This window comes from Pyxicephalus adspersus, chromosome 6 (genome assembly GCF_032062135.1).
Source record: "Pyxicephalus adspersus chromosome 6, UCB_Pads_2.0, whole genome shotgun sequence".
Lineage (NCBI taxonomy): Eukaryota > Metazoa > Chordata > Amphibia > Anura > Pyxicephalidae > Pyxicephalus > Pyxicephalus adspersus.
Window position 1 is genome coordinate 41181353 of NC_092863.1, and position 71685 is coordinate 41253037.

The window sequence follows — 71685 nt, forward strand, 5'->3', positions numbered from 1 at the left end:
CGCCGAAACTGGATATTAGACCTTTAGGAATAAGATTCTGTAGGAGCTCTAAATATGGGATTTGGATTTTAGGGTAATACTCACTCCATCTTTGGAAGTATCGTTACTGCTTTTTGATAACGCATGTCAATTTTAATTGTGCTTGGGAATTCACATTACTGCCAGGAGTTGGCCTGTATCCTTTAATGCTCTGCTACCCTCACCCTCCCTTCTTTGTCTGCTGGATTCTTATAATAAAACTTCCAATAGGCGGTTATATAAGCCTGTCAGTTTCTGTAAGTCACCCCACTAGGAAAACTCCCGGTACAAACAAAAAGTTTTTATTACTCTCTGTGTTTCCGCTTAAGCCTACAAGTGTACACTTAAGATCCATTTAAAACTCTTTTCATTTCTTCCTGTATTACCTACACTAATCTGGTCAAACATTACCTCAAAATCATTTATGTGTAAGTAAAACTAAATGGTTCTGACCCACCCAGGAGCTGGATCAGTTTAATCTTTCCAGGAGAAGGAAATGTGGAAGATGCAACCCATCATGTAGGTTTTTTTTAAAAAAAGTATTCCTTGTTAGTAAACCTTAGCACAATAAAACTGATATGAATGGCACCATTGTCCACAGTCTATATTCAAAATTTGATTTGCTTGGAAGCTGCCAGGCTTTAAACCTGCTAACATTATTAGCAATCAGGCTGAGTTTGGTTAATTATCTTGAACAGATTAGATTTCTTTCTGAATATAATTTGATTTTTTTTTCCAGACTCCAGTATTCCACAAACATCCCAATCAAAATCTTTCCTTGAGTACTGGAGAACTAAGTTGTGCACCCATGTTAAGGATATAATGGCCCATACATACATACTGCTTCTTCAGCTAGGTATGTTTAGTGATGCTGAAGTTTAAGGCTCACAAAATAGTGTAGAGGAACTAACGTTCTACAAAAAAAATCTGTGATTAGGCAGCTTCATTATTGCAGAATGGACAGGTGATGATTAGCTACTGAAAACTGTGATCGGAGAGGTAAAAGTATTTGATTGCATATACACATAGACATTACCTTTCCCTTCTGCAATAAAGGACCTACATGCCTGCAATTTTTAGGGATAAAGATTTGTTTCCTCTTTAGCTATATTTGGACTGGCAGTGAAGTTGTGGTATGATTACAATTTCCCTGGATGAGACAGTAGGTGTACCATCTCACCCACAGCTGTCCAATGAGAATAAATGGGGGAAGCTGTGAGTGGTTTAGTAGTCTTGAAGGACCAATGCAAAAGATGGGTGGTTGAGTGGCTGGCAAGGTGTCAGGTATAGGGAGCTGCAAAGGAACCGCTGTTTCTGAAGCTTGTCTAAACAAAGCCTAAAGGCTGTGTGTTTTAACCTCTTTTAATGCATGAAAACTGGATATTGAATTATTTTGCTTATTTTATTCATATGTGTTTTTTCCCACATGTTTCATTTTACATGTACATATCTGTTTAGCTATGAAAAAATTAAAAACTACCTTTTTGGTACACTTTTGTAGGCTCATTATGCTTAATATTGGAGCCCAGAAAGGAATCTAAATTTTCCTATTTTCTTTTTTTCTTATACGTAAACCTTAGGCTACGCACATGTCAGATGATTGTCATCTGAATATCGTTTCAGAGCTAGTATCGGACGAGAATCTGGCGTGTGTACAGCGCTCATCCGACATCGTTCATAGATCCGTCCTGGTGGATCCACGAACAACATAAACGATCGTAAAACAAGTGAAGGGGAGAGAATGCAGCGGGTGGTGCTCGCTTTTTCTCCCTCCCTCCTCTCCATAGAGCAGAACGGCGTTGTATGTACAGCACTTGTTCATGCATTGTGCAGTCTTTTATCGTTGGAAAGGATAATGAAAGACCCTTTCTAATTACATAAGGGTAAGGGTACGTTTGTACGTACCCTTATTGTCACATTATGCACCATCAAAATGCTTGGATATGTATCTTTTTTTAGCAAAGTGACTGCAGTTTTCAATTCTCATTTGTTTCAGTTGAAAATATCTTGTCCTATAAGCAGTGACCCCATCCCCCTGACTGCAGCCCACCTGGAGAAATACTTGCCTTCATCCTTGATCCAGAGATCTTCACCTGCACATTTATTTATAATAAATGCAGTAGTCATGGTGGCCGCCTGTGGAGTACAGTTCTCCACCTAGGAATGGATGAGGCCAGGGCGCATATGTGCAGAATAAAAAGGAAACTGGCAGGGATATCTTTGTAAGTTAAAGCTGTGCAACAGGAGGCATAGTGAAGGGTATTGAAATGAGGACAAAGGTTTGTACTTCTCCAGGTGAATTGCACCCAGAGATCAGGACAAGAGGACAACTTGTACAGTTGTTTTAACCTTAACCCCAAGCAAATATGTATAGGACGTATTTATTGTAACAACACAATTGTATCATGTGAATGTCATTAAAAAGTAAAACATTACGAACAGACCGTTCAGATCTGTGACTTTACCTCTCCTAGACTAAGCATAACTAGGTGTCCAGGAGTGTTTTCAGGCAAGAACCCCTGTATTTTTCAGGCATTTCTAACTGCCTGTTTATTTGTAAATAGTTGTTTTAGGCATTTCCTAAAGCCTGGTAAAATAAAAAATGGGGATTAGACATTAAAAAATAAACATCCGCACAGGTCTTGCAAAGGCCTTTTTAGGTGGTTTAAACACGTCCTATTCAAGTCTATGGAGGTGGCAGAGGTGGCAAACCACCCCGCCTACTGCATTGAGAGTTCAGAAAACTGCATGGAAATGTTCCTGACACCTGTCAAATGAAGAATAATGAACGGACCTGTTCGGTCTAATGTTCACTGTTTTTTACAAGTGTTCTTCAACGGTAAAACCTCTCAAAAATGTTTTTAAAAACTTGGTTTGAACAAGCACTAACGTACACTGGGTGATTTGTCAAAACTGGCAAAAAGAAAATAAAAAGTGGTGGTTACCTATAGCAACCAATCAATTATTTTAAAATTTTGTAACTAACTGTTACAACTTTGTAACTGTAACTGTAAAACTACCATTGGTTGCTGTAGGCTCATTTCTTTCTACATAAAAAGAATAAACTCCACATTGTCCTGTTTTAAATCTTCCTGTTTTTTTTTTTTTTATCCTAATTGCAAATTTCTGTAACCGTGAACTGCTTGTGTATTTTAAATGTTAAATGAATTAGGCTTAATTATTAGAATGGATGTTGTTTTAACCTGAACACATATTTGCAGTAATAGCTGCAAATTAAAAAATGTACATAATTACATATTAAAAAGAGATAAAAGGCTTGCGTTCATTTCCCGGATTTCATTGCCATTCATAACAGGCTGATTACACATCAGACAGGTAGCGGGCCCGGAGTGTTGGCTCAGAGCAGGACATGGAAGGGTTAAGTGTGATGTGACTTTTATCTGCATGTAATGTAACTGATATAGTTGTTCAGGTGACATGGAAGACAGATGGCTCTGGAGAAGGCAAAAAAAAAAAGAGAATGAAATAGGGTTACTGCTTTGTAGTTTTGTCTTCCCTTTAAAACAAAATCCATCCCTACTATCCCCTGGATGTAAACGCCATGTTGCTATGGCAGCACAGATGGTACTTAACTCTAGGCTCCAGCAGAAGGTGAATAATAGACATGCATTCTTTGTTGAATAAGCAAGCAGCTGGTTTTCGACACAGCCCATTCAACAAAGTACAGATGGGTTGATTATTCGAAGCTTTTCAGTGGTGCCCCTTTATTCACGTAGACACTAATTACTTTGGATTGTCATGCAATGACCTGCACATATACAGCCCGCTGTACTAGGCACACGCCACCGGAGCACACAACTGCCTGCAGCTCCTTGCCTAACCTAAAACATTTTATAGATCGGGCCCTTGCGAAGGTGACTTGGATGTATTTTGGCATTAAAATTTAATAGTATCTGCAGCAGATTTTTTTTCCTTCGCTTCCCTCTGCTTTTTCGATGGGCAGTGCTTATAAGGAGATCCGTTTACTGAAAAGTGGGAGGAGAATGACAGGCGAAATCTCCCCCTGTATTTTTTTTTTTCTTTTAGACCTAAGCTACAGTACAAAGGAGAGATCGGTGTATTTCAACACACATCATACGCCTGGCCGCTGCACAAGCTGTCAGTGTGGGAAGATTTGCCAGGTAAAGCCACAGAACCTCTTTAATTCTCTTTTACTGATGAAAATCATTTTAAGCTGTCATTACCTTTCATCGTATTTACATATCGTGAGAAAAGCAAGCTAACTCATAGAGGCGACCGCTTTTATATTTAGGGACTGTGCTGTATATTTAGATTTACTAGACCTTGTGCTGTTGTAACATAGCCAGAAATATATGCTGGAATATACAATGCTGCAGAAAAAGGGTTTTGTATTCTGGATATGTTTGCTACATTCTCTTCTGCATTTGGTGCATCTGCATTACTAAAACATACTTCTCAATAGGGAACAGGAAGATCTTTGCAAGTAGATATCTCTGCAGTATGTGGATTTAAAGAATAAAAAAAATGTATCAGATTGTTATAAAAAGACTGTCACAAACTTATGTATTACATAGACCTATGTGCCCGATCATTTCATACATGACAGTATTTGTATATCATTTAAATGTATTTAGATCTAAAATAGTTGTTTTTGTTTTTAACTCATTAGACAAGAAGAATGTATCCTATTTTAAACTAGATACATGTATACAGTCGGAAATGCATGAATGTTTATTGAATAGATGTATACCTTTAAAACTATTATTAAGGACAGTACTGTGATATTTCCTTACCTATGTGTTTTGGATCGCTTGCATGAAAACCTTTGACCTTCATTAAAAATAAAATAATATAACTTATGTTTTATTACAGAAAAGCCACCTTCTTTACTAAGGAATAAAATGCTATCCCGGACAGGTAATTGTGATTCATAACTTATTTAAAGTATTACATAGGATTCTAAAGTTTTTTCAGAACAATTATCGTATACCTCCATTTTTTCCTATAAATTGGGATCAAGCCGGTAGCTGAGGGTATTACAGTGAAGAGAATACTATATCTTTCTAGATCCAATTTCAGCATTATTTAGAACGCAACTAGGTATAAATATATATATATATATATATATATATATATATATATATATATATGTATATATATATACACACTATGTATGTATTTATGTATGTTATATATATATATATACTAGAACTGTGTATTTCACTTAAAATAATGTGTTTCTTTTTTTTACCAATATTCAGTCTATTAATGACTTATAACTGACACCCTTAGAATATCTAACAGTTATTAAATGCTGAAGATGTGGCCATGAAATAAATGATGTTACAATGCTTTTTATGTATATGATAGTCAGTAATGCTTTCACGGTTCAGCAATAATTATGTGTTAGTAGACTGGTGTTTATATTATGTAACATAATGAATGATTATGGTTGTACAGTATAGTATTTATCAGCATGCCATTGTTAGAAATGAAAAATAAAGAATATGAAGTTATATTTGGTTACTTGTAGATTTTATTGTTGTTTAGCATGGTTATTATATCAGGAACACTCCTAATGCAGCCACATCTGCTGTGTTAGCTTCAGCTCTGGGAAGGGATTTTAGGATGAAATGAAAAGAACACAATAGTTTTCTTTCACTCTCATTTACCCTTAGCTTGGAGGCGTTTTTAGCTATGTAGTGCTATTCTATTTACACATAATACAATAGTGCTGTATAGAGTGAAATGTGAAAGGGAGGAAACAAAGTAGAAAATGAAGCCTTCTTGTGTTGTAAAATCAGATGACTGATAAGGAGATCAGTGAACAAGAAGACAACTGCTCATGTACTCTTCAGTTAACTCCTTCATTACTGACTCCTCTGTTTGGTGAGGATAACTCCCCATGTTATCCCAAAGGTTGTGTTTTCCTAAATCAGATGAAAGTCTACACTTTTGTGTTTCGGCATATTATCAGGGTCGTGTTTTGTAAAACCCATAATAAAAATTTTTCCTTTGGCTTGTTCATCTATCCCATTTTGATTTGGCAGAAATGTGAATTTAATTGTCCTACAATCTCTTGGGAGTACAAGATTTGCAGAGCTATCTGCTCCAGATACTCAACAGCTGCTGCATGGAGCCAGTGCTATACAGGAGTTTTATTACAGAATTTTTATTTCACTGTTTGAGCAGATTGTAATAGCCACACAAAGCACTTACATAGCACTCCATAAAACTAAAAATGTTGAGTCAATATAGGTTCAAAAGCTTTGATGTTGCATTAAAAAAATGGAATTTATACTTTTCAAATCAAATTTATTTGATTTACGGAGGAGAAAAAGTGTTTTAATTCTAAAGCGTCTTCGCTAAAAAAACTGAATTCCTTTTATATCTTATTATAATATTTAAATATTTACAAGTTACAGGCTGACAATTTCTTGAATAAAACATTTTTATAAAGAAATTTATGTTTGTGGGTAGGGTGAAGTTTGATAAGGTGCTTGTGCTGAATTTTGTTGGATTTTAAACACATGATTTCCCATTGTCCTAATATGATGAATTGCATCATTAGACCACTAATAAACTAGTAGCATTAAAATATTATATAGGTCAATGTGTACCTGTGCTAACTATATAGCATATAATACAGTTGTTTTCATGATACTAAGGTTACCTTTTCAATCGGCATGCTTTGTGTAATGCTAAAACATCATTAGAATATTTTAATTGCATTAGATTGGAAGATTGCCCAGGTTTCCATGTTGTACACTACTACTAAATCTGTACGCTGTAAGATTCCTATCAGGTTTCCGTTTTATGATGGTTAGTATTTGCAGCTATATTTAAAAATCTGAACTATAATTTTTCATCAGAATATAATTTAGTCGTTTGAAGATTTATGTCTATTACATCTACCACTTGCCTGTTTTATCGGATTGCAGAGTTACAGCCAAGTGCCAATCAAAAATGACTTTTTTTTCTGGTTGATTGGATGAATAATAAAAGCTTTGAGATAGAAACATTTGCAATATATGTGAAAATGACTATTTTCATCCAAAAAAATTAACTTTAATGAATAGGTCTCCATGAACTGAATATAATGCAGTTAATGGAACAGTAATAATTTAAATGTAAAACTTTGCCTATATTGTCCAATGGGTAAAATAGTTTAATGCTTTCATGGAACTTTTTCTATGCAATAAACCATGGCTCGTTTGTTACATATTTAAATGATTATAAGCGTGCATGCAGAAGTCAGAGACTGTGTTCATTTAGGTTCAATACATTTTTCTAAAACCTGTAGACAGCAGACCATATTATAGTTTCAGGTTATGGGTCTTTTTTACTAATGTCTGAGAGATAAAATGTCCATGCAGGCTCTTACGACCAATTAGATTTTCTATATCATTCTACATCTTTTAATTCTGGTCATTCTATGACAATAAAGACTATTGTTATTTCTGTTGTATTCTGGCCTTTGTTTGATTGGGTTATTATTGCAGATTTTGAAATGTTGTAAAATTATGTATGTATGTTTGTAGAAAATAATGTGAAATGTTTTGCTTTTGAAGTATCTTTAAATGAATGTACAGGAGTTGATAAAGGTGTTGTGTAGATCATTCCATTTGACAAAGTTTGTCTAAGGTGTCACATAGGAATTCAAAAAACAGTCATATACCAATGTCTGTGACACTGACAGCTTCCTACTGATTCACACCACTGCTGTTGATCGCCTGTAAAGCAGTAATTTGTGTTAAAGAAAAAATGTAAGCTGCCATTGCTTGACTTATTTCTGAAAAATGACCTGCTTGGCAATCATTGGCTTCACTTTCTGAGTCATTTTGGGTTGTTTTTTTTAAATTACTAGGCACTTTTCAACAAAGCGAATGTTCTAGGTTTCCGAATCGGTTGAAGTTTTGTTTGTTTAAAGTACCCAATCATGCAAAGAAAAAAAATGTTTACATGTGATTGGATAAATAACTTTATTCACTAAATCCAGGGAATATTTGCATTGCTAAGTGAACACTCCCTACTTATTTAGTAAATCAATGACTTTTTCAAATGATTTGGAATAAGCATGCAGCAAATTACATCAGAACACTCTGATCTGCATAATTATTCTGGATCAGTGACTCAAAGTATTGAATCCATTGGCTCAGCCTGACAGGCTAGTAATTAGCATTTTCAGAATGAGAGATCAACAGTGACAGCCTCTTCATTTCTCTCATGACAGGTTTACTTTAATTTGAATTTGTGTAAATTGAGACCAATGTGTCCCATGGTTCAAAGACCACCATTTTTATGATTCCATAGCAGCCTGACTCAGATACATATTGCAGTATAAAATCAAAGGGTTTGCGATGAGATGGTCCAACAACTTAAATGCTTGGTATAATATAATTGTAGAAAGTTTACTTAGCTCATCAAAACTTTGTTCACTTTCTACTTAACAATGATCATGTGCAGGAAAATCTAAACAGAAAATGTTCTTGCATTGAATTTAATGATTACAGCATGCCCATTTTTAGTGGAATGAAAATTCTACATTTTTAGTAAATCAGCCTCAAAGTATCAAGGGTACTTAAACTTGAATGTCGTGAAGTGACCATGCATCAGGAGGAGGTTTGCAAATAGTTACATAAATATGCCAATGGAAGGCTAATTTGCTAATGATGTTAAAATGAGATTTAAAAAAATAGGTTTTTGAAAGGTGTTTTGTTTTAAGTTTATATATGCCAAAAGGGTTTTTTTATCAGATTCAATTATATTAAAATGGGATGATTCACAAAAAAGAAGAATGGGTGTATTTAAGGGAAAGAGCCAGATAGGCAAAAGTGCCTGCATTCCAAAATTATATAGCTTTCAGTAGACACACATATAAGTTGCTTCCTTAAAAGTGACTAAAGGCCTCTAGACTCAATTGACAGTCTCTTAGATTGTGCTGCAATTTCTGCATCTATTATTATAGTTTGTTGTGATGTCAAAAGAGTCTAAAATGCCAGTGTGAAACCAACAGAATTTTCATTATGTTTATATAATAAAATATATAAATATAAAGTTACCCTAAGCATGTCATTCATAGAGCAAACCATAGAAATAATAAATATTTTAGCTTTTATCTCGAAAAAGCTCTTTGTAATTGAACTATCGTTTTATGACTCACCTTACTGGCTGCAGTGCATTATGCCAAGTGGAGATGCTGTAGTGATTGTGGACTTAGTATTAGTTGTCACAATGCACACAAGTAGAGCACAGTTTGAAGGCTAAATCTTTCACACAGAGCATGAGCACACCTTGACAGAAGATCCTAATAAGATAAAAATAGCAATGAATACACTACTGGAGGAAAGATGAGCAAGCAGATCATTTAGTTAAAATCTACATTGCAAAGGCAATTATTTGATGTCTGATATTGCAGTCTTTTGTTATTTTATCTGATCTTTGGTGTGCAGGCTATGATTGTATAAGCATTTGTGCCATCTTAAAGGAACATGATATGAATTACAGAATGTGCAGAATAGTATCATAATATTCTGTTCATTTCTTTGCAGAGGGAAATTGTAGGACCCATCATATGTAGCTGAATTTATACAGTATATTAAATTGTTCTATTTGTGTGACACATGTATAACGGGCATTCAATGTCTTTAATATTATATACTTTCCAGTAATGTTTGGAATTTACATGGTTTGGGATTGTTGGTTAGGAATTTTTTTTCATACATTTTGAGCAATTTTTTTTCTTACTCTATTATGTTTATAGTTAAAGTCTTTGTTTAATTCCCAAAATTTTATTGGGTAACCTTCAACTGATAGTAAATCAAAACCTAGCCCTGTACCTGTGAGAATTCCCCATACCTCCAAAACCTCCTTGTTACTACATTACTACAGTTGGAACTTTTTAAACACATGGTATTAGAGCACAAATTATGCCATATGCTATAAATAAAGGATGCAAATTTTACATTCCTCATAGGTGGGTATACTACAGTGACATAGTTATCCAATGCCAAAATATACATTGACCTTGCTTGAATAAACCCATCTATGCGTTACGTGTAAAAGCTTTTTCTTTTCTCTTAGCATTGTGATCACAAGAACCTCATTATCCACAGTATATACTGGTTGATACATTGTACTTATATTGAAAATACCATATTGAATATGTGATATATATATGTTATTATGATAATATTATTATTATTAATAATAATAATAATAATAATAATAAATAGGATTTATATAACGCCAACATATTACGCAGCGCTGTACATTAAAAAGGGGGTGCAAATGACAGACAGATTCAGACAGTGACACAGGAGGAGGAGAAATGTGTGATTTTACAATATAGGAGCTGGGGGAAGTAACACACAATAGGAGGGGAGATATGTATAGGGGATAGGGGAGAGGTGGGAAGTAGGGAGGGTTTCAAAAGACAATAGCATATATATATATATATATATATATATATTCAGAGCAATATAATTATGATGGGCCAATAGTAATGCATGGAGGGAAGGGGATATCGGATAAGCTTTGACAACACCAAGAATTTCAGAGCCTTGGTCCATGGGTATTAATTGGCACTTGTACAATGCAAAACATTTAAAAAGTACTGAAGGTATGTGCAGGTGCCTGCTCTTTATATCTAGCTTTATATCTATCATTTTTCTTTTTTTTTATGTGGCAGTAAGTCAGTTTAAGCTATTTTACATATTCAGCATGAACATTTAAACAGGAAATTGTTCATTCAAATGCTAATAATGACACTGGATTTTGATAGATTAGTGGTGCCATTTAATATATTTGCTTTCACATCAGGGTTTAGAGTAAATGAGGATTCTGACAAGCTTGTTGAACTTTTTAGGTATGCAAATCGCTGGTCTCATTTACACACAGCCTCATGTATTTCTATAGCTGGGGTCTAGTCCCCATTGTTTAGATGGGGATGTTATGTGTACACACCAGCCATACATGTATGCATTTTGTCTGCTACATAGAAAGCAAGAGCAAAAAAGTCCTAGTGTCCTTGTTTTTCAATTGCTTTCTATTTTAAAAAAATGAGTTTAGCATAGAAAAAAAGGTTGATGCAACAATAGACACTTTAGAAAAGCTGCACAGAGCAATTAGCTTATTTACTGATTTACTCATGGGCCCCTTGTATAAAAATATCTTATTTTTCTGCAATTTGTGATTTGATGTGGCCCTCAGGAGCCTACTTTTTACTGCATCTCGTCAGATGATTTGTTCCTTTGTGGCAATACAACCAGCACATTAAATGTTCTTTACCAAACACGGACCAGCTTGTCAGTTTTAACCATTGTATATGAAAGGAGAACTGTCACTCTGCTTTAAACTAATTAAAGCCATCCCCATTGTGTGGTATGGAGACGGGATCAAATCTTTATTGTGTTTTTATTTTTTGCATTTATTTCTATTAAAGCGTTCTTTAACTCCCTGTTCCAGAGCCAAATGAACCAAGAATGAAGGAAAGGATAGAATTTGATCTGATTTTAATAACTGCATTTGCCTTTCTGTCCTAATGGCCTCTGTCTGTCTCTGCCTGTTGTACATATTACTGATGCACATATGGGAACAAATATTAATGGAGTCCCAGCTAGCAGAAAAAAACTCTGAAGTTTTAAAATGTCTTGAGCAAAAATTATCTGTAATTCAATACATGGACCTGTCATAATGACATACAATTCCAGAGAAATCTATGAAATAAAGATACTATAGATTTTATAGATCCAATAAAAACATGGCAAATGTGCGCTCACCTGTTCAAACTCTTTCCAAAATAAAAGTTTTGTCTGAACTTTTTAATATATGCAACAGAAAAAAAAATTAATTCTGAATGTATTTGCTCAGATCAGCTCTCTTTTAAAACGTCTGATTTAGCATCAAAGTTATCTACAAGAGAAAAAATGTAATTAAATTTAAAAAGTTCAGTACTAGGAATATTTACTACTTCTTTTTGATCAATGGTTTCTTTATATGTGATTTAATTTAGAAATTAGGATCTTAAACTTGATTAAAAATAATAGTGTTTTCCATTTATAATGATTATATTCTATTCTACAATAATTAAAACAATTTAATTAGCATTTCATTTAGGTATTATTTCACAAGTGTATTAGAAACTCCCCAAAGTTAGCATTTTACCCGTTATGTTACCACATCCTGTCCTCATGTAAAAAGAAGGGCATCATTATGTATAAGGTGTGTTCCGTACAACTATTAGTAGAATAGAATTTGGTAGGAGCATTTGCATGTGAAGTGATCAGCCAAGAGAAAGCAGGTGCAGCTGCGAATGTCTGATATCTAACACGTAAGAGGACATTGTAGGATCAGATCTACATTTACCAAATGAACTGTAAAATCCATTGGGACGAACTATGAAAATAGGACATATCTATTCACATTATAATAACCAAGATACTGTCAATGTACATAAAGGGACACAGAACGAAATGCCTATATTTGCAATCTTCATGATGCATGATCTAATTAGTGTCTCTCTAACTGTTTCTCACAAATGACCTCTTTGGTGCTGTTTTTTGTGGTTCTGCAACAGAAGAATAACTCTTGAATATCAAGAACTTATCGTATGAATATTTTTGCAATGCAGAGTATTCTATACTACCCAGATAGAATATTAGTGTCAACAATTTCATCTATGATTTACTGTCAAAGTATTAAAGCCCTGCTTTTTTTATTTTAACCTCTCAAACCTCTTGCATTTTCTGAAACTGATCCAGTTCTTTTACCTATCACACACAGTGCTAAAATTGTGAAAGTTGTCTGTTGGCTTAAAGCAAACCTGTGTCTAGAATAAATGTGGATGTGAAGTGGGCACTTAGGTATATGCATGTTGCTTTACATACCTTTGTGAGAGCCTCAGGGACTACAAAATGGAGTGTGCTCAATGATGCAAACACCAACCTTAGTTCAGAAAATTAGCAGTGTAAACCTTTGCAATCCTAATATACATGTGTAATTGCTTAAAGTGCACATAAACTCCAACAACAACCTCTTATTTGCTCACTATGGGTCTATTAAATATACAATTGAAAGCATTTTGATTTACCTGTTAGATAAATGCAAAAATAATAGCTATTCTTCCTGCTGGAAATCTTGTGAGCTGATACTTTTCTGTATCCTATGCCTAGCATAATTCTTAGCTCCATTTATTGACCAAATACCATCTCCAACTATGTTATGGAGAAGAAGAAAAGGATGTGTATACGGTCCTAAAACACTTACTGTGTGTTAGGGCAGGTGCTACTGTACTACATAAAACAAATACAGATAGCACAACTAAGTAAGGAGTAGTAAACTGCAATATATTCAATATTTGCTGTTGGGTTGAGATCAGTTTAAATGCATTATCACAAATAGTCAATTTGGAAACCCAACCTACTTTTTTCTGGTATGTCAATTCAACTTATTTGAAATCTGGCCTGTGGTTACAAAAAACTTAAGTTTGTTTTAGAAGTGGGGATTAGTGGCCATAGGCTTAGATTGTGGCTATGAACAGCACACCACTGATCCCCACTGAAATACTGGGCCCTTCCAAATCCAACACGGTGAATGTTTTCCGTCGAACATAAATTGGCAACCGGACTGATATGGGGGTCACCATCTTTCAACAGTGATAATGACAATCATCCTGCTGAAAAGTGACATTCTTTTCAAGTGACTGCCACTTTTATAAATGCAGATGAATAGAAAATGTTGTGAATGACACTCTGTATCTGGGGTATTATAAGTACCCCTTTATGTTTCCATTAGTGTATTTATTCTAAACCAAATGTGTTGCTATTGGCTAATGTTAGGCATTTATTGTTTTTGTGGCATTTTTAACTATGCAGAATTATTTGTGTTCCACTGCTCATTAATTTTTACACAATAGGCCTTTGAACTGCACACAGATAATTATATATTTCTTTGTTCAAATTTAACAGATACTTGTTTGGCCATTTTACATGTTAGAAAGTACGCCTTGTTCTTCTCTGAGAGCGGATGACAGTTTTTTTCTAATTCCACCTTGTAGAATGACTGCAGGATGCTCTTTGACCTTTTACAATTTTTCCTCTCTAGTGAAAATGCTGTCCTGTAATTCAGAAAGTGTCCTTTCAAATTATTCAACTGTCTAAAACGTCTTCAGATGGTGTGATCAGGGATTCGCTCTATTACTTGCAGATTGGAAAGATTTAAAACCCCGAAACAGAGGCCAGTCTGCAATTTAATGAGATCAAACACATCACAAGTTCTTTGAAGAAAATATATGTTACCGCTGACCTGACTTCTCTCAATTTGTATACTGTGTTCAACCGAATATACTGCTCCAAAAACTGCCATCTTTTTTCTTTTGTTCTAATGAGGACAGTCAGTGAAACACAAAAGCCAATCAATTTATGGTAAATTGAGCTTTAAGTAATTGCTGACCAGGTGCACTTATCCAACTTCTCAGAGCAGCTTCAATGTCATCCAGAATACAGAGTATATCGGCCATCCAACTAAGTGATAGCAGGAAGGGCCTGGGAGGTAGCAAAGTAGGCCCCTAAGTAACATTGGTTTTTGTAGGAGGTATTTAAAGAGGTTTATGGATTGGATCTAATGTTGCTTTACTAATGTTGTTTACTGTAGCAAAACCACTTATATGATTATGAATTATTTTGATAACATCATATTATAGTTTAACTTCACACAAGCAGATAAATACATTTTGCTTGTAATACATAAATTACTATTCAACTAGTCTTGTGGCCCCAGACATCCATACAGGACAGCATGAACAAGTCCTTAACCCCTCTGCAGACTATACACCAGTTATGCATTATAATCTAGCCCACGATCATTAGGCCTGTGCACAATAAACAAGTAACAGCACAATAATAAAGTCATTACTATGTGCTTGGCTAGCATTGTCCAAGATTTAGACTGGCACTTAAGCAGAAGGAACGGAGAGATAGCAAGAAATCTCCACCATTCTACTAATCGCAAGGTGGTGATATCAGCAAGCAAAACTCATGTTTCCGAGCTACGTTCTCGGTCTTTTATGGTATAAGAACCAGTGACCACATTGTAGGCAGGTTTACAGCAGAGTGGTTATTGTTGCTCCCTTGAGGTTACCTAATTTTATAGCCGTGACTGACACTGGCTACCTAGAGGGCTAGATGATTTCTAGGATTAGAAATAAGTGATGGTTTTTGGTTCATTCATGTATTTATAGGAATTACAATTACTTGCTCATAAAAAAAAAAAAAAAAAAATGGAATTGTTTGGCAAGAAAATAATGTTAACCTTGTGCATTGTATGGAATACAATGAAGAGCTTTTCTAGTTAAGAGGCTGTATATTGAGTTTTGCAACTTCAAGAAATCTATTTGTGGTATTAGAGCTTATTTATAAATCGCTTCACCCCTTCCTATCTCCTCCATCTGGCCAATTAAGCCCTGTAATAGGGTAAAACATATCAGAAGTCTAGCAGGGTGTATATACCACTTTGATCAATAAAGTTAATTGATTACCAACTTGCATGGTGAACATCTTCATTTGTACTGTGACAGGAGGAAGAAAGGGACAGAATGAATTGGCCTGCACCCATCACAAGTGTATACAGCCAAAGAGAACCTTGAGCCGTGCTGTTTTGCTAGAATATAGTTATATGAAAGAGCATTTAATATCTGACTGCCAAATGCGGCTTTGCCTCCTGGAGCAGGAATTGCCCCTTGTTGCTGCAGACAAGGACCATTTGCTCTGCATTTTCTTACAAAAAACTAAATTTGCAGAACATTTTAATAGCCACAAGCTGGCAATAGTTTTCCTCCCAGAACACCAATCTAGATGTTAGACTGAACAGCGAATGAGTTTGTATTTCACCAAGGCTGCAGAGATCATAAAATAAGGGCCAAATGGGTTTTAAAAACTTGCTTTGTCTTATATTATTGGAAATAAAACGTTTGGGGATAATATGTTATATAGCCATCATTTTCGGTTTTCATGATCCTCTTGTCTAGGTAAGTAGGTGTCCTGTTATTATTTTCTGCAAAATATATTTCTATTTGTGCAGGTACAGATCCATGTTAGATTTTTATGTATGGATACATAACATAGTATTTCTTTCTCTTGCAGAAATTACTGATACAAAAAGTATAAGTTACAATTTCTTTTATCACATACAGCATGTGTATGGGGAATGGCAAATTAATAAAGTGACAGTCCTTGAGTCCTCATCCTAAATAATGTTCCTCCAATTTATGTTTGGATTATATTGGAATGTTGGCATCAAGACAGATTCCGATATTTATGTTTAGTTTAAAATACTTACAATTGTATAACTTATTTTATTGTTACTTCTATATCTTCCTTTTTTTTTTTAATGTAAGTTTGAACATAGTTCTGTAAGGGTTATTTGAAAAAATCTAAATCTAAACCTGACATTAAAAACATTTAAACCTAAACTAAATAAAAAACCCAATAAAGAAAATCGAAACTCAATTGTATTGCTTATGGAGACCAGTCAAATTCTGGTGTTCTTCTATACAGTTGTAGAAACATTCAATGGCAACACTACTACTTTTCTCATGTCTGTGCTCTTTTGAATTTTTACTTTGAATAATAAACTGATGGAAGTGTTAGCATATTGTCAGATACATTTGCTGAGCTTACAGTTGAGTGTGAATTTTCACAAGTCAAGCATGTCCACAGAAATTATGTTAATTTATACTTTACCTTCTTCTTCTTTCTGTGAATTTATTCTGGCCACTGGAATCATATTAGCATAGATAATGTTTTTCTTTTGAGAAAATACGTGTTTATATATAATGAAGCTTAGATGTTTAAAACATTTTGTTCTGTGTATATTTACTGTATAACAGTTTTTCTGTTCTAGATAGCTATGCAGACGGTGCAAAATAAAACATACAACTCACTATATTAATTCACTATTTAGCAACAGAGTAGCAGAGTGCTTTTTTAGTTTTTGACTGGGTCCTGGTGATGTGTTGTTTTAGAATGAACCTGTTTTAGCTACAGGGCCCAGTCCCATCACAACATAGTGCCATTCAGTAAATTTGGTTGCAATGACACGTCAGTTTAGAATTGTGTGTGTTGGGAGCCTATATTGTATTATTGTATATTGTACAGGGGATTTCCTTGTTTGTGAGTGTGGGGATGGGGGAAGCAGACTGCATTGTATGTGGTTTTAGAAGAGGGGCAAGTGGCTGCATAATTTGAGAGTGTAAGGGAAGGGGGTAGAGGGGAGCAGAAATAAAAGAGTGCTGAAATGATGAAAAAGGGGTGTAGAGGTTAGTAGTTGTTGATTATGAAGTAATTTTAGTTGATTATGAGGTTGTTTTTAGAAAGAGAATTTTACTGCTAAATGGTGGAAGAGGGAGGGCAGAGGATAACTGTAAATGAAGGGTACCCTATTAACAGATCAAGCTTTTTATTAAGATGCTTTTATCAACAACAATGAATACCTGTACAATTTCTTGTTTGCTTGTTTTAAAAACTCTGCAAATGTTGTTTGTTTTAAAAACTCTGCAGAATGAATTATTCAGGAGTTGTAGATCTCCATGCAAAGTTATACATTGATAACGATCAAGCCAAAGCATTTTTTGTAGGTACAATGATTGTTGCATATGTTTGGATTGTATATAGGTCCTATTTACCCATATCTCTTTTAGCACTTCCCACTATTAGCATGGATTGGCCACCTTCTCCCTTCTTGCTTCTAGTCACACACCCCAAGGGTTACCCCAAGTGTTTCACAATCCCAGCAAAACCTCTTAAGGGCAAGGTATTACTGGGGTTAAGGGCACAATGTAGGGTTTAGTTTGGGCATTAAGTATTTAGACAGTATTTAGAAGGTTAGTGATGTGTAGGGCATACTTTACTAGTTAGTAAAATGTTTAGCAGCTACACATTTGTTATAGTTTTAGCTCTGTACAGCACAGTAGTTTCATCATCAAGAAGAAATGTGTTAAATAGGTTATCATTGTCCTACAGATACTCAGGGATCCCACAAGCATTGACCGCTAACTGTCCTTGGTAAAGGTTGAAAAGAAGAGGCAGTTATTTTCCTATATTTTTCTGATAAGACAACCAATTATAATTTATTGTGCAGCAGAAAACAGACAATTAAAAATGATTGTGTAGTAAGTAAATCAGCTGTTAACCAATTAGAGTAATAAATATTGTACTGATGTACCAGCCATATTGTGCATGTGGAGCACATGCAAGTCTTTGTTTCATAATGACTATTTTAAAGAATGTTTCAGGAATTGAAATGGGCTCTGCAATTACATGATTGAGAAGTCCTAACCCGAATTCCATAGAAAATATTTTGTTACACCTACAGGTAGGAATCTGCCAGAAGACAGTGGAACTTTTGGCAAAGTTACACATGGCTCCCTGTTCAAAGCTCTTTTATGTAACGAGAATGTTAAAATGTATTTTAAGTCCAGCTTGTGAGACAACTTTGGCGCCCTTTGTAAAAGGATGATGAAATAATGTAGCCACCCAAGGGTAGTGAATGTGTTATTCATAGGATTACCAGGTGAAAATGAAAGGAAAAAAAGAATGTAGCTGTGGCATATAAGGACTGGTAGACTACATTTTTTTTAGGTTAAAATACACTTTACCAATGTTTGTTTCAAAATAATTTAACGTGTCAGTAAACACACATACCACCCTGTTCCCACATTGCTTGGGAAGACTAATGCAAATTAAATTATTCCTTAAAATTACAATACTTCTAGAAAGATAAGTACATTTTATTAGGAGTTCTTTTTGGGTCACTTGACATATATTTGTCTTACCCTAACTTCCTACTGTTTATGTCAGAGTAAGGTAGGGCATTGTAAACTGTAAAGCTGCATACACACCTGCAATTATTGTCATTGGAAAGGATCTTTCCCGATCCTTTCCAATGATTAAGGACTGCACTATGCATGAATGAGCGCTTTACATACAGCACCGTTCTGCTCTATGGGGAGGGGAGGGGGAGAACGACGGAGCGGCACCCCGCTGCGCTCTCTTCCCCTTCCCTTGTATTAGGACCGTTCGTCGTCCATCGTCTGTGGATCCGCCAGGACGGTCGTCTGGACGATGGACGACGGGCGCTGTACACACGCCAAATTCTAGTTCAATATCGGCCCTGAGCCGATTATCAGGGGAGAACCATTGGATGTGTCTACATAGCTTAAGTTGCTACAGGTAAGCAAGTAATTTGTTTGGTTTTTGTATTTATTGAAATGCTGTTAATTTTGTTGGCCCTTTATAAATGACTGAAAAAATGGTATTGAGGATTAGTTAGTTATGGCCATCATTTTCTTCAGTGGTTCATAGACTGATATATCTGTTTGCTTCTCTTCCTTTTTTCACTGTGCAGCTACTAACTTGTCTTGGATAAAGTCTATAATGCGTTATACATCTCATGATCTAGTGAGCTAGTTTTGTCATCTTGATGGAACAAATTTCAAAGGATTGAAGGTAAAATCCAATCAGACAATAACTGCAGTAAGAGAAGCCTACGGCACTGTCTGTCACAGTCTGGACTTTCATGTGTACAGACAGAGATATGGTTATTATTAGTCAATTGAGCTGAACTATTTTGCTACCTGTAAGGGGAAACAACATTTTTAATTTGATTCTTTTACATCTAAATGCTTTATTGTGTAGTGCAGTGTTTTGCCCATATCACCAATTTTTATGATTCAAATTTACCTAGCAAATTGTGATAGAGATAATGTTAAAGGCTTAATTCACTAAGTCACGAGGATAAAGAGATATGCTACAAAATGATTTTTAATGTATTTAATTTGAATTTCCAACAGGTTTATTTTAATTATTTGTGTATTATGCTGCTCCCTGTGCCATAGCATTTTTGTATACAGTTGTTTCAAAAAGTGGACATAGGTATTACCCAATATTTCTCCCACAGTTTCCTGGAGTTTTTTATAATGGAGAATTAGAGTCTCGTTTTGATAAAAAAAGTGATGAAAATGTAATAGAGATTACATATCCTAAATATGGGTTTCATATATCCCCCTGCAGCCTAAGACCAAGTTCAGACTAGCAGATTTTGCAGGTGGTTTTGAAGTGTTTTACTACTCAAAACCATTTGCAAAATATGGTTAACATTGAACTGAATGGGTACATTCATTATCTTTTAGTTGAAGGAAGGCCACATTTACACGTTTTTGTTAATAATTAAAGTTTTATTGGGAAATTGTGCTTCTGATATAGATTAGCTTCATGTCACCTAGTATTACGGGCAATGCTGTAGTGGTCTTAGGGAGATGAAGGTGCTTAAACCATGGAACACATTGGCCTGCATTTCCACAAACTTAAGTAAACTAGACCTGTCATAGATAAAAAAGATCATGGCTGAGCTCCTTTGCAAAATGCAAATTGACTTGTCATGCTGTCTGACAATCTTTGATGGTTTCTGAGTCTATGAACCATGACAAGTATGCAGAACAGAAAAGTCAGAGAAAAGTCAGACATCCTTATCTATGTTCTTGTTCTGGGTCAATAATCTAAAGTATGAAAACATGACAGTCAAAATAAAAGCCAGGCAAATAGCACTTTTAAAAGGAGAGCTCAGCAGGTACAGCTTTGATGGTTCTTTCAAGAAAACCTAATTTAAGGTCTTTTGAAAAACTAAAATAAAAAAATCGAAATGCTAGAAAATATAAGGCTCCAGCTCAGTAGGCAGCTAGCTGCTCACGATGATTATTGTAAAAATTTTAAAGACATTCAGCAGGTAGGCTGGATTGCCTGAGTCATTATAAGTGGTGTTATTTTCTTCACAGTTCATCAAAAAGGAGAAAAAAGCTGTATATTTGTACCATAGTATCACTTTGTTACAATTTCTAAATGAGCCATTCTTGTACCTATTTTGCATTAAAATAATATTTAAATTAAAATATATATATATTTTTTATTAATAAAATGAGATTGAAAGTGAGAGGGAGAGAATGTATCTGTCGGATGTTTTACTGTGGGGTATTTACTAAGCTGCTTACTGTGCATTTTTAATCTGAAGCATTAAAAACATTAAAATATAATGAATGAGTATAGAAAAGTGAGGTAAGAATAAGATCAAGTGATCCATGAGTCTACCTCTTTTTAACTTTATTGAGTATATTTTTTAATTTATCTTATAATGAGAAAAATATACCTGCCTGGAAATGTACGGTATATCACACAGCAGCAACTAACTAAACAGAATAACATTATCATGTGAGCATATTGAGACCTTGAGATAAATCACAAGAATATAAGAAAGCAAACTCTCTTGGGGAAAATAGTTACCTGGTAGTATCTGAACTCACAGCTCATTACATTATGACAACTAAAGAAAATAATGTTTATTTACAGCTGTAGACAGCCTGAAATATCTCCCATGGAACCTCCAAGGTTTGACTTGGCATGCTAGCAAGAGGCAACTGCATGGAACAAACTCATTTTATATCCCCTTCTGTAATGCACATAATGTGTACTTTGGATTTTTATGAGCATTTCTTGACCTTTTTCTAAGTTTTTAATGCAAGCAAGCTATTTATTTCTCTTCCTATTCCACTAAAAGGTTACATTGTACATTATTTGTAATTGCTTTCATTATTCAGGTATTATAATGCTGGGTAGAATAGTCCACAGACTATGGTAAGATTTAATGGACAGAAGAATGGAAAAACAAAATGTTTCTGCAGGTTGAAGAACTAAAAATATGAACAATTGCCTTTTTTTTTCATTATTTGCCTTTTGATGTTTACATTTATGTAGATTGTGGAATTGTGCTTTACTGAGAACACTGAACCTCAATTCCTCCACAATGGTGCTTTTGGTTGAATGTCTGTAAATCTTCCAATAAGGGTTGGGCATATCAATTTGTTCATACCCTAATAAATAATAATTTAACTATTATCTATAGCAAAATTTGGAGACATAAAAACACTTGGGCCTTGTCGATAAAGGGTTTTGTTATTCTCTAGAGTGTTATTGCTGTAGTTTTAGCGACAAAGCTTTAAAAGTGTATAAAAAAGTTATGGGGGTTCTTAGTTACTAGAGCACCTTCCTCACTTTAAAGATCAATGTTACTGTGTTTTAAAAAAATATTAATATAACAAATACTACAAAACAAAAATGTTAATTATAGCTGCTCCTAATTGTAGTAAAGACTCTGGTAAATTATTGCTAGGGTAATAGAACAAAAATGCAATGCTAAGCTATCTGTGAAGAGTTAACACTATCGGTATTAACTATGCTTTTTCAAATATACCAGCTTAAACAAAAGGAAAAAAGTGATGCTATAAAAAGGAAAAAATGGGGGCCCCCAAGGAAGTGCAATGTTGTCATTATTCACAGCCCCATGCTTGACAGATAGTAAGTCAGGTAACATAGGTGAATTAATTAACGTCATAACTGGGACAAAGACAGATATACTGAGACAAAAAAAAAAAGTTTTAAAAAATAAACAAATGAAAAAAGTGGCAGAACTCCTGGACCACTTGGGCTTGTTTCTGCTATCTTCCTTATTATTTAAATGTTCCTGCTCATTTGGAAAAGTTTTTATTACTTTTAATTTCTATGCACATGACTATTTCAAAAAATCAAATGCTTGTTTTACTTCACCAAATTTAAACCACCCCTTATAATTGTGTATTACATATTGGAAAAAATGTAGTTTCATTGATTAATCATCATTGAAGGCTATATCCTAACGTGTAGCGCTGGAGCAATTCACTTCTTGCCAGCAGTAGATTTTAGTGGGAGTAAAAAGGAGATATTGTCACCCCTCTTGACCTTCATATTTATTTCCTCATATAGTAATACCAAATTAAAAAAATACTATAATACATTGCTTCATTGGGTGTATGTAATGAATATTCTTAGGACTTAGGCGCTAACATTTTAAAAGAGCCAACAAACTCTCTGCTCTGCCTGAAATCATCATGGTAATATTTATTTATTTATTTACCCCACAGAACAGGTAATTATTACATAGCTATTATTTTTGTATTTATAAAAAAGCAGGACAATCAGCATAAATGATTCTGTTTAATTTCTGTATAGGTCTGCTTTAAAATAATTTAGCAAAAGAAAACACCTATATGGTTAGAAAGCAGTGATTGAGACACATGTGCCGCATACTAGTTTTAGAGCAGTGAAGCAAAAACCAATCTTTTGAGTCATTACCCTACAGCAATGAATGGCTGCTTCTATCAGAATCTAACCCTGTCTTTATTTTCACAGAAAAAGTCCCTTTAAAACAGAATAGTGCTGAGAATTATTACATGAAAGGGTGTATTCACTGGATATACTGATTATTTCAAAACACTTTAAAATGCATGCAAATAAGCAATAGAGAGTGTCCTTTTGCCAAAGGCTAGAATTGTATCGTGGTAGCCAATCTGTTTCATGTGCTGTTTTGCATTCACTGCTTGTACTGAATCACTTATTTTAAAAATGCATACATGCAAAAAGGACACAGCTGTATATAAAATATATGTTTTAGTTAGGGCTCTACGAATTTCAGAAATTAAAATAAATTACATGTTTCCATTATTTGGATTTCTCCTTTGATCACAATGGGCCTGATTTACCAAGGGTAAATTGTGTATACTGGTACACGTATATGTGTGCAGACACAGGCTCCCACATACATAAAATATACTAATAGGGTGGCTTGCAATTAAGTGTTTGCTTGAATGTCCACATGTATGGTGGTTAGGGTTTAGTGTGCAAAAAAAATTGTATAATGCTTTTGAATCTTTTTGACTGTTGTAAAGGATTTTACTTGCACATCTCATTCAGGAGTAAACTGTTTACTGGTATCATATAGGGCAGTGGTCGCCAACCTTTTGGACGTCACAGACCACTAATTTCACAGACTCCGGACCTCACATGTGGGAGGAGCCGTGTGTCACTCAAAGGGGAAGAAACTTCTCCCACTCTCACATCGCATATCCGAGTCCAGAGACACAACCCGCCCACCGCCCTGAGCCTGCGATCCAAAGGGGAAACATGGTCCATGGCTCTGGTTGGTGCACCCCCCAGCATGGTCCTTCTTCTGACCCCATTAGGGGGCGCACCAGCCAGAGCCACAGACTGTCACCACCGGTCATCGGTTGGTGACCGACAATATAGTGTATGATAACATAATCATAGTGCCCACTATGATATTACAGTCCACCCACACAGATATGCCCCCTATGGCATATTTTTGAGGGTTATTATCCATTCGAAAGTAAACCCGTGAGATTCACATTCTTCATTACACATGCTTGTACACAAAAAAGGGCACAAAAGCAGCATTATTTGGATGTTTAGCATGCTCAGATAACATGGACTGTGCCATATGCATTCTACTATGAATGCACATGTGTATGCCTATGCAAACCCAAAACTCTTACATACTGTAGAGATTCATCTCTGTCCTTATCCATATCCCTTTTGCAAACCAAGCCCAATGCCCATACCCAATAACTAAATAAAGATTTAGTGACTCTGATATTGTTTTGGTGGTCTATTTGTATGAACGAGAGAGCTCTTCTCACTGCTCTTCAGAAAATAAGGGCAAAGGGATTCTTGTTTCTGTTTTTCTATGCATATACACTGGTAAGGGTGAAAAAATGTAAATCTAATCCCAAAATACAAATATATGCACTATGCATTTAAAGCACATTTTGAAAGCAACCTAATTTAAATTCCATTGTATTTTTACCAGGCTTGTCAAAATCTCAAAGCTGAAAAGCAAAACTGTTTTTTTTTTCTCCAGAGTTAAAATGCCTTGCCAGAGAAATGCAATATTTGAGCTCAGCGATAAGCAATTTTTGAAACACTGCAGTAAAAAAGAGATCTATTTGGTAAAAACCATGAAAGATGAGTTCTTTTATGATGACACAAATGCAAAGAAAGTCTATTCTGAATCCCTAGATTCCATCTCATGCTAGTCAGTTGTCTGCCAACAAAAATGTCCTTGTTAGTTTGATGTCCAGAGGCCTCTTTGAAATGTGCTGAACAAAATAAACCAATGGCAGTGATGTTAAATGGGTCTAATGAGTTATATCTGATGTGTTTTTAAAGTAGACACTTGTAAGTAATTTATGAAGCTTGTTAGCAAATGTGACAGTAATTGTTCTGGAGAGTCTAGAAGGCCTTTCTCTGCGACGTCAAAGAGTATTGAGTATCACTGCAGTCACCGCATGGTCTTACAGAGCCTTTGTCAGAAGATCAGGACTAAAGGAAAAATGCAAAGGACTTTGATATTTTTTTCATGTTGTTGCTTTCACTACCTATCTTGATATCTTGGCCCCATGATCAGTTCTGTAGTAGTACAGCTTTAGCCATGATTCCAAGATAAAATGTATTCTACTAAGTAATAATCATCAAGGAACCAACAATATTAAACAATATTGATATTACCAATATGTAATTTATTAATTCCACTTGTTCATATCAGGACAATCCTATGTTTCCATGTATGATTACATACTCCTTAAAGTGTACATCACACTAAACCTTTTTTTTCTTCTAGTTTTGAATAGAGTAGGAAAGGGTCAAAACATCTGTTAGCATTTCTACTGTTATCTGGGGTTCCTTTAGATTTACCTTAACATCCTGTCCTGCTGACAACTGTTTCACAAGACAGGATGTTAGAGAAAATCTGTAACAAAATTGAGTATTCTAGACTTCTACTAGAGAAATTCCTTATCTAAGAAAGAATACCTTATCCATGAAATAATAAAAAAAAAGGTTTGGCTAATCATAAGCATTTTTTATATACAGTTCCATAAAAATAGGATTTAAAAGAGAATTATCTGTATGGCACCCACATACATATACGTCCATATTGTTGGATGATGCCAGACTGTATTGTATTATCAATGCATTTCATGAAAGTAACTAACTTGTCAGGATGCACATCCCAATTGATAATACATGCACTTTTGAAAATATTTTGATATAGTGGCAAACAAAAATTTTTCAGTTTTCATGATGTGCACAAACTCAGAAATTATATAGGAAAGATATAATTACGGTATATGTTATTTTCCTATTTTTAGCAAACTGGATGAGCAAGTCTCTGGCATTCCCATGAAAAGTTTCTTTGAAGTATTCAAAAAACCATTTGTGAAATTTTGCGAAACCATTGGAAATCAATATAGGATGATTATAGCTGCTGCCCTCATTCTGACTTGTAGTACCCGGGGATCTTTCACTGAGAGGAGGATTCTCATGGCTCCATTCATAAATGCATAGTAAAGGGCTGCAAGAGCAATCCGGGGAGCAGAGCTGACAGCTCTGCTCCCCTGATTGGTCTTGCAGGTCCCAAAAATTCTCGCCGGCCGAATTTACAAAGGCCATTCCCGCCTACATGTTTGGTAAGCGAGAGTGGCCCAATTCACCGCAAGACCGAATTTAATAAATTTGCTTGCTCATCCCTAATGACATGATGTATTGCTAAGGGACTTTAGGCCGTTCACTCAGCAAAGTGAATTATCACTCCAATAAACATTTCAATATTTCAGCTTCAGTGTCATCAAATATGGTGGCCTAATTAGTGACATGGTGCTCACTTCAGTCACCAGGATCCCCATACAATAGAGGCACCTGACTTGTGTGAGGTTATCCAGGGTGGCATTGGACATTGGGAGTGCATTGGACACAGATTAACAGATACTTGCTATATTTATTGATTTTTCTCTTTTTTGCATATAACCAACTACATTTAGTAGAAAATAATAAACGTTTATTGTTATGATTTATTATAAACTTAGAATATACATAGAATGAAATTGTTGTTTGAAGTTTTGCACAACGTTTTAATTACCATGTGTAAAGGCTTAGCTGCTCTTTAGTCATTTAAATATTTAGAATCCTGCAGTATTGCAGTTTGTACTCTTTAATGTTTTATGCCCTTTATAGTAATGCATTTTAAACCACATGTTCAGAAAACTGTTTGGAAAGCATGCTCTTATTTATTTATGTGTGTTAATATCTGTCTGTACTGAGCAGACTAAACCGTAATTTCTGGAGTATATAGTGCCAGAAAATGACTAATAAAAGAGTTCTCTCCAATGCTATCCTCAATATTTATTTAAAGATTGGAAACATTTAAGTAGTTAAAAAAAAATTGCCACCATTTTCATTTCTATGTAATAACTAGCTAATCATAGTGTCATTGCAAATGAATGAAGATATTGTTATTTAAAGCTGAACCTCATCCTTACCGTATTTTTGTCCCAGTTTTGGGCCTTCTTCCAATGTGCTAAAAAAATTTAGGCCTTTTTCCGATGGGCTGCCCATAACTGTATTAGCAGCTACAGGGAACCCATATTTGTGATCAGAGCAGTTTTTAGAGACAACTGCAGTGTTTGCTGCTTTTACTGCTTTGTTGTATGGTTGAGTTTGGTTGACTGCATTGCAAAGGATTACAACTCTTTAGCTATAACTGCAATTGTGTTCAAGCTCACATCACTGTGGATGGAGCACACCCCATTAAAGTCAATAGAAGTAGCTGGCCACTCAAGGATCCACTGCTCTGAAACTGTTGAAAGTGGCCTTGTCCTCTCTTCATGCACACTTTGCATTCCACAAAGCAAGCCTCAGAAGGAACGGCAACTCTCCTGATCCGTCCTCATTTCTAGGGTAATAGACTATATTTGTGGATATATGTTTTTATTATTACATAAGCCACTTCCTCCTACATTCTGGCCATAGTTACTTTGACACAGTTACTTTAAAGAGGTATATTCATAATCAATTTGGATAGTGAATTGTTTTGTATGAAATGCAATTGCAATGCTTAATTTTTAGGATTTTTTATGACCTGCTAAGTGTAATGATATTGTGCACATGTTGACATAAGGGGCCCGATTTAATAAAGCTCTCCAGGGCTGGAAAGGATACACTTTCATCTGTGACGCTGTGTGATCTAGCAAACTTGGAATAGAGTTCTTCAAAGTCATTTGCTAGCAAATGTTTTGAATTCTGAAACAGATCCATTCCAGGTTTGCTGGATCACTCAGCATCACTAATGAAAGTGCATCCTCTCCAGAAGGGAGAGCTTTAATACATCAGGCCCAATGTTTTTACCTTTTTTATTACCGTCCTTATGTTCTCTGGTTATGGGTTAACAAATTATGTGTTTTTACTTTCCTTGATACCAGCAATTATGTGCTAATTGGATGCATAAGCAGATATAACCACAGTCCATGTCTGACTCTATCAGCCTTACAACAAAGTGCAACAGCGTGAAATGCATTAAGGCATTTACTTGCTCCTGTATGTGCTGTTTGGAATAAAGCCTCCTGGTGCTCCTTTTGTAGACTATATTTGTACATTTATATGACATTCATAGCCTAGCAAGATTGGAAAGTTAACAATCAGGAGAGAGCATAGTTGTGTTCCAATTCCTAAGTGGCAACAATATGTGTTTGCCTTTTGTCTTTTTTTTAAAAAAATAGGAAGTAAATGCTGCAGTCTTGAATGTGCGGATGCGAAGGCAATAAAATAAAAATTTGTCTGAATAAAAAGGAAGTGTGTTGGGTTATATTGTTTTGGTAGAATATTTACATATGTGGGGACCAGGTCACTATTTATGAAGTTTCTGTATTTTCTCAATTTTTGCATGGGATTTCTCAAGACACTTCGGTTTCCTTCTACTTACCTAAAAAGTATGGAGGTCAATTGGCTTCCCCACAAATGGACCTAAATTATTTACATATGACTGGTAAAAGCATTGAGCCTGATTTATTAAAACTCTCCAAGGCTGGACAGGATGCACTTTCATCAGTGAACCTGGGTGATACAGCAAACTTGGAATGGATCTGGTCAAGGTTTCAAAACATTTAATAGCAAATTACTTTTAAGAAATCCATTCCAGGTTTGCTGGATCACCTAGTTTCACTGGTGAAAGTGTATTCTCTCCAGCCTTGGAGAGCTTTAATAAATCAGACCCATTGAATTGGTTCTTTAAGAAACAGTAACATGACTCTGAAAAGTACTGCAGGGAAAAATAATATTTTATTGGAATGCAGTGAAGGTAATGTGTGTTAAGAGTATAGCTTCAGATTTCTAAATTACTGTAATAGCATCTATTAGGCATTACAGTAGTCAGATCAGGAGGATGCAAGTAGATTCATTTTCTTTGATAGGTCTTCAGGGCTGTAAGGTTCTATACTGACACTATTTTAAAAGAATGAGAACTTCAAAACAGCTGATGCTTGTAATTTAAACTTCCCCCATTTCTTAGATTGTAAGCTTCTCCAAGCAGGGTCCTCCCCTCCTGTTTCATTATTTCTATCTGTCTGTCATTTGCAAGCCCTATTTAATGTACAGTGATGCGTAATATGTTGGCTCAATATAAATACTATTTAATATTCATTTATTAATACATGTCCATCAATTTACCTGAGATTAACAGGTAAATATGTTCAAGATCATATTAATATTATTATTATTAATAATATTATTCAACTGTATGTATGTACCAACATATTACTCAGCGCTGCACTGTAAATAGGGCTTACAAATGACGGACAGACAGATAAAAACAATGACACAGAAGGAAGAATGGCCCCTGCCCAAAATGTTGAAGGATTTAGTTGGAGACTTCCCTATTTATACATTTCAAAGTCTAGCCTTAATATCTGTGACATTCTTAGTAAGTCAAGATGTAGTGAGATCAGGATGATATTTTCATTAGCAGCAAAAGGTCCAATATATCACCCGCGATTCTCCCAGTTACTTTCCTATTGGATTTGTTCTGATTTTTTTTTACATATTTTTTGTTCCAACCTAAAAATCATATGCCATTGTGCAGTTTTATTTTTTTAAGGAGGGAAACTGGTGCTTCTGAACTGTTATGGATTGTTGAGTAATATTTATAGAAAGTTAATCCCCCTGTAATTTTCATTTGTATTGTACAGTTAATCTAATAAAAATGTGCACAATGTAGAGGAGGCTTTATGAACATGTAAACATTGAGACAGCTATCTTAAGTGTACTATTTAAACCCATAATCTCAGAATAAAATGTGCCTGTTTTATTAACTGTCACCCTAGAAGTAATTCCTCATGGTTACCACAGCAATTTGAACGGTAAGACATTGGTCTTACCGGGGTTTTTGCCTTGAGTTTATTAATACATATCACTTGATGGACTTTTGTCTTGCTATATTTCTGCTGTGTAACCCTGATCCCCAAATCTCTCCAAAGCAAAACCAGTGTGCAGTGCTAATCTCATCTGGATTCCAACTAACAATGAACAAAGACAGTTCTGATTTTAGACACTAAAAAATGCAAACATTAAATTTATAAATAGGATTAGTTGCATTTCTTGTACATTTTAACTGCATGCTCTTTAAAAACATAAAAAGGTTTTATTGCTAAAACTGTACATAAATTAAATGCATCAGTGAAATCTTTATGTTATTGTGACAGCTAACCAGTACATGTAACGTAAAGATGTTAAAATAAATATTGCTTTAATTAAAAATGTATTTTTTTGTTGTTTTAGATTACTTTAAGACAGTGGAGATGCCAGGATTGGCAAGTGACATGTATATATGCAAGATGTGTCATCCTGCCCATATTTTGGAATGTGAAAACCTTCAGAACACAATAAAAAGGTAAGTAAAAAAAAGAACTACAATGCAAAAAGCATGTTGTATTTGCAACAGTCACTAAAAACTGTTATAACACTTATAAACCAAGCTGAGGTTGCAAAATGACCTTTTAAAGTCTGGCACATGTACTTACTCTTGTCAGTTTGTACTAGTGTCAAATACCCAACAGTAAGTTGTCTACCTTTTCCTAAAATATAAAAATGCAAAGTATATTTAGGTTGCAAGGGCAAGATAAAAAAAAAAAGTATGCACAAATTTCTTTAGTTCTTATAGCCACAAATATACAATAAGAAAAACACAGTGAAAAAAAAAACTGTACAGCTAAATCTAATTAATTTTGGCCATTGAAAGTAGTTTACTGGGCTTGCATAGTTATCAATGTGCCATCTTCAATAAAGCTTAGGTGAATAAAATGTTCCTTTCAAGCATCACTGAATGTTTAAAGTGAACACATGCTAAGGGTAATATTCACCTTTTGTAAATCCAATAGTAGTTGCATAGTAGTGCTTTTTTAGGTGCGCACCCATGCCTTCCCCATTTATGGGCTTCAAAAATCATATTTGTCCTTATGGCCACAGCTTAAAGGAAACTCTGGAGAAGAAATATATCTCCTGGTCACATTAGTCACATTATTACTTTGCACTGATGTTTTATTTAGGGGGGGAAAGGTTGGTAATTGCAACCTGTACCATGCATCCTGTAAATTAACGTTTAACCTGAACTTCACGACATCTGCTAAATACATAGATGAAATACATATTGAGCTGATTCACTAAAAAAGCTTTATATCCCTGCTCATGTTGTCCTGAGATTTGCACATCTCTACAACATAACCCAGCTCTGTCTAGCGGGGCATAATTTCTGCTTTTTCACTGCTGCACTTAAGTAACAGGAAGAAGAGCACTGGGGTTCATCTCTCTGTTGCTCTTCCTTTTATCCCTATAAGCATGTTCCCTGTTGGCACATAAAAACTACAAATCTTTGGTTCTTGTGCTGCTCCTTCTTTTCCAATCAGAGCTCTCAGGGGGTTGTATAAGGCTGATATCAGGTCCCATTGCAGAAACGTTGGCGGTCAAATTAGTTCACATACTATATATATTTTGGTTCACATATACTGTATATATTTACCTGTAAGCTTTGATCCTGCATTGCACTCCAAGATTCAAGATGATACTACATTCCCCTTTAACTTATTCTTAGATGCCCCGAAATATATTAGAAGTTTGGTGACTAAGCCATGAAATCCTGCTAGGTATGCCTACAATACTTGGCAAATAGCTCTATGAAGAAATTCACACATTGTAGCATCCAACGTCTATTATCAATATACAAGCATATATTTTTACATAAAATATTCGGTTACCATTTATTTAATAGGCAGTGTTCAACCCAGAATTTTGTTTAAGCCAGGTGGGAAGAAATTGTAGGCGGGTGGCAGCCTCTATATTGTGACCCAATTCTTCAGTAACCACCCAAAAACATCCAGGTGATCACTGAAAAGTGCTGGGTAGTACGCCCAGCTAAAAGAGGCTGGGGAGCACACTGAAGAGGATACGTAACTTATATACATATATACATACAAACAAACTGAAATTGTGTAACATTATAAATAACCAGTTCTAGTTTGTTATATGTTACCATTTTAAACATTTTGGGAAAGGGGTGTAACTCACTTCTTTCTATCCTAGTTGTATTAATATCAAGAAGTCTGGAGGTCCATTTGGAACTATTTTGTGCCTAAAAAAAAAAGTAACCTTGCAAACGTTGCTGCGGCATATTATTATTTTATATATGCTCACATTCAATATGCTAGTATATGATCAAGTCAGAAGCACTTTATGGTCTACATTTTAAGATTTTTGTTGGTTAAATAATAACAGATACATCATTTTACAGGCAGTGAATGCTTTGTACATATTTAATATTCCCAAACCTAGCATATAAGATGTAATTGTAAATTCTAGATATAAAATATAATGTTCTACCATTTACTGCATAAAGATGATACATTTCAGGTAATCTGTTTAGTTTATATATAGTTTCATAGAAAACCCATTTAATATTAAGTCATCGGAAGGTACAGAAGCGTCAGGTAATTTGGTAATAAGCACCAAATTATTGTTTGAATTTTCCTAAATACCTGTTTCAGATTTGTGTGTGCATCTGCAAGCCCCTCAGGAAATAATCAAACGTAAAAGTGATGAAGCAGTCAGGAACCACTATATAAAAAAAGAACTATTAAATAAAGCAATGCGGGCATCTACACTTAATCTGATAAAGCAACCTCCTGGCATGATATAAAACAGAAAATGCTATTAGAGTAGTTGAAATGGGCCAGTTCTTAGAAGAGCCCTCTTCTAACTCAGATTTAACAGCATGTTATCTGATAATGCTTCCTAGTGTGGGAACAAATAGCAGTAGTCAACTCTTGATGTAATCATAATCTCCTTTTATTTTTTTAATATAAAAGGGAAATCAGATCATACATTTGTGAACTTAACAAAATGTGGAATATAAACATTATTTATTTATTTGCTGCCATAGTACATCTGCAGTTTCATTGGTATTTAAACATTGTTTTTGCTTTGATGTCCTGTCCTTGTATTTATTTACTGAATTACCTAAACAGTAATATTTTGCCTTTTCTTCTTTTGTTAATAATATAGCACTGAAGGAAATAGTACACAAAGCTAGTTCCTGGATGTGTCTAGAGATATTGTTGGCTCAAGTTTCACCATCATGAGGTATAGTATACAACTACCAAACTTTTAGTACAAACATAGATTTCTGAGTTTAATATTTAGGAATTTATTGACTTATAACATTTATGTTTGTTTCAATTACTGACTCACTTGGTTATGAAGCCAGGGTTGAGATAACATACCAGAAGAACACTCAACTTTAAAATTAAAGTATCAGTGATTGTGTCTGTATATCTGTCCACATAAGATCTCTTACAAGAACACCCAAGGTAAACGTGGGTGGTGTCCATCTCCTGATCCTAGAGGGATCAGGCATGTCTGAAGTTCATTTGACGGTATCTGAGGGCTTAAACATTCCTGGGCAACCAGTGGTTGCTTATCATAAATATGTATTAAATCACCCCGGCCAAAAAAAAATCCTCCTTTTATTGTATCTGTCCACCCTCTGTGATGTGTAAACCGTGTTATTGAGCTTTCCTACTTTGGTTGTTGCCGCTTCACAAGATGTATGATCTGGATATACTATTGCAGTACAGTTTTGCGTTTCTTGAATTGAAATTTGAATTTAACAGCATAGAACATTTGCCTTACCAATTTGTGGTTGTATCTCAAACCCTATTTAGCACGTGTACAATATGAAATAATGTTTCTATGCTGCAAAGTCTCTACTGTACCAGATATACTATGTATCAGGCAATAACTACATATATTTTAATGTGATGTTTTTTAATGAGTTGTTACAATAAAATGAATATAGTTTATATAAATTTTGTTCTTTGAAATATCGATGCCAAATTTAAAGTCCCCAAAAATCAAACCAAACTTCAATGCTTACCCAACGTGATGTGGCATTCAATAGAAATACACCTTGAAAATATGTTTTAGATTGCTCCTTCTCCTGTAGATTCAAATCTTCAGATTAGCTACATATGAGGAGGTATTCTAGTCATCAGTCTGCTGTCCTTTATTAACCATTAGAATTTTAAACACTCTTACCTTTAGAGGGTTATTCATTTTAACCTTCAAAATATGTACCCAACCTATCATTTCATAGGCTTATAGGAAAACCTGTATCATCTTTATTGAATTAAGTGGTGGTTAGGTTAATAGATACATTTTTGTTACCATTTAATTTATTCACAGGAAGCAGTATAGAAGAATCTGACTGCCAGTCACCGTGTACCAGTGAGGGCCAAATAGATCATCTGAATGTCGCCTACAGAAATTGAGATGAAAAAGGTCAGTGATCAGAACAATATTATTTATTATCTTTATAAAAATCTGACAATTCCACATACATTTTAAATATATCCTTCAAAAAATACACACTTTAAATGAGCATCTAAAATGTATTAACAAAGTAAATTAAGCATATAGCTAAGGTTTGTTATACTGAATGTTATGATGTTTAGATTGCTGCAGAGCTGAATTAGCATGGAGTTTTATTTGTCCTAGATCTTGCTCAGTTCAAATACCCAGAAAAATTCAATCACTGAAAAAAAATCCCTTACATGCGAACACAGGCTAATATAAAAACGAAATTGATCGTCCTGTGAATTTATAGCATTCTATTATACATGTCACAAAAATGGGTCAGCAATTGTAGAAAACACTTTACTGACACGTGAACTAGCTGCATGCATTTCCTCTCTGCTGCGTCGTTTGCTTTTTCTCTCTTTGTCTTCCAGTATTACTGACTGGTGAAGAGAAATGATGCCACTTTCTTTTGTAACAACTTTGGACAACACATGAAGATTCGGTACAATTGTCAAAGTTACATAGCAATGCAAGGTAAACACTATTTTACATTAACATTAAGGAAATCCACACATTTATTTAATAAACACTGTGACCTATTTTATATATGTACAAAGTAGTTATACAGTAATCAAATTATTGTTTTATTTTACTGAAAAACTATATATATATATATATATATATATATAAAATAAATATGACTAGATAGGCTGTTCACTTAGCCAAATGAATTTTCATTTTGCGGGACCTAAAAAAAAAAAAAATGAAAGCCTTAACTTGTTTACTATCTGGTATGTTAAAAACATTGAATCAGATGAAAATCAATTTACTAGGGCACTTCAGATTAGCATTCAGTTACCACATTTATGGAACATTATTCAGAAATGCCCACACCCTTGTCAATATAATGAATGGGAGTGTTGGGGAAATCTAGAAATTATCAATATGTTTAGTTTGAAAAAAAAACTGGAACTGGAACTACTAGCCCCTCTTCAGTTGGCTACTGATACAATTAGAAACATATTAGACACCTAGGGGGAAATATAAATTACTCTAACAATGAAATAATTTGCCCAGTAAATGCTAACGCCCCTTTATTTACCAGTAAGAGGTACATTAATCCTTATACATCACCCACATGCCCTGATTTACATTCATTCATTTACACTCATTTACATTTAGGTTTATATCTCATAAAAGGAAAAGATAAACTAATTTTAGATATCTTTGAGAAAAGATATCAAAAGATGAAGTTGATACAAATAATCTCATCAAAATTTGTATATATATAAATTAATACATAGTCTGCAATTACTGTATAAATGTAAATGGGAAATTACCCCTGACGGCTCAAAATGATTGCATACTTAACTTACTGAATACATTGAAACTTTAAATACCCTATCATGTGCAGGAAAAATAAAATAAATAATTTTTGTTGTTAAATTGAACACATCCTGCTGAACACAATCATTCATTTTGACATTCTTTATTCTTTAAGTTAGGCTATATATTGACAAGTGAGAATCTGACGTGTACCGCAGTTGCCCAACATCGTTCATGGATCTGTCACAATGGATCCATACCAATGATCAGGATCAATTGTCAAGGGAGGAGAGGACAGTGGAGTGCTGCTCGCTGATCCTCCCTACTGTTCTCTCCATAGAACAGAATGGGTGTTGTGAGTACAACACTCATTCATTCATTTGTCACTGGAAACGATCATGAAAGATTTTATGTGTGCATGTAGCCTAACTTATCCCTTATGAGTCAGGGTGTTGATAAGAGTGATAAATTCCTTGTGTAATATCTTATCTCAACAGCTGTTACGTGCTATGCATCTGCTACAAGTGATTGTAGTAGCTACTTTTCCCTTTCTTCTAGTGGATAATCAACACCTCATATAAATATATAAAAAAAACAAGAGGAAACTTGTAAAATGAGAAAAGCCTATCAAAGGTGACCTAATAATAACTCAAAATTTGCTGAATCATGTTTTTAAATTCTGCTCAAAGCTATACTGCACTTATTGTCAATATAGTGTCCATTATCCATGAATATAATAAACTGCATGGTCCGCATAACATATTGCCCACATTTACTTCCTAGAAGCTGGCTTGCAATTCTATAAATGTACTAGAACACTGACAGCTCATTTTTAATTGATATCTATAAGCTCCAATATGCCATGAAAAATACAACCCAAAGCAAAGCAGGTCAAAACAAGTCCCATGACTGTCACCTACACTGTTTGTCTATTGTGGCAAATATGAATCTGCTAACCTGTGTTTGATATGTACTTCAAATTCATGTAAAATGCAGGTAAACGACACAGCTTTTAGTCAATCCTAGTGCTGGATGAATTATAATAACTTTTTTTTTAGCTTTTTTTCTTAACAGACATATATTGCTGTCTTAGATCCAGGATTAGTGTACCTATACACGTTTCCTCTTCCACAGCTCTAGCCATTTTAGAGATGATAATGGGAGCAGTGATGTGAACCAGCAGCTTTCAGACAATAGGAAATTGCTACTGCTGAATCTCTATGGCTTGTTAATTCAAGGAACCAACCATTCTGACTACTTTACTGCATAATCACATAAAACAGTTCCAGGTGGGGTCTATATTCTTTCTCTGTTTGGTGCTTATTCTGTTAGGTAAATCAGTACTAACACACAACGATTAAGACAAAAACACATACACAAACATTTAAAAAAATTACAAAGCATCTGCTTTACTAGATACTACTTACTAAGGTATTTAACTTTTTAAAGAATAGATACTTCATTTTATTATTTTTTGAATTATAAAATTAAGTGCAGAAGTAGATGCCTTTACACAGGGTTCATAAAGTGTAAACAGCTCACATATGGTGGCAATTTAGTGACACGTTGACAGGGTACATAAATACATAGCATATTCAAATAATAATCTGATTATAATCCAATATAAATATTATATATAAAATCATAATGTGCACATTTGAAAAAATAGGGTTAAAATCTCTCTTTGATCTCAAATATCAACGTGCTGCCTAATAATTATGTGCAGCTTAAGGTGCCCATGCAAATTTTTTCAAGCTCTTAACCAAAACCCAGAATTAAATATTCTTACATGTGGGCATTAGTACAAGTTAGTATATTACATTTATGAACCTGTTTAAAAGTTTCAGGAAATTATTTAGTATTTTGTATCACCTAGACTGCATTACACCTAAAATATGCAGATGTAAACAGGACTATGCAGTCCTGTGCAGCAAACAGGAGCTGCACACTTCAGGACTGTAACATTATATGTCTATTATTTTTGCAATTCTTTAACACCTAATATGCAGTATGGGTTTTGCTGAGACCTCATCAATGTTGCAGCAAAGACTTTTTATATTGCGCCACTCCATTGTGTTCCACAAATGCGTAGATGTAAATGAGGCCTTGAAATTGAGATTAGAGAACCAAGAGGCTCCTAATGGTTAGACATCACATAGTCGCTGCCCTGCAGACGACTCAGCAATACCACTTTATTTAGAAATACCAAAGCAACCCGGCTGATGACCTAATTCACTCAATAATGCTGTAACATTTGGCAACTGGTTTTCCTTTGTCAGGTTAGTGAAGTATTAATTTTGGTCTTTTGCTTTGAGGATTTTACACTTTAGCCAAATATGCCTAAATTTAGGACTCTTGGATTTAGAATCTCATAGATTATGATTAGATATTGATCAAGGAACATAAAACATTTAGGCTCTTCAACAAGTAGCAATAAATTGTGTCCTAAAGGCATTAAACAGACAGGGAACATCAGCATGTAAAAAGAAATACACTACAAGCTACTTGTGAATGTTAGATATGTCATGGCATATGGAAATAACTAGAAAATATGCATCTTAAATTCATGCTGGTAAGTGGAGCTATAACTAAGTGACTTCATTTAACAAATCAGCTAACGATCATCTACTTGTCAGCTTTTAAATTGCACCAGATAGCATGTTTAATGGTAATTTAGAAGGTGTCAGTTCATCATGAAGAAAAGCTAAATTTAAAACCACAGTCATAAGTCACACCTTCTTTGTGTCAAGGAAATGAACCAAAGGTACGATAATCCGCTGAACCAATTATTTTTGATTCCTGTGTGTGAATGTCAACAAGCACTAATCAATATCATCCTTTAAATGTTGAAAACCCAAGTGTATACAATTCATGACAATGATCTGCCACCTACTTTGCCAATCAGCATGAATTTAAGAAGAGAGTCAGGACCAGATGTAATTAGGAGGCTGCAGAATTGAGTTACTGATACACAACATTGCAGGCACAACTAAATGGCATCTGATGGTGTATTTATTTCAATTCTTTTCAGATAAGTGCTTTGTATGTGGAATACTGTTTCCAGAAATCAATGCGTCTCTACATGGGAAGAAGCTCTGATTTGTTACTCTGTCCATACAGTGCAATCCATCAGTTCAATCTGGAGGGTTATTTCTTATTTTCAATAATCAGTTTCTATGCAAATGTTTTTTTCTGTATGTATGTAGAATTTTTAAAAATGAAAAAAGTGGATAGAAACATAACCGAGAATGAATTGCGGGAAGACAACCAGCCTAGGAATTGAAATAATTAATCTTACATATGCTATATTTTAAAGAGATAAATAGCCTTATTTTTTTAGCATTGTTTCTTTTAAACACCTGATATTCTTTATAATTCATATCTTACAGTTAAAACACATGTGAATCCCATGTAGTTTCCTTGGTGTCCTGTGCAAGCATTGCCCTGTACAAAGAGTTTATATCTTATGTAAATTTTACCTGTCAAGTGTTACTCTTCAATAGTACATTATAGTAGACTGTTGCTTTATAAATATTGAAGAAAAGAATTATGCGTTGGAGGAAGGTCTGGTATGGGACTCCCATCTAAATTTGGACCTGATTGTAATCAACTAATTACTGAAATTCCTTAGATAAATTACTGTGCCCCCTTCTCCCAAATAATTTATAGAAATATATGTATAAAATCCATTCAGGTGGAGTGAGATTCAATCTGGTAGAGTAAATAGAGATTGGAATATGATGGAAAACGGGTTGGCTGATGGAATAGTGCATTGGTATTTGGTGTTTAACTACATCTTTCTTTCATTGTGTTTTTTCATTTGTGTTTCCCTTTAAGACTTCATTAGTAACCCACTAGTTAGGCACTTATTATGAGTATAAAAATGTTTAATTTTTTTATGTCTTCTAAAATCATTACATGCAGGGAGGTATCCCTGCTTGCCTATTTTTCTCTTTTTATTTTAGCAAGGTGCTCTGTGTCTTTCAAAACCTTTGTGTGTTTGCAAATGATCTGCAGATGTTTTGTTTGAGTAGATTATTTTGGAAAATGCAGTTTTCTTTATGGGAATAATTAGCAGCTAGAAGTCGAAATGCATATTCCATTTTGAAATAGGCTTTCACACTCCTTTGATGCTTAAAGACAATTAGGCTAATTACCTTTCCAATGTCATCTGCTCTTATTTGATTGTTTATTTTTTTTTATATTATGACTGCATTAGTAGATTACTCATCTGCTGCTCACAATAAATAAGCAGCTACACTTAATTTCTTGCAAGGCTGATGGAGATGGTGTATCCCTAGTGATTATTATAAATAGCCCTTGACCATTGCATGTTCAAACAAAAGCACAAACACGTATTCCGGAACATCTAATAGAAGTTGGAGACAAGGCATAATTACAGAGTCTAGTTGAAGCCTATTAGAATCTGTCTTTTAATGTTCCATTTAGATTGAGAATATTCCTAAGTGAGAGAGCATACCCTGTAAATAGGGTACATTAGGAGTGCTATTGTTTATATTCCCAATATACATGGACTCCTTGCACCTCCATCTTCAGTTTCACCTCTGTTTTGTAAAGTCTTCCTTTGAGCCGAACCAGCAATCTACTTTCTCCATTACTTTTGTTTATTTTCCACTTGTCTGTAGTGAAATTGTATTTTGAACACTTGTCTGAAAAGCATTTAATGGCAACAGACTGTGTTCATGTACTTGGAGGAAAATAGGCAATCTATGTAGAAGGAGAGAGAGAGATTACAAAATAATTGTATTTGGGTAGACAGAAGATAGGCAGTAACCCCTCTGTGACCTCAATGTTACCATATATATTAAGATTCTCTTCCCATTTTAAAATGACCCACTCCAAACCAAACGTGTTAATGGTATACTGCTGTTAGTACCAAATATATTGTGTGAACCTGAATATAAAGTAAACTGAACATTAATGACATAACAAAGGGTTATCTATTGTAAATACCTTTTAATGACTTAAAAGATATTTGCAATAGATAACCCTTCTAGGGGTGCATATAACTCTTCTATGCTAACAGTCTTTATATGACAGTCATGGGTCAGAAAAAAATACATGTATCTGTCTTATGGTAACACCCTAATGCACCATTTTTACAGCTTTCTACCAGCTGTAAAAATGACAGTAGAAGACAGTAATAAATAAGGAAAGTTTCTTCAGGGATGTGCATTTTAGTACTTTAGGCTTTTCATTACCTAAAGAATATTATTAGGAGGTAGTATTAAATCGACACCATTATAATCTGGGCAAAGATAAGCATTGTGAACTACATACTTGGGAATAATTGCCACTTATAGTTGTGCATTATCATTTCAGGAGCACAGTTCATTACTTCAGAATGTCTGGAGTTATAATTTAGAACCAATTGTTATTTTTTTTTAAAGATAGAATTAATCTAGAATTTGCACTAAAACATAACAGCTATCTGGGAAAATGTGGGATGTTAAGAATGCACTGGTACATATGTTTGATGCTTTCTAGGTGATAAAGGCAGTTTTAGGTCAGTAGCGTGTTAACAGAGAAGAGAATAATATTGTTTAAATGGTATCATCAGTTAAGATTACAGTCCTTGAAATGAAACATGATACACTGAACTGTACCAGCATAGTACAACCCCTTTATAGGGAATAGTTATGTTGAATGATAAAGCTATTATAGATTTAATTGATTAACCTATATGGAGGCCCATGGGAATTTTACTCTGATGACATTTTATCAATCCCATAGCTGAGTTAAATAGTTGGTACAGTCAGTACATAGACTTCCTGACATAATTTAATCATGAAATATATCAGATCAATATATATATAAATATATATAAAAATATATATATATATATATATATATATATATATATATATATATATCAATATATAGACAACCACAGACTTAGAGAAAAAAGACAGAACAAAATTAACTAGTTAGCAATTGTAAGTCACTACAATGACATAGCATTAAAACATCCTACAATGATTAAATCCTAGGGATAATTAAATATTTAGAGTGCTACCCCATTTAATCACCCTGCTGCCCATGCTGCCTAAGTATGTATTACCTTTTCCCTGCATCTCTTTTCATCTTAATTAACTGGTTTTAATGTTAGGGTTTGAATGATTAAGGCCAAATCAATTACATATTTGTGTAAATTTTAATGTTGCATATTGTACATTTAAAATTGAAATGATGAATGTTCTCACCTATCCTTCAATTATAAATTAACCTTTTGTTATATTTATCACATTTTAATTACGAATATGTATTTGTATATGTTACTGCATACATGCCAGCGCTCCCAAATTCCAGGACATAACAGACCCAAACTCCAACCTTTACCATTGGACAGTCCAGGAAATTCATGGTGATTGGCAAGTATGTAAATGTTGGCTGTTCATCTTGAGCTGACATTAGCCTATTGGCTTGTGCAGATCCTTCTGCAATATGCAAGCTTCTAAGATAAAGTCACCTTAGGGTGGACAAGCCTTTAAGGTACCCTCCATCATGCAATGAGTATTTAAGATTAACAGGCAAAGGCAGGCTGGTTTAGAAATTTAGGCTCAGGTCAATTACTTCAACCTCTGTCCTTCACATTATTTATTTATATATGAAAAAAAGTGCAAGTTTCAAAAATTAGATTGACAGGGTGTCAGCAAGAAACAAATGTCAATCAAACCACTTTTATATTTTTCTTAACCAGTCTATGTGTGCATCCCAGTCGTATTATTGGTGAAAAACTGCATGTGTATTAACATACTAACAACTGCAGACACACAGTAAATGCTATCACTGAGTCTACAGCTTTGATTAAAAATGACTAACACCACTTACAAACAACTAACAAAACTAACCAGGAAATAAAGCATGCTGTACTAACCTCACTTTCTACTAACCATGCAGAGAAACAGCAAACTGTTCAAGTTCCTGACTCTGCCTGTCTTTTCTCTTCTTACTACTAACTTGTAACAAGTAAACCCACTAACATCAAATGCCTGTCCTGTCTTTTTAATTGTCTGGTGGTGTGATTTAGCTGAGTGTGACAACTCAGAGGAAAAGATCTGGAGTCTGCAATGCTGATTTACTAACATTTTCTACTAATAAATGCACTAACAATATTAAACTCACTAATGTCTGCTGCACTTTAACAATCTAATGCTATTCGCAATGACAAATGAACGTGGTTTTAGCTTACCTGAAATGGAACTAATACAGACTTTATATTGTTATTCGGAAAATACAATGGTGTCCTCTTACTAAAAAACAAAAAATACACTTTTTTGTTGTGTGTACAAAAATACACACAACAAAAAAAAGAACCAAGCCACTAAATGGTATATAACCAATTTGGTAATTTTTTATCCATCATTGGTTACACCTAACAAGTTTAGAACAGGCTATTTTCCTGCAAGGTCATGAAGGTGGGCTAGGGTATGGTAGGTATTAAAGGTAATGTCAAATTTCAAATGTTTAAGGATGCTTCTTTAGAGGAGCAATATGTCTTGCTTTTTACAACTAAACCAGTATTCCCCTTTCAAACAAATTCTAGTTACCCACACCAAGCATGTTGGAATAGTTGGTGCATAAAATGGAAACTCCATATTCAACACTAAGGGCTTGATTTATTAAAGCTCTCAAATATTCATCATATAGAGTATCATGGGAGAACCTGGGTGAATAGATTTTTTAAAAAATCATTTGGATTTTGTTAGCAAATCTTTCAGTCTTGTATCAAATCCATTTACTGGATCAACCAGGTCCACGATTGATAGTCTACCTTCTCCGGCCTTGGAATGCTTTAATTAATCAGGCTCGTTGTAATTATATGGCAGGGGGACCACACACTCATAACCCTTCACCAACATCAGTCTGTATGCTTGGTATGCCAGCTTTGTATTGGGGGAGATTATGTTTTTTTACATTTTGGTAAGAAAACAAGACTAAAAAAATAAGATATAGGTTTGGCTTTTATAAGAGAACAGGAGTAGTACCACAATTTCACTTTCTTCTACATATGCATTTATTTAAATTACAAATATATTTTTGTATGCAATACTGAGGTGGCTGTATTGCACTTTAGTAAGAGAACACCCGTGTATTTTCTGTATAGCTGAGGCTGTATATGAAGGAGAACACTTCCAAGGCACTGTTATATCTCCTGCAATGCCATTTATAGACATGCATTTTTTTATTTCTTATTTATAGAAAATGATACTGTTATATTTATATGTTGTTGTTGTGGTTGACATCTATTGCAGAACAGCTACCCTATCCATAATATCATTTAAATGTTATAGGATGTTATAATAAATTCCTAATTACACTAAATTAGTAGCCTTGCATAGAATTTGAAATGGTTTACTGCACATCATTTTACATGGAATAGAGCTTTACTGTTTACATTGTTGGTGTTTATCTTTAGAGCATAGGTGATTAAAATTAGTGGTCTGTATAACAATCTAAAAAGCTAGCATAGACAGAGACCATATCGGCAAACATTCCACATAAGTTGTAGTTTACTATATTACTATTTTTGGGTAAATCAGTGCTATATTTTTTTACTATATTACTATATTTGTGCTGGAATTTCCAAAGAATTTCAACTTTTGGAAACAAATTAGCAAGTATATTTATTACAAATAAAGCTTAACATCCTTTAACACCCATTATAAATCTTTATTATTTTTTTAATATCTAACATTTGAGACATGTTTGGAAATTTTTCATTTGCTATTTTTGCCTAGTATGGCTCTAGAAAATAATATGAAAATTAATATTAGAAAATCATGAAAGGATAAAGTTCACATAATGGCTGTTGCTTGGAGAAATAATGGTTTGCCTTTTGACATTCTTTCTTGCTCCTTATATATAGCTTTTATTCCCTAACCTTAGGGTAGCGGTACATATGTGTTTTGTGCTATCACATGTTTACCATTGCTTCTTGCAACCCATAGTTCTTGATAGAGTAAATCATTGCTTGCAAATCTGAATCTTCAAGTAATTGTTAGGAGTACACAAGACATTAAATTACAATCAGTTCAACACAAAAGCAATATATATAAATCTTTTAATAATCAGCCTAACATATTAAAAAGACTTTTTGCTTTAAACCAAATGTCAAATGTTTGACGCAAAAGGTTATCTACACCCATGCCCAAGGTTTAAATGTGTGGGTGCACAAAGTACACAAGTACCGCTTTCCTTGGGTACCAGACTAGCTACAAACTCAACAAAAAAACAATTTATCTGTATCAAATTAAACTGAAACAATCTTTCGTACAGATATGGAAATACAGTATATAGCAAACCAATTGTAAAATGAACTCCAAACCTTTAAGTCTTTCCTCTGATTGTAAATGAAATGTTTAGTGATTGAAGAACCTCGCCATTTTGTTCAACTGTCTTGTGAAAAAGTATTTTGCTTTAGTGCACCAAAGAAGCTAAATTTTTTAACATGTGCTTTCTAATTCTTTGTGGAACACAAACCTGTTTCTTTTTTTTTTTTTTACCCCAACAGAAAATACTGCATGTTATTTTTGTTCGACAACTATTTACTCATGCATGCAAAAAAAGTTCTGTTATAAATTTTTTTAAATATACTAATAAAATTTCCAATTTTTTGTGACAATAATACTAATGCAAAATGCACGCATAATGCTTCATAATGTAGAAGGCAATGTTTAAATTCTTGTACAGAAAATGACTAATACCTACTAACTCCTGATGCATGCTGAAGGCTCCACCGAGAGCATCTGTGCAATTAACCTATCAACTGATCTTATACTAATCTAAAGCATGACACACTTGATCTACTATCAGTGTATTACCCTGTCTGACTCTAACCATAAATTGCTTTGCTAATGACTGGCGTAAAAATCCTACTCGGAAATCTTCATGTCTTTTTCAATGTGATTGGCTAAAATCTCCAACCGAATAAAATTGGAGTTTTTAAGCTAAAACATTGCAGGGTTTATTGGATGTACATTGTACTAACAACATTCATTTGCTAATTTATTTTTGTTCTAGGTCCACTTCACTAAAGAGCTTGCCATTGCTAATGTATTCTGCTGTATGTCCACTTATACTTTACATACCTTTCAAGATACTTATTTGATATATACAGTGTAAATTGTAAATGCATGTCTGTGTACAGTACATGTTTATATTGACTTTTCTCCAGTATTTGGTTTACTAGCAAAGAAAGCTATTATAGTATGATACTATTATCTGAAACAGTTTTGCAGACAGTTAAAGCAAGATTTCAGATTTTCTAGGTTCAAGTAAAAGAAAACAACATATGAAAACCTACAGTTGCAATAAATATCCTATCGGTCACATTCAATGACGGAAGTTCAAAACGCAGCCACAATGTGCAATAACTAAAGGCAGCCATCATTACACAGTTCATTGTAGTTAGATAATACTAATATAACTTTTGATTGGTCGCTACGAGTTGATACTTTTTACATAATCAGAAATGATATACTTATCAGCTTTTATTATGTAATTACAGCTAAAACAATGGAAGGTGAATTTATATTGAGTGATATTTATGCATTGCACTCAGTTAACTTACCAGCAAAGTATAGTCTTTTTAAAAATACAACACTGTGTAAAAAATCTGTTTTACAATATATAGCAAGATCCAAAAAGTTATCATACTATATTAAAAAAAGTTTTCTTTCTTTATTATGTAACAGAAACATAGTTACATTCCTATTTGTTTTCTTAGAATAATTCCTTACATTGGTTGAATAAAAAGAGTATAATTTTTGCATGTTTATACAAAGTATCTCTAGTAAACATGTGCTGTATTTAACTTGCCTCAAATGATAATTTTAATTCCTTCAACATGCATGCACAGGATTTAGTTAGATAGCAGCCATAATCCTGTTATATTGTGCAGTACCTGGATGAATGGCATTGTCACTAAGCCACAATGCATCTGCAAAGATTAATGGAAAGCACGTTAATGGATTTTTAAGTATACAGTAATCTTCTCAACCACAATGAAGCATACAGAAGAGTGCACATAAATATTTTAATAAGTTATGGGGGTGGGGGAACAATATGAATCTCCAGCTGGGAGACATTTTACTTTGAAGTAACAACACCTGAATATGAGGCAGAGCAGTTTCCCTTATGCCAGAAAATAAAGAAAACCAGAAGGAAAATAGCACATCTTTCCTCCCCAAATGTATGCAGTAAAGAGCTCTAGCTAACAAATGATCAGAATATCTTTGAATCTTGGACCTGTGTTTTAAGAAGGACGAAAGACTATTTGTCTGTTTTTAGATATTTGGGCAGGCTGATAATAAATTGATTTAATATAAATAATTTACATTAAATTTACAATACACAAAAAAATGTGATTTACACTGTGTTCCTTATATGAAGACATGAAGACCATTGCATGAAAATTCATCACTGTTCAAAAAACTTAGGATTAAATTCTGCATTTAAAGCCAGTCTGCCCTGTAGCTGTGCCATATGTTTTTTGTGCAACAGTGCTTGTTAAGATTACTGATATACTAAAATCTAAATTCACTGATTTGGTTTTTATTCTTGGTATTTATTGAAACCAATATGTTACTGCGCAGTCAGTAGAAGCCACCACATCATTCTTGTGGGATCCAGTGAACCTAATATTTTTATTTGGGTAGCTGTTACAAGACAATATCAGTATCTAACAATTATCAACATTTTAATTGTTGAAGGTCAGATTAATTCCAATAATAACACATTGTTGTATATGGAATAAAAATGCAGATGCTGAGCAGCCTGTTATGATCTATAGAAAAGGTAGGGGGTGATATGAATGAGCATGAGGTGCCCCACCATGGGGATTACAATGATTCAATGGTGCTAGATCACCTGTATTGACATTAGATTTTGGCCCAGTACAATCACAATATGTCTCTTTTTTCTTTTAAAAATAATTATTCCACTGTACAACAAAACATTTTTCAGGCTAACAGGCAATTTGTCATCTGTTTCTAAAATGCATGGAAAGAAATACCTTTCCCCAAAAAAACTAAAAAATTCTGTAATAAGTATTTTAAAGTAGTATGAAAATCATATGTTAACATAAATCTGTTTTAGTATAATCACCTTTTCTGGGAAATGTTCCGGGCCACATCTAGTTTTGGGTACATATCTGAAGACATAGGCATTTCATCATGTGATATTTGCTGAAAAGGAGAATCAGAATTTTCCTTTAATAACTTTTTTTTTTAGCAGATATCATGTTACCTAAAAAGGCTGATATACTGAAGGTGTTGAAAAAAGTCACACATTTATATTGTGGGAATATTAACTTCAATTATAGATGTGAAAACAAATTACTATTTACAGTACTTTTTTTTACCTTACATAATAAATAGCTGAAATAAATATTTGTACAGTTTATTAGGTGAAGATTCTCAACTCCTTTAGCAAATCAGTCCAAAAGTCTAGATTTCAGATGTGTGTCCAGCACCAGATGCAGACTGGAGCAGCATTTGTTTTGTAATATATATTCGAGAAAGGAAAGAGATAGAGGAGGGAAGCTTTTTGTAGGCACAAATATATGATAAAAAAAATGTATAATATATATATATATATATATATATATATATATATATATATCCAGCAAGATAGTTAAAGCAGCTTTTGATTACCATTTCAGTAACAATTCATTTGAAGCTATTCCACTGCAGGTAAATATCAACATAAATTTGAAAATGTTGCAATTTTGAAAATGTTACAAAATATCTTTTAGAATGAATTTTTGTTTATTTACACATTTATGTGCTAGGGCTTAACTATAATTCATTTGATTGAGTCTTCAGGCCTGATTTATTAAAGATTTCCAAAGCTGGAGAAAATGCACTTTCATTAGTGAAGCTGGGTGATACAGCAAACCTGAAATGGATCTGGTCCAGGATTCAAAACATTTGTTAGCAAATGGCTTTGAAGAAATCCATTCCAGGTTTGCTGGATCACTCAGTCTCACTGATAAAAGTGTATCCTCTCCAGCCTTGGAGAGCTTTAATAAATCAGGCCCTTCATGACTGAACACTCCATTGCATGTAGTGATAAAAGTGTACCCAGTGTGATGAAGAATTATCTTAATTAAGGTTTTTATTCTTTCACTGTGGAGAAGGATACATATCTATACATTTTTTGACACATATTAACACTTCTTTAAATAAAGCATGTCTTATGTCCTGTGTGCCCATAATATTTGTCTAATCTCTGCATTGAATTGGCCTTAGTCATTGAAAAATTATCATCAAAACAGTATTGCTCTGTTTTTTTTCATGTATTTGCTACATACTTTCTTTTCCAATCAGAAGTATAGGTTTAATATTAAGGAGCATTACCATGGTAAAACAAAAGATGATTTATGGGTCATTAATTCAGCATAAATAGAACCAATGCCTTAGAGTAAACTAAATATCATATTTGTTTGTGGATTTATGCAACTATGACCTTTTGTATAGTGTTCATTAAAAAGCTGTGAGATATAATATTCCTGCATTGTTTACATTAATTATATATATTGTGGCAGGAATAAACAACAACACCATATCATTGCTCCATAAGAGCCAAATATTTTTAAGAAGTTTTAGTAAAGTTTATATTCATATTGTAAACCTATGTACAACTAGATACACAATATGAAGTCTGAACTATACGTACTATGTATTTTAGGCAAGGTGAGAAGAGATGTATAGGACAAATGTCATTGTCATTTATATTAATTATATTTTCTAAAACAGTGCTATCAGCAGGGGCAGATGGCAGCATCCTTTACCTTACATAGCATTTTATCAGTTTTTACACTGATATACATACTGTGGTCAGCACTAATGTAAAGGGGACAGTATATATTTATAATTTTGTACACATTTTTATTCGTGTAATAATTTCATTTACATATATTTTTTTATTATACTATATTTTTCATAGATTGTGAACCTCTTTTTTAATAATATACACAGTAGGTAGTACAGCTGATAATCAATTTTACAGCTTATAAATTGTTTTTTTATTTTGTACCTAAGGAGATTTTAACATCCAAACTATCCACACGTACAGTAGATTAGATTTAGAAGGACCACATGTTGTGTGAAAGTAATATCCAGATAAACACATAATTACATATGCCTAAAAACCCTGAGATCTCAGTAACATCTGCTCACTGTCTCTGCACAACCATTCCTTGGAGTGTGTGAGCTCTCAGATCTAGTTAATTCATGCATGGCCCCAGCATATGACACACTATAGACATATGTTATGGATAAGATTCCTTTAGGTTTGGTAGTTAAATGGTAGAGTATTTGCCTAGAGTATTGCATAGGTAATGTTTGTTTATTGTAAGTAGATAGGTTCACCAATGCTATAAAAAAGAATCTAAATAATTAAAACAATACTTATAAATAGTCACATCAGAAAACAACTGGATATTGTCTTTGTTTTAATAAATTTACATACTATTACAGGATATTAGGGTACAATAATGCTCGGTAACCAATTAGAAATCACTTTTCAGAACCTTATCCTAATTTTTCAGATTGTTTGCCATTGGCATTAACCATATACTACTCTGCTTTATAAAATTGCATGAAATCATTTGTACAGTAATGACTCAAGTCTTAACTAATTTTGAAAGTAAAAGTAAAGGATATGTGTTTTACTAATCAATTGAATGAATTAACTACTATTAAATAACTAACATGTATATTAAAACCTGCTGTGTGCTGAAAAATACTAACACAATGCTAACACTTGTATTTAAATTAAAATGTGTTATGAAGATTCATTTCTGTCATGGAAATCACTGTTTAAAGGTATGTCTGTTAAATTTGTAAGGTAAGTTTGATCAACAATTGTGTATGAATGCATATTGTTACAAATATGGGCAAACTGCCGTGATCCTGCTGCAACTCTTGTCAAGCTACTTTAGCCACTGGCCAACAGAATATACCAGAAAACTTGGCTATATTAGCAGCTGGAACACTGCATTTAGCCTCAACTGTTCTGTTTGCTGCAGGGACCAATTTGGCAATGGACGGAGTTTTGTAGCCCTGATGTTCTATGACAGAAGTGTGTCTGCTTGCATGACTTCTTTTAACTATGTTCTGCTCTAAAACAGTCATGAATGTATTTGCTTAATATTACTGATCAATAAAGAAACTAATGTTACTAAACTCTAACAAATCTGTATTAACTTACTAAAATTCTAACACAATTGGAATTAATTTACTAACAGTGTGGTATCTAAAATGATCTGTCCTGGGTGCAACCAATAAAAAACTTCTGAAAACAACGGTGCTTTTAGGTAACACCTGGGATTTGGGTTGTCTTTATTTATAAAAGTATGAATTTTACCTTTAAAAACTGTATAGTAAAATAAAGTTTTCATTGGATGATACGTCAGACAGAAAACAGGATTTTTCTAAAAAGAATTTGAACCACTTCATGCAGTAAAGCAAGAGTTCAGTTCAATGCCTGGTTGGCTAAACTCTCACAATTTAATTACAATGGTTGCTCCAATGACTAGATCATTTCCTCCACCTTCTGAGCTCTGAACGAGCTTCATTTTATAGGTGTTAAAGGTCCACTGAATCTCAAATGCAAGCACATTTAGAATGTTTATGTGTATTTATGGATATGCATACCTACAAAAGCTGCCTGTGTATATTAAAACCATGTCAGAGATCTTGTCAAGTTCAGAACCCAAACCATGGTGTTAGTGAGGTTATACTTACAAAATAAGAAGGTAATGAGGTGAGTGTAATTCATACATTCAACTCATGTCACCCATGTGAAAGAACCATAGGATTTTATAGAAGGAACTGCAAAAACCATAAATGTGAATGCTGAAGTTCCCATCCTGGAAACCCTTATCACATTCCAGAATTCTATAGACAGTTTTTGCAGTAACAAAATACATAATCCCTAGATGCAATAAGAGTTCACAAATCCGAGACATAAGTCTCCTAGAGACAATACTGAATGGTGATATTGCCAGTTGAAGTCTGAGCTGGTATATGTGCCAACTTGCCAACACTAACTTACAGGATAATCTGTCATTAGTCATGGTATTAGGCCAAATGTATTTTAATATTTCATAGCAAAATATGCTTGTTGCAAACAATGTAACTTGAACCAAGTTGGCAGCACTTGCAAAGTATTCTAGGTTCATTAAACTGACTCTGTTCTTAGATATACACACATATATGAAAACATGAAAATATTGAAATGAAATATTTAAATCAACTATATATAAATTTGCTTGCATTATATGTTTTTTTTTTTACCTTTTACGCTTGCATCAAATACTAAATCAGACTAGAGAAAAAGAAGACAATTGCAATTTGTAGGTCTGTTAATAAGTTTTTTGTGTGCATATAGTACAGATTTATTAACACTGTTCCTAAACATTGAATAAAGAAAACAAACTATTCATAATAACATTTGAGAAATAACACCACATGGCAATAATCGGTTAAGGCAAGTTTCATACTTATGGATTTGTTTTTGAGGTACATTTTTGATGCAGTACATTATACACTTTAGTTGATTTAGTAAACAAGTTTGCACTCTGCAAGTGTTAATTCACCTAGCTTAGTTAATGTATGAACATAAAGAAAAAGATGTCTTAAAAAAAATTTGCTTGCACATTCACTAAGTTAAGTAAACTATTCCTTGCAGAATGATAATCTTTGCTTTGTAAACAGCCTTAATTTATTTACTAAATCAATCTAAATCTGATCGAATACCCGGATAATGCTCACTAATGGATATAAAAAAACTTCAATACATGTCAATGTGCTACAAAAATATATAAATTTGCACTATTAAAAATAAGGGCAACTCTTGCATGTGTTAACATTCGAAAATGTGCTTCCTAAATTCCATAGGTGGCAGATAATTTTGCATTATCCTGACAAACTGCATTAAAGTAATTTATAGTAGTACATGTTTATTGTCTTGATCTTGATCTATGCAAATATGGCAACAGCAATAAAAGGACATTGAAAATACAATGCTAAGTTGTTAAGATTACCTTACTTTTAAAACAAAAGCAGATTTTTAAAAAATATTTAACTTTTTTTTATATATGTGGTATTATGGCTAACATTTTGTGAGAATTTAGTAAGGAGCATTGTCTTCTTTTTCTTTAACTAACAAACTACTTTGAACTATAAACTCTATACCTGGGTCAGGCAACCTTGAAATTACAGCTGCTATAAAGTATAGCTAATGTCTCAAATGCTGTTTTTACACAATGCTTTGTGAGCTTTACTACTAGATGATGTTTCAAGCTATGGTATTATAGCAATTGTATTGGCACTTGTTGCTTACCTATGGATTGCTGGGGTTTTAAGGACATATTGGGGCAAGTTCTACTTTCTTGAACATGAAAAACAATATATTGCATGCTGGTCTTTTTTCTGTAATCAAGCCTTTGGTTAAATTCTTTAAAAAATACACCTGCATTCCCTCACAGTTAAAGGATATCTAAACCAAAAACAAAAATGTAATATAATAAATATCTTTAGATGTGGTGGTTACATTGGTTTTACCTTTTCAGGATAACAACTTACCAAAGTACAGAAAAATACCTGATGATCCTTCCCGATATCCAATATGCTTGTCACTTTCTGTTTACTTAACGATGAACAGTCAAAAAGGCAATCTGTTTCCTAGTTCTCCCTGTAGACTACTGATATTATGGAGATAAGTAGGGGGGTGTTTTGTAGTGCTATCACACTTTATATCCTGCTCCTCCATAAACACAGTATAGTGAATAAGCATTGTTACCATAGGACAGGAAAAACATTTCTAAAAGGATCACCAGGTGATGAAAGAAAATGAATGTAGCCACAACATCTGATGGCTAGTAAGTTTTAATATATAACATTTTTGTTTTTGGGTTTAGATAGACCTGAAATGTGTTTTTTGATCAGTCATACATGGTGATGATCATTATTCATTTGGTGTCATGTCAATACCTTAACAAAATGTTGATAAAGATGTACCTGCATCAGCAGCCTGTAATTGGTTATTCTCCAGACAATACGATCTGCAGCATGGTGTTTCACTAACTTACTAACATGTGAACCTGGTGTGCATGCAATTAACCCTTCAGTAAAGCTTGTTAAAGACAACTGCAAACGTTAATTTAGAAAAATTAAACTTTATTAAAGGTTGGGCTTTGCATTTATTTTCTTTTTAACTTAAAAAAATGCTAGATAATAAAATAGTATAGCTAATGGAACCTTATGATTTGAGTGAACAGTTTGAGCAGTTATCATGATGCTATCTTATCTTGACCTTCAGGGTTGTATAAGCAGAATTTCACAATAAACATTTTGTTTACTTTCAAATGGAGTAGTAATGGGTTAACCTACCAGGTTTCTACCACTGTCTTTGACCCTACAATTAAAATCTCTGGTGCACTGTGGTTCCCAGGCTCCACTATGAAATTCCTTAGAGTAAATTTGTCCTATAATCATATAGAGGATTTGCTAGAGACAAATGACAGTGTTTTCTGGTGTCAATAGACTTTCTTTAGTGAATACTTCATAGAAATTTAATTCAAAATGGATACCCGGAAGCTCATATCATAGTACTGGGGCCAACACAGCATTACAAACAAGCCAGGGGATCAAACTTCTTCAAGCCTTCTTCATTGAGAACTAAAATAAAGTTTGAAGTTCCAACTTAAAAATAAATAGGAGCTCACAGCATATGTCTAAGAAGCAGTGAAAATTCTACATGCCCCAGACACATAAAACCCAGAAATATGTGGTCTGGAATATAAGGAGTGGTTGCTGCTCTTAGTGAAAAGGAGCTGATTTTAGAAAGCAACCAATGTTCCTGATAAAAAGGATAGGTAATGAATAGATTAATTAATGTATTCAGTTGATAAAATGTAAAGTACCCTAGACTTAAATGTTTTTTTATGTCAGTATAAATATCTATTGGGCCAACTCCCCTCCCCTCCTTTACCTAATAAAAATACATGGATTACAGTGTTAAATTTGATACATACACAGTCTGGAAAACTTAGATTTGGGTGTCTTGAAGTTTTGGTGCACATCCACCATTCCTGTCTTTGTGAGAAAGATGATAGAAAGGAATAAGAACACCTTGCATTATTATATGGTATGGATAGTTTGGTAAAAATTACCTTTTAAAATAGATTTTATTCCTAATGTTGTTAATGACCATTGACAATAGATTTATTTCTCAACACTCATGTAGAACCATGTAGTAGAACAGTGCTATTAATATCTGAGTAACCAAATATGTTAAAAAAAATACTAAAATACTAAATTTCATACTAAATGTTTCCATTCAATACTTCTATACTTCTCAAAAATAAAAATATCAGCAATGTCACACTTATTTCTTGTATTGTTGTATAATAAATCTTCTATCAATTATTTTTGTTTTTTATGTTAATGAACAGCTGTTTTTAAATCTCACAAACATGAACTTTAGTGTGTTAGAACAGTATTATGCTTTGTATGAAATATGCTTTATTCTGCAATTCAAAAACAACTGTTATTAAACACTTGAACATTTACATTAACTGTCAGAAATGTTTTTTGAATAAAATGGTTTGAAAAATAAAAGGTAAAGAGTGGTGAAAATCTGAATAAATCATTTTATTTGTAATGCTGTTTGACAATTACTTTTAGTATGAAAGTGAAATTAGAGGTAGTAGCATAGGATGACTACTACTACTACTTACATTTAGCATGTTAATAAGTTAGCTAAAGACATCCCTGGCCTAATGCATTGCAAACAAGAATTCACATTTTTTGTCTGTACAACTTCTTATAATATATATATATTTATAATAAACAAAAAATCAGCACAATTTCTTCAGGGTGTATTTATGTGAACATTTCCTGCTTTTCTACAGAATAAAAAAAATGATTTGTTTGAGTATGTATGCGTACTTCTTTCATCTTTGCGTTGTGTAACAAAAGACCCATATCTTTATGTGTTCAATAAAAATATCAAATAACAATTTAAAATGTGTGGTGTATATTTTCCCTTCTGTTATATGAAACAATAAACAAACAAAAAAGTCCTGTATTTATGTTTGCATTAGGCAAACCATATATATTCATCTATACACAAACATTTGTACAAAAACCATTCATTGTTTGTATAATCGCTGAGAAATCGCTGATGGAAGCTGGCAGGATCTGCTTTTTAAAAAAAAAAAAAAAATCAACTTGGAGAGTCTAAGTTGATCAGCATGTATTCATAAATATCCCTTCATCCAAAAGGTTAGAAATAATAATGATGTAGATTTAGTATCAATTAGTATCCAAACTGCAGTAGCAGATGTTGACTATAATTTGCACCATAGCACAAAATTTAAAGTCATTAGTATTTATTGAGAAGTTGACAGTATATACCAATTCTCTATTTGATGCTAATACAATAAAAGCTACAGGGCTAGTATGTCATGTCAATCATAAAGAAATTGTTTACAGCTGTATACTACAGCTACAAATCTGCATGTGGAAGAGTTCTTTATAGCTGCATTAACACCTCAAATTCATCCTTTCTTTCTTCCTCTACTCCAAATCAACTCAAAGCAACAATTTAAAGTAAAAAACCTTCCATTGGAGTGGTACAAAAAAAAAAAAAGGAGTCAAGAAACATAACATTTTTACAACTGTATGATATTCCCAATAGATGAATTCCTGATATGTACAGTGCAGAAGTTCAGAACTTAGTGTCCTGACTCCTTACATAAACACTTCTGCCAATTTTTGTCTACTTTAAGAAAGAGTAGAGCAGCTTAACACTTCTGTCAGCTTTCTATTGCTGTCATTGTTACTGATGGAAAGATTCTGCATTACTTCCTTTCCCTCCCAAGAAAGCCTTAAGCAGAAGTAAAAGCACTGTTTTTTTCAGTAATGTTTACATAGATGTCTAAATTCCCAAATGTAGATGTTTTCCTTAGTTCCCACGTGGTCTCCAGGACAGAAAGTTAAAATACATTTCCTAGAAGTGAACACAACAATAAACTATATCAATAATCTCCATTATATATGTATATATATATATATATATATATATATATATTGTATGCAGCTGGGATTTGACAAACTTTAAATGTGTTGAAATCCGATCTCATAAATCATATACTCCATGTTGTAGCTAACATTGCCACTTCTGGAAAAGAATACAAGCACTGTGTGCTCTTTTCTGACATTTTTATCAACCAGGCCAGTAAAATACAGACATGTCCTATATTAAAAGCAGGGTGATTACAGCCCTTGACAGCGCTCAACAAGTGTCCCCAAAAGAAAATTTTCTCTTTGCTGTTTAAGTGGTAATTTTTAATACTCCTTCACTTTAAGCAGAAGACATCAGGAGATTATTATGCATGCATAGCGTGTTTTTTTAGTTTTGAATAGAGTCCCTATTATGAAGATTCACACCTCTCTGTTTCTCTCTGTTCTTGGCAACCATTACAAAAAATTGATGGAAAAATTCCAAATTTTAGAATTGTCACCAGAGAAAGAAATGAGGGTGAATACCAGAATGGGGATGCCTATTTCTGTGACAATCCTCCCTTAGGGAAATATCCTTCATTTCATGTTTTTTTCTAACTTCATGTTGCATTTCTTTCCTAGGATTGGAAGCCAAGGAGCATTTCCCCAACAGACCACAGACAGCAGAAAATAAACTAGCAAGTGTTTTAACACTTCCCTGGGCTCTGAAAAACTGAACAAACATGTATGCATAAATAAAACAATGCATATCTCAAATGGGGAAAAATACACAAAGCACTCACAACTATATCTCTCTGTGGGAGAAGTCCACAAAGGGCTGTATTCTATTTGTAGGGAAAGGATGTATGCTCAAAAACCAGAATGTGAGCTTCTGTAAACAAATCTCATGGTAGTTTATAATTTATGGGAAAATGGTATATGGTAGAGGATATTACTGTACCAGCATACCCTTTGCCCATGTTGTCACAACTCTGACAATACAAAGCATTACATCCATATATTTTAATTTCTCTCCACTTATTTCAAAGTTAAAAAAAAAGAAAATGTTTTAGATTTATATTTTGTTTAATATACAGAGTATGTGAGAAAAAACAAAACTTGCCAGTATCTTTTAAATTAGAAAGCATAGCAGACTATCCATTACAGCTCTTCTTCATAAAATATTTATTATAAAACATATAAATTTAATTAGGATACTAAAATATGATTAAACAAAGCCTGTAATCTAAAAAAGAAAATAAAAACAAATATTCAAAAAACAATTTTGTTATTCCTTATTCCCATTTACTTGGATATTGTAAACTGCAAAAAAAACAATTATTTGTAGCATTTAGGGCTTTATTTATAAAACAGGTAATCTGACATTCCTTCAAACATTCCCTCTTGGGATTTTTCCAGGTTCATATGATTCAATAGCTGTAATTGATTCCGACCAGGAGCCCTTAGCATACTAACTCCAATGTTGGTTTCCTCACTGTTACATAAAGGAAGCTGATCCCGAGTAACAATAAAATGTGATTGTCCCTGTGATTTTTTTTATAGTGCAATAGTAATACATTTTGATTGTTTTACAAGAAGCTCCTGTAAACATTATCAAGGGGGTTATGTTCCACATTGTACAGTAAATTGCTCTTTCTGGCTCCAGTAAATCTTTCCTTTGATCTTCAGATCCATTGGGGCACCCACTGTGTTTGGTTTTTATGTTACTTACTGTCAACTGTAAGTTTTTGGGGCACTTTTTTATTTATTTTAACTCACCTCTCATTCCATTTTTCTACTTGCAGCCATTCAGTAAGAGGGTCATGTCATTATCGACTGATTTTGTCTTAAAGCACAACTTGACCTCCAGGACACCCAAGTCTGTGAGCAGCCTAAAATAATCTGTTGATAGAACACATGGACTACTAAGAGTAATGCTGGCTGTGAGGTCATAATAATTTTATATTTTCTAATTGAAAATGTAACATCATAAAAGCACATTGGAGGAAAAATGTAAAACAATACTTAATTTAAACTTTTAAATGAATTCAGGCTGCTTACTTTGCCTTCTCTTAGGATATTTTTTCTCCCTTTCTGTCCTTAACTATTATTTTTTGCTGATTTTATGTGTATTTTACATAGCTCACCCTTAGGTGTTAGCTGTGAATGTAATGGATGCGCCCCAACCCAACCTGGTGACACCCAAACTCCCAATGACAACACGTAGATGGCACTGCAACAGCCAGGGGCTAGTTTTATGTGAAAGGGCTGAAAATAAAGGAGTTACAAAACACAGTGGAAACAGTATAAAATGATATCATATCAAGTAATGTAACAACACAATAAACAGTAAATGGAAACTCTAACCCAGACACCAAGGAATGATGACTGGCTACTCCTGTAATGCTATTATCTAGCTAATCACAGCCTTATGAAATACTTCGGTGGGCACACCTATAACACAAAGCTTACCAGTAGTCAGTTTTATGAATGAACACCTTGAGAGGCCCCTTTGAATAGTAGGGCAACTATGAGTGTGTCTGAGCTCTGGTTCACAGGTCATCTTTTTAGCCATGTCTTCTATTCCATGCACCAGTATGGGAGCTCTATTAAGCAGCTTTAAAGAGTAACTAAATTGAAAATGGAAAAAAAAAAAGAAAAAAAATACCTTCAAAACCTCAGTGCAGTCCGCTCGCTCCGGGGGGTGTCCTGCTCAGGTCCAGCGCCGTCCCGACATTCGTCCCAGATGCGGGCGCTCTGGGTGCGGCCATCTTCTGCTCTTCTTCCTGGTTCTTCATCCTACGTCACCCTACCCAGGTGTGAGATCGAGTGACGTAAGATGAAAAAAAATGTGCTCACTGCGCATGTGTGACTCTCGATCGTTTAGGCGGTCCTGGGCCTGGAAGATTCCCAAATGAGAATGTTTGAGGGAATGTCTGATTCTCTGTTTAATAAACAGATCCCTTAGTGTCTTAATAAAATAATTGTCAATTTCATTTCTTTTAAATGCCCTTTTTTTTTGCCCTTTGCACCAAAAATGTAACTTTACCACCATTTTAAGCAGACCGAATAATAAAATAAAATATAAACTTTTAATTTACCTTAAAGCTAACACCAGTCAAAATAGAAAAAAAAATGTTCCTATTTTCAAAACCACAATATACACATGACTTTGTTATATTAAGCAATGACAAAGTTATTGCAGAGCAAACAGTCTCCTAGTGGAAATGTAAAAATGTCTGTTTTATAGAGGGTGTAAAAGTACGAGAGATGAAATAGTAAACTTTTAATATTGCCTTTATGAATTTTGCAACTTCTAGAGGCTGGCCAACAGGAATAATGTGGAGATATACACTGTGAGCATGTAACTTACTACCCAATGTCTTTGTTCTAATAACATTACAAGATCCACGCAGCTACCAATACAGAAAAAGAGTGACATGAAAGACAGTTATTTTCATTTACAATAGTGCTTCAAACTTGTCAGTGGGCCTGATTTACTAAAGCTCTCCAAGGCTGGATAGGATAAACTTCCATCAGTGAACCTGGGTGATCCAGCAGACCTGGAGTGAATCTATTCCAGGTTGGTTGGATCACCCAGCTTCACCTAAAGTGTATCTCCAACCTTGGAAAGCTTTATTAATTTAGGCCCTTTGTATGTATTTTGGCCCTTGTGTGACCCCACTTTCTTAGGCATCAAATTGAAGCACATGCAGTTCATCCTTACACACACATCTAGTCATTGACCAGACATCCACCTCTGCACATATGGGGAGCTGAGACCCTTTGGATTTTCAGGCTTTAATGAGTTGGAGTAAGCTTGGCTGGAGCCTTGTAAGACAATAGGAGACAAACTGCCGCTGTTTGTACACTTCCAGGCCCATGGCTCACTTTAGGATTCTCTTCAATCAATTTGCAATCAATTTAACACAACAAGAACAGTGATCATTGTGTAGATTTTTCATAACACAAAGCACATAAATATGAATAAAAAATAAATATGAATAAAAAATACATGTAAGACAATAAAGAGACATACTGCCAGTGCCTGTACACTTCCAGGTCTATAGTCCACATATATCATAATATTATAACAGACACTGATTACAGTACATTTCTATATGCAGGTCACATATAATATAATATCTTTGGTGCACATAGGCTGTGCATAGAGTCTGTGTCTACATCCTTGCATGAAGCTGTGATATTATACAGCTCCAGATAAGTCTGCATGATTTCAAGTTTAACAAAAACATTCCTTGAAATTCCTCTCCTACACAAGGCACTAATACCTCTGCTGTTTGTGATGAAGCTTGGATAATTACATATGCTTCTTGATACATAAACAGGTGTTTCTCCTGATGAAGCAAGTCATGCGTAACGCATAGAGGAACTTGTGTAACGTTCTGTGGTTTTTAATCATGAATTGTGTACTAATAAAGCTGTAAAGTTTAGTTGTTGTACCTGAAAATACCCATTTCGCTGGTTTTAACATACTGAGTAAAATTGAACAGTGTGGAATCCAATCAATAATAAAATAGTACAGAGAACAGATCAGAGACTACAATACTTATACTTACATAATTCCGAGTTGTTCAATATACAGCAATGATTTTAGAGCCCTGTTTTCACTATAAAGTTCACCCATGTGTAGTTTATTCTATGAAAGCTGCTAGAAATACTTATAGTCCATACACAAGTCCTAGAAACAATAACTAAAATTAAAAGTGAAGTTTGTAAAGAAGTTTATCATAGAGCCCTACCTCAGGAAGAGATTAAACCAAATCCTCAGTGCAGAGAGATAAGTTAGAAAAGTTCTTGATACTATTGAGGTTTGGCAGAATATTCATATATATAGTATGGTATATATATATATATACTTTGATTACAATCCTTTAAAACCTTTTTTAGATATATTAACAAAATCATTAACACATTAAAATGTGTATTATTCTTGCCAATTGGCACAGCCCTTAGTGGTTACCAACCCACTTTTACTCACTGCAGTACACAAATATTAGGTGAATACTCGTATATATGAATTCACAATGTTACACTTTTCCTATTTTACTTTTTTTTGGATAAGGCAACAGCAGTGTCAAACATCCTATGCATCCCTTTTTTATTGGGATGCTTTAAATCACATCTACACCCCCCCTACATGCTGCTTATTTATTGCACATGTAATATCTAACCCCAAAGAGAGCCTTATTGCTCCCAACATAGATAAAGGAGGTACACCCAGAAAAAGGAACTCTAAAATTATTTTTAGGATGACCTTATCCGTGTGCATGTTAGTGTTCTGTCACATGTGACTGATGTAGGGATGAGCTCTGTTCTTGTCTGCACCCTTGTCTTGCAGAACTGGTGTTACATATTAGACGTTTAGGAACATCCAGTTCATAGTTACCTATCATATTTCCAGCAGAAAAGTTTCAAAGTGTAATGAGACTTTTCTGAAACCTCAAAAACATCAAACAAGCTGTATGTACTATCATGCTCATTAACTATAATCCCATTTACACAGTTAAAAAACAGTCATAAGTTACCAAACCTTAATTTGTATGTCCCAGCTCAAACAAACTTTAAACATTTTATGAATTAAGTAGGCTTAGTTCTAAATTTTTCTATATCGAACCCTTTGTCAATAGAAATAGCTCTGAAAGTTGCACACTGTGGGTTGCATTTAGAATTTTACACCACTGCACTAATGTTGGATGCTAGTCCATTGTACGTAGTGCTTTTTTACCTGTCTGTTACTTTACTGAATAGGCTGGATTTTTGGAAATGATGAGTTCAATCTGGCTGTTGGTTAACCTTGATGGGAGTTGACTTTGAAATGAGGACAAAACAAGCAGGATGATTCCTTGGTTGGAACCAAGCAACCAAATGGGAGAATCAAATCTCTGTGATCAAGAATGACACACCATACCAGCTGTTGGGTATGGGGGGGTGTACATTGGGAAATCTACTTCAAGGATTTCTCCAAATATCCTGCCAGGTGTGTAAACATCAATATTATCTGATGACACCCAAAGGAGCCGCTGGTCAGCTGGGTTAGAGGACTTGCCCCCAATGCAACAGTGACACCTACTGGAGAATATCAACGGACACCTGTGAGCAGTGTTTTTCCGGATGTAGGAGGATACCTGAGTAAGGGGTGGATGCATAGGTGTGGCTGAATTTGGCAAGGGGTCCTGGAGATGTATAAGAAGGGACAACTGCCCCAAATCTCTCTCTTATTGCCTCTCCTTGCCCTTTCTTTATCTTCTCTCTCTATCTTCTGTCTATCTTCTTGGATCCCAGCCAGGGTGCAGGATACAGAAGACAGACTCTTTGCGTAACCTTTGCGTTTTGAATAAGTGTTGATTAGTTGGTAATTCTTTTCTCTGTTAATAAATATCTTGTCTATTTAATATCTGTGTGAATATTAAGCTAATAGAGACTTAGTAAAGATACTGCTCTCAAGAAAGGGCATACCAAAAGGGAAACAGGGAATCTTGTTATCTTGGTTTCTAGTAATAAAGCAGTGACAGACACAACTCCTCATGCCCAACCAGTACTAAGATATACACTTTCTTTCTGATACACCTTAGGTAGGTAGCAAGGTAGGTGTTCTTTTTTTAACCCTATTTGCATTTTATGAACTTTAACCCCCCTAGCTGTAATCCCGAGTGTGACTCCGGGTGGATTTTACTTGCAAAATGCGGTAATGACAAGTCACACTCGGGGTTGCTTAAAACTTAAAAACTCCAGCCGTGAACTGCAGAGATGATTTCCGTGGTTTCTTAGTGACGTTGGTGCATGCGTCCGTGCAGGCAGGAGGATCCGCGGGTAATTCTAATCATTTTGTATTGGATTCAATACATAACTGTCAAATACAATACAATCTTCATACTAAATAAATATAATTAAACTAATTAAATATTATTTATGCTTCTGTACAGTTATATTATATGTTTCACTATTTTTTTAACAGATTTTAGTGTTTTTTTATTTAAAGTTTAATAATAAATTTATTAAATATTGGACATATTTTGGTGAGTTATGCCTAGGAATTATAGCCTACAATGTAAAATAAATTTCAATGCAAAAAAAGTAACGCTTTTTGCATGGAAATACAGACAGAATTAGAACGCTAGGGAGGTTGAGATAATTTAGGATGTCACTCGCTATAAAGCCAATACACATTTGCTTATGTAGTAATTTATCTAAACATCATGAATAAGTGTTTGTACTTGAACAGTATCTAATAGGAGGCTAACATTTTTTGTGGCACAAGAGCATGAATGCTGCTGCTCCATTATTAAACTAAAATAATATCTACCACTTCTATCACTGTATTTACACTGTTGTTGATGATTAGTAACATTCAGCTGAAGTTACATATTAACTGATTGTGTTCTTTCTTTGAAATCCCATAGAAATGGCAGAGAAATTCTGAAGGGTAATCCAGAGAAAGTCCTTAAAGCCATGTTTCCTATTAAGTAAAGAGAACATTTAGAGCAACTAACCAGAAGGGGGCAGCAATCAAACACAAATATATTTAGTTGAAAATGAAAATATCATCTACATGATCATAATGAGTATTTATTGCTCTATTTTATTATTTAATATGCAATTTTCTGTATTTTTTTGGATATATGTCCACTATAAATTCTCCCTTAAATCAGATAATTTTTTAGTTTTGGAAATTTGTGTGGATTTTGTATAATCTTTCTTCTCCCTGTAGTTTTGTAAATATATAGCAATAGTAATCTAATGTTATTTATACATAAATAACTGGAACATCAAATTCCTGCAGAGGACAAGAACACCATATTTTTACATAGCAGAATGGTAAAGTCCACTCATCAGTTCAGGGCATCTGTTTCCCCTTTTGATGTTATGTGGGTAATAGTATTCAGTGTAAAATTATAGAACTAAGATAAAATGAAGTATGGTAAGAGCAGAATGAAATTTTTGCAACATTGTTTTTTTACATACACTGGTGATTGGTCAAGCCTACCTTCTCTTCATTCACTGGGGCCTATTGGCATAGAACTATGACCTCTGTAGCCCCAGGCTTTCCTTGCATAGTAGTAATATTTGGCATATTTTGTGTTGGAATCTGGTAGTTAGTGCTAATCGGATAGTTTTTGTAATTATTATGTAATTAAAAAATAATGATTTTATGTAATATGTAATAATATGTAATAAATCTGTAATGATTGTTTTTGGTCAATTCCTCTTTTTCTTTATAGGGGTGGATCTGCCCAGAAAGGCCTAATTCTACCAGCAATGCACCTGTGCATCAAAACATAATTTTACAAAACCATGGACATGCACATGAGACATGAGGGGACTGTGGAACTGTTAGACTAGATGTTTAATGCCTGTGTAAATTCTACAATAAGGGACTGTGTGCATGCTACAGGAGGAGGTCATTGACTATTGGCATGTAACAGGAGGTGGTCAATGAATGTAACCATACTAAAGAAGGCGATCAAGGAATATATATTTGGTATGTAGTCATGCTAAATAAGGTGGGCTAACATGACAAACTCATACCAACCCTCTTTACACTCAAACACAGGAGCATATTAGCTGTCTTTCCAGAAAACAACCAAAGCATTACTAAAGTGGAGTTGAAAGGCTCAGCACATCTACAAGAGATGTTCAGGTTCTGTTGGTTGCAGAAGCAGGCAAGGTATATTCTACAGAAGGGGGTCAAAAACTGTGATTCAGCTGATGGACAGGGACAGACGACTACAGGATGTATTTTGTTGATGTGAAATTCATGCAAGAGGAAATTATGAATTGGACATGCTACAGGAGCTAATCAAGAACTGACAAGATGCTATTAGAGGAGTTCGGAGTCTTTGAATGTTGAACATGAGTCATTTGGGTACAGGTATAGGAATAATAAACATTTTTGAATAGAAGGTCAAAAAATGTGGATGTGTATTAATATTGGTTAGGGATTGTAGATATGCAATAGTAAGTGATCTGTAAGTGATGGACTGCAGATATGCTAAAAGTAATGGTCAAGGATTGCAGTAATGCAACAGAAGGTAGTCAATAAATATGGACATGATGCAAAAAGTAATTAGGGACCCACAACATAAAAAAGAAGGTGTCTATGGAGTATGGACATACTACAGGAGATGTCAAGAGACAAAATATATAATACAATGAATCAGATGTCTGATGCCTTTAAAACTGTGTCACATGGAGCTAGTTTACTTGTGAAATAATACCGTGACATCTGAAGACCTGTAGGTCACCCTCCATCTTTATTGCAGTATCAGGCCCTTTTAGCATATTACCTTACAGTGGGCACATTGCCATTGCTACTTGCACTGATTTTACAATGCTATATAAAATGGTTGTTGTAATCTATATAAATTTACAATTGAACACAGGAATGTGAGGTAAAGACAAATAAAAATGATCAACGGTAACCAGGTGGAAGCTGTAAAAACAAATAGCTGTATAAAGTAAACTGTTATAATGTTAACCAATGCTAAATATAGAGTTTATATAGAGGCAAATAAAGACAATGACCTGTATCTACCACATGCTTTGACATTCTTTGGCAAAAACATCATAAAAGCCTGCTGAATTTACATTATGCAAAGCACTGCTGAGTCCAGGTGTTCTCAAATTACAGTCGCCTTTAGCCTTAATTGATATTCCCGCATTAATGTTTGTTAATGACAATGGTGGCATTAACTTTTATGACTTCATTTCGATTGTGGGACTTTTATGTTTAAAGCTATCGTCGTTCTAAGGACAAGTTTCCTAGAGATTTACTCTTGGAGGTCCAGAAAAAAAATGAGAATGAAACATAACACGCTTGTGTTTCTTTGGTAGCTAGTACATAATCCTGTTCCCAAAACTAATTGTGATTAGCGGAGATCTAGTGTAAAAATGCGCTCATGCTCTAACTTTTAGCAAGATGCTCAAAGTAAGGAAGGGTATACAAAGGGACAGTATGCAACACTTCTATATGTGAAACGTCAAAATAATAACTTAATAGCATGTAAACCCAATCACTTAACTCTTACATATGACATATTGACATAATCTGTAGTTTTCTTTGAAATACCTGAAATGAACCTGAAATGAGGGCACTTGTTCAAGCATTTCCCATGTTCCTGTTTTGTCATTCCGTTACATCCTAATTTTCATTGGGAAAGATAATTTCTGTACCTTATAGCCAGATCCCCAACATTTATTTAGTTAAACAAGAAGGAAACTCGTCTATGCAGTTGGAGATGAGTCCATTGTGTCCATTGTCAACAGAGATTTTGAGACATGTAGAGATACACAATAAATGATATATATTCACTTTAACAATAACCAAATAAATAATAACGTCTTTACATTAGGTACAATAGGTAACATAAATACAACTGAGGAATGATGCTTCTATCATTATTAGATGGGCCTGTGTGGCCCACTTTTTTCTAGTCTTTTTGATCAGATGCGTTTCACAAACAGTGCTTCATCAGGGGTTAGTAAGATTAAGATTTATGGAGCTACGTATAACCCAAACATGAAATATTGTAAGAACAAGAGGTTGGTCGAGCATTATAAACTATAATTATAAAAAACTTCATTAGAAATGTACCTATCCTTCACAAATGTATAGATGTTATTGTTAGTTTTTTTTTATTGTTATACACAATAAATAAATGAATATTCACTATATGTACACGTTGACAGTGCCCAACCTTAAGTTCCCTATTATTGGATTCATCGCCAACTCCATAGATGAGTTAACTTCCTGTTTTTTGACAGAGGAATGAAAAGAAAAAGAAAACTAAATATCCCATTTATTTAGAAAATATCCTATGGAGCCCTGTGGATTTATGATCTAGATGGACTAATGTCTTTTTTCAACCTGACTACCTTTGTAAATGTTATGGGAAATTATAGAACCCATTCTAGTTAGTAACTGAGTATATGGAATGGATTGTGAATGTCAGTTTAAAGTAATAAACCATGGTATCCAATTAAAAATGCATGGTAGGTTAAGATACAGGGTGATAACTGCATACATAATGTATATATACAGTATACAGGTAAAACAAAGTGTGTGGGTAATTCTTGAGATACTCAATAAAGGGAATCATTTTGTGAGTGTTCATTCTGAGCCATCATTTTAAAAAGATGGTGTTGGCTCAAATAAGATTGTGGATATTGTGCTCTTAGAGCTCTTTTAGACAAGTAACAGAGTTGTGGATTCACCAGGAATTTTTATTATGAATGTGGAAAGTCATCATGAGTTTTGGGTCTTCTAGATAGGAGAACAGAGAAGAGATAGGAATTGAGGAGATTTGGTAACCTCCTGCTCTAGTGTACCAGAGGAGATACCTGTCTTGTGAAGGATGCTTATGGAGACTTTAAGGTGGGTATAAAGGAATTTATTCAGAGAAGGAGCTATTGGTCTGCATCATATGTCTCCTCGTAGGGTGACAGCGCAGTCACCTGTATCTCCTCCTACTCTCTGGCTCGGATTCCTTGGAATAAGCAGACAACCTCAGGCACTCCAGAATATTTGTAACACCTCAGGCTAAGAGCTGCAATTCCATTGCAATTCATATCCCTGGGACACATGAACTGCACTGGGCCAGAGCTTATAACAGGCGGTTCATTTTTTAACCTAGTAAGGTTGTGTGTGAGAGTGAAGTTATTCGGCAGAGGAAATTCACACATGTTCCTTGCCTGAAACATGTTCTCAACCAGGTGATGCTGCATTTCATCATTAAGTATCTCGGCTTCTAGGAGAACCTAGGGTATGTGCCCAATAAGGGTGGTCATATCTGTGCTGTGTTTGTCTGGCAGAAATGGTAATTACATCAGGTCCAGTGCTGATGTGTACACTCCAAGAAGTGAATTATTATTTGATTATTGGATGTCCTGGCTGGACCACTGGCTGACGTTTGCATAGTGTACGTAGGATCCTATTGCTTGCGTGTAGCAAAATGACTACACCCCCCCCCCCCCACCCCGCTGCAAACTAAATTTTAAAGTTTTCTGGTCCACCGCTCCACTCCCCTCCAAAAAATGAAAAAAGAAAATGATACTGGCTGCCACCTTTTCCTGTCACCTCTCCCAGGCTATTCTAATGCTCCTGAGCTATAAGGTGCCAAAAAATGTTTTTAACATTTACCCTCAGCTTTTATATCTCTACTGTTTCTTGCATGTTAAATCCTGTGTTGTATTTTAAAGTTTCTGTCATATTTTTAGCAGCTACTGTCCTCGGAATTAGTAAATGTTTATCTAAACATAAAAAACTATTTTATAGTTCCACCTTGTATTGTGACCTAATCATACTGTTTACTATACCACCATTAACAATATGTGTGGCTTTTGCATCTTTGCATTTTTTATTGCAAGATTATTTTTTTTTCACCTTGTATGGTCCAACCTAGCTTCTTACATACTGTCCTGGCAATGACTTGCCTCCTTCCCTATTAATATATTGTCCAACCAATGACCAACAAATTTACTGCTTATATATTGTCTAACCAATGGCCAATATTTGTGACTATTGTCTCTATAATGATATACTTTAATCTTCTATGAAAGATAAAACCTGCCTTGGTTTTTACTTTGTAATTGTGGCCTTACCAAACTGCATACATACTCTTCAGCCACCACAAATATTTGTGGATATGGTTTCTTAGATATTGGACTTTTCATGTAAGATAAAACCTGCCTGGACCCTTTCTATTTACTGCCAAGTAATTTTCTCACATACAGTCCTGATGATAGCCAACTTCTGTCAAACACATACCTATTACCACCTAAAAAATTCTTTTTTTAAGTATACATTTTTTTAGATTGGAGTGCTGCTGTATTTAAGCCATGCTAAATGTAAAGGTTAAAATTAATTACACATACACAACTTAATTGACAGGTGCACTGCTTCACCACTGCTGTCCAGAATAGGGGGGAAACAAGTTTTATTAGTGGCTTTGGTCAGCAAGTCAGTAAACTTTTTCTACAAAAATACTTCAACCTATAGATTCCATGTTTCTGTAATATGCCCAGAAGCTTGTACAAATCACAGGAGGCTATTTGTTTGTTTAAATATATGTTTGTTTGGACTGGTTCACTTGCTTGTCCCAGCAGGGGGGACACAAGTAAACTATCTGCTTCCATTGCACACAGTAAGGGTGACTAAGCCTTGTGTCCCAACAGGTTCTGCTTCTGATGAGCCATGTTCTGCAGTAACTAGTGGTGATAATGTCATAACAAATTTAATCAAGATCATGGTAAGGATGGGAGAGAAAAGAGTTTAAGATCTTCTATGATTTTCTTCTGTGCTTCAGCTACAGCAATGTTGCTTGTCTGCTACAGACCTGTCCAAAGTACATCATTATCAATGTCATAATGACAGCAGCAGCTGCTTGTGAATTTTTATGTATATAGATAATTGCATTTACTTTTGCATACCATTGCCATTGTTAACTAAAGAAGTGCCTTCTGTTTGCCATCTAACATTTTTGTAATTTTATATTTTAAATTAGGGAAAATGGTAGAGACTGCACTATTAGATCTGTAAAGAAAGTGAAAAGTCCTTACCAGAAAGGAAAACAGCTTCTGGGGAAGTTTGTAGCCTTGCACTCTAAAAATACCAAAAATGTTGTCATAATCTAAAAAATCCATAATTAAGTCAAGAGTGCTTTTCTGTTTTACATAAACCCCTATTATTGATAATTATTCATCAAAATGTATGTGCAAATTACAGCTTTCACACAGAATATTTAGAAAGAACTTTAAATGTAGCTTTGTAGGTATTAAAAGAGACCCTGCCACCGCAGGAATTTATATTAGTTAACCTCCCTAGCAGTTTAATGCCGCACAAAATTCCATACAAATTATTAAATACTTAATCATTTTATAATAAACTCTAAATAACAAAACAAAAATCCAGTTCACTGTTAACTGTGTGATTTGAAATCACACAGTTGAGTAAACAATTGTGGTACAGGAAAAAATTCTGTATGACAGTGCAAGACTAAAGGTAAGACTGGAGTACAGCTCATACTAATCTATAATAAATGTATATGAACCTGTCACATGAAAAAAATGTGATATCTACATAAAATGGATTTTCATGGAATACAAAAATTTGTTGATCCTAAAAAATGTAAGGCCCTGGTCTAGCGCCAGTGCTCGCCAGATAATAGTCTCCCAATTCAACGCCACCTTCCTCACCTTTTGCAAGCCTTAGAAGGCTAGTTGCACTTTGCCAGCACACAGTTGCCCCTTCAATGTGCAAGGGATGGCATCTGGGGATGGACTAACAGAGAACCAGGCAACCACAGATAAAACAGTACAAATGATTCCAGCAGAGACAAGTCCAGAATACAGAGCCAGAGGTCATACACAGGTAATCAGTCCACCAGATTAGGAATCCAAGGAAAAAAATCAAGCAAAGTTGAGGGCACATGCAAAAGGTCAGTCCAGACAGCAAATTTGTATCAGGTCTTATCTTTTAGTTAAATCATCCCTGTTATCTGGTATAATCCCAGGGAGTCTCTTTTCCTCAAACCTTCATGATTCAGTGTTTACTTTCAGTAACTCTACTTTACATCTCTTTATTACCTATAATCTACATCGTTGTTCAATATTTACACTGTAATTGTACATGATCAAATGTATTTTGCTACCATTGTGACTACTTTCTATATATATATATATATATATATATATAT

General features: G+C 34.3%; 1 long non-coding RNA gene across 3 annotated transcripts; it reads left to right on the forward strand.

Moving 5' to 3' along the window:
- The first annotated feature begins 3753 nt into the window (after positions 1–3753).
- Positions 3754–55536, forward strand: LOC140333639 (uncharacterized). Of its 3 annotated transcripts, XR_011921401.1 has the most exons (7): positions 3754–4160; positions 4873–4917; positions 30540–30651; positions 33315–33392; positions 34494–35141; positions 37068–37222; positions 38965–55536. It is a non-coding gene; the product is annotated as an uncharacterized lncRNA (long non-coding RNA). The 3 variants fall into 3 exon arrangements; XR_011921399.1 differs by lacking the exon at positions 37068–37222 and having other exon boundaries at positions 3801–4160; XR_011921400.1 differs by lacking the exons at positions 3754–4160; positions 4873–4917; positions 37068–37222 and adding an exon at positions 19484–19502.
- Positions 55537–71685: the final 16149 nt, after the last annotated feature.